Raw genomic sequence first — 60,948 nt, forward strand, 5'->3', positions numbered from 1 at the left:
ACAGCGATATGATACAACAGTCGCAGACACTTGGAAAGTATGGCCTTAAATGTTTGTGTCGGAGGCTGTGCGACAGCGATATGATACAACAGTCGCAGACACGTGGAAAGTATGGCCTTAAATGTTTGTGTCGGAGGTTGTGCGACAGCGATATGATACAACAGTCGCAGACACGTGGAAAGTATGGCCTTAAATGTCTCTGTCGGAGACTGTGCGACAGCGATATGATACAACAGTCGCAGACACGTGGAAAGTATGGCCTTAAATGTTTGTGTCGGAGGTTGTGCGACAGCGATATGATACAACAGTCGCAGACACGTGGAAAGTATGGCCTTAAATGTTTGTGTCGGAGGCTGTGCGACAGCGATATGATACAACAGTCGCAGACATGTGGAAAGTATGGCCTTAAATGTCTCTGTCGGAGGCTGTGCGACAGCGATATGATACAACAGTCGCAGACACGTGGAAAGTATGGCCTTAAATGTTTCTGTCGGAGGCTGTGCGACAGCGATATGATACAACAGTCGCAGACACGTGGAAAGTATGGCCTTAAATGTTTGTGTCGGAGGCTGTGCGACAGCGATATGATACAACAGTCGCAGACACGTGGAAAGTATGGCCTTAAATGTTTGTGTCGGAGGCTGTGCGACAGCGATATGATACAACAGTCGCAGACACGTGGAAAGTATGGCCTTAAATGTTTGTGTCGGAGGCTGTGCGACAGCGATATGATACAACAGTCGCAGACACGTGGAAAGTATGGCCTTAAATGTTTGTGTCGGAGGCTGTGCGACAGCGATATGATACAACAGTCGCAGACACGTGGAAAGTATGGCCTTAAATGTTTGTGTCGGAGGTTGTGCGACAGCGATATGATACAACAGTCGCAGACACGTGGAAAGTATGGCCTTAAATGTTTGTGTCGGAGGCTGTGCGACAGCGATATGATACAACAGTCGCAGACACGTGGAAAGTATGGCCTTAAATGTTTGTGTCGGAGGCTGTGCGACAGCGATATGATACAACAGTCGCAGACACGTGGAAAGTATGGCCTTAAATGTCTCTGTCGGAGGCTGTGCGACAGCGATATGATACAACAGTCGCAGACACGTGGAAAGTATGGCCTTAAATGTTTGTGTCGGAGGCTGTGCGACAGCGATATGATACAACAGTCGCAGACACGTGGAAAGTATGGCCTTAAATGTTTGTGTCGGAGGTTGTGCGACAGCGATATGATACAACAGTCGCAGACACGTGGAAAGTATGGCCTTAAATGTTTGTGTCGGAGGCTGTGCGACAGCGATATGATACAACAGTCGCAGACACGTGGAAAGTATGGCCTTAAATGTTTGTGTCGGAGGCTGTGCGACAGCGATATGATACAACAGTCGCAGACACGTGGAAAGTATGGCCTTAAATGTTTGTGTCGGAGGCTGTGCGACAGCGATATGATACAACAGTCGCAGACACGTGGAAAGTATGGCCTTAAATGTCTCTGTCGGAGGCTGTGCGACAGCGATATGATACAACAGTCGCAGACACGTGGAAAGTATGGCCTTAAATGTTTGTGTCGGAGGCTGCGCGACAGCGATATGATACAACAGTCGCAGACACGTGGAAAGTATGGCCTTAAATGTTTGTGTCGGAGGCTGTGCGACAGCGATATGATACAACAGTCGCAGACACGTGGAAAGTATGGCCTTAAATGTTTGTGTCGGAGGCTGTGCGACAGCGATATGATACAACAGTCGCAGACACGTGGAAAGTATGGCCTTAAATGTTTGTGTCGGAGGCTGTGCGACAGCGATATGATACAACAGTCGCAGACACGTGGAAAGTATGGCTTTAAATGTTTGTGTCGGAGGTTGTGCGACAGCGATATGATACAACAGTCGCAGACACGTGGAAAGTATGGCCTTAAATGTTTGTGTCGGAGGCTGTGCGACAGCGATATGATACAACAGTCGCAGACACGTGGAAAGTATGGCCTTAAATGTTTGTGTCGGAGGTTGTGCGACAGCGATATGATACAACAGTCGCAGACACGTGGAAAGTATGGCTTTAAATGTTTGTGTCGGAGGCTGTGCGACAGCGATATGATACAACAGTCGCAGACACGTGGAAAGTATGGCTTTAAATGTTTGTGTCGGAGGCTGTGCGACAGCGATATGATACAACAGTCGCAGACACGTGGAAAGTATGGCCTTAAATGTTTGTGTCGGAGGCTGTGCGACAGCGATATGATACAACAGTCGCAGACACGTGGAAAGTATGGCCTTAAATGTTTGTGTCGGAGGTTGTGCGACAGCGATATGATACAACAGTCGCAGACACGTGGAAAGTATGGCCTTAAATGTTTGTGTCGGAGGTTGTGCGACAGCGATATGATACAACAGTCGCAGACACGTGGAAAGTATGGCCTTAAATGTTTGTGTCGGAGGTTGTGCGACAGCGATATGATACAACAGTCGCAGACACGTGGAAAGTATGGCCTTAAATGTTTGTGTCGGAGGTTCTGCGACAGCGATATGATACAACAGTCGCAGACACGTGGAAAGTATGGCCTTAAATGTTTGTGTCGGAGGCTGTGCGACAGCGATATGATACAACAGTCGCAGACACGTGGAAAGTATGGCCTTAAATGTTTGTGTCGGAGGCTGTGCGACAGCGATATGATACAACAGTCGCAGACACGTGGAAAGTATGGCCTTAAATGTCTCTGTCGGAGGCTGTGCGACAGCGATATGATACAACAGTCGCAGACACGTGGAAAGTATGGCCTTAAATGTCTCTGTCGGAGGTTGTGCGACAGCGATATGATACAACAGTCGCAGACACGTGGAAAGTATGGCCTTAAATGTTTGTGTCGGAGGCTGTGCGACAGCGATATGATACAACAGTCGCAGACACGTGGAAAGTATGGCCTTAAATGTTTGTGTCGGAGGCTGTGCGACAGCGATATGATACAACAGTCGCAGACACGTGGAAAGTATGGCCTTAAATGTCTCTGTCGGAGGCTGTGCGACAGCGATATGATACAACAGTCGCAGACACGTGGAAAGTATGGCCTTAAATGTTTGTGTCGGAGGCTGTGCGACAGCGATATGATACAACAGTCGCAGACACGTGGAAAGTATGGCCTTAAATGTCTCTGTCGGAGGTTGTGCGACAGCGATATGATACAACAGTCGCAGACACGTGGAAAGTATGGCCTTAAATGTCTCTGTCGGAGGCTGTGCGACAGCGATATGATACAACAGTCGCAGACACGTGGAAAGTATGGCCTTAAATGTTTGTGTCGGAGGCTGTGCGACAGCGATATGATACAACAGTCGCAGACACGTGGAAAGTATGGCCTTAAATGTTTGTGTCGGAGGCTGTGCGACAGCGATATGATACAACAGTCGCAGACACGTGGAAAGTATGGCCTTAAATGTCTCTGTCGGAGGCTGTGCGACAGCGATATGATACAACAGTCGCAGACACGTGGAAAGTATGGCCTTAAATGTTTGTGTCGGAGGCTGTGCGACAGCGATATGATACAACAGTCGCAGACACGTGGAAAGTATGGCCTTAAATGTTTGTGTCGGAGGCTGTGCGACAGTCTACATGCTACAATCACAGGAGCCAAATCTACACAGCTATCTCGTTACCATCTAACCAAACAAATGTATGGCGTGGGAAGACATTGCATTACATTACCATTTCACTTCAAAGGCGGTTGCAGTTCATAGTTGAATAAAACATTTAATAGAAATAGTGAGTATTGTTCAATGTCTATTCTTGTTGCCTTTTACTGAATGTTTTAAAGTGCCCTTTAATTTTATTATTTTTAAATTATGGCTTGATATAATTACACCAATTACTGACGCTGATAACAATTTCATGTCATGAGATTTAAGATTCTTGTGATCAAATGAAAATAATTATCATTTAACTGTCAAAAAGATTCAATATAACACACGAAAAGTTATTTTCGAGGTTATTTTCCAAATAAAATGATCTTAAATCATGAACGCTTACAGACATTAAGGAGACATGAACTTGTGGTTGCTGTAACTTACCACTAAGTGTTCGGCCCTGACCAAGCTGAAAATGACAAAGGCAAACTATTAGAACATGTCATTTAAGAAATCTTCACCATTATTCAACTACAAAAACTAACAAATAATAAATGACAGATAATAAATAATATGGTCCAATGATTTCATAGTGTTCAATTTGCATTACAAATGGCGCCTATTTGTCATGCAGCGATATATTTGCAATATGCTTAAGTAATGTATACAACCTTGGTGTCGTATAAATACATACAATTATCGATGAAACTAGATACTGTTGAACTAGCTATTATCGCAAACAGAAGGCTATTTTGCATGAAATCTAGCCACGTAATTGCAACTTTTTGACAAAATTTGAACTGATGTTAATTAAAAGAATTCTTAAACGTATTAGCCCGACTGACAAGTGAAAAATAGATAAAAAGACAAAGTCACAATTGGGGTTAGAAGTTCACCTTCTTCTTGTCACTCATAGTCAAAGTTCAGTCTTTAATTGTAATAAGATATATGTACATGTTAGTTTTCGAACGTAATTTCAATCACCAGATAGTTCTGTGTAAATGTGATTTAGATATTTATCAAGGTATGATAGCGCCCATTGGTTTCATTACGGCTTGACCACGACGTGTGTCTCATCACTATTTAAGTTTATATATATATTTTTCAAAAGGGACATGGGTACCAATGACTGTAATTCCCAGTCACATTGAGACTACTGAAATTCCGAGTCACATTGAGACAACTGAAATTCCGAGTCACATTGAGACTACTGAAATTCCGAGTCACACTGAGACTACTGCTATCACAATCACATTGAGACTACTGCAATTCCCTGTCACATTGAGATTACTGCTATCTCAGTCACATTGAGACTACTGCTATCACAGTCACATTGAGACTACTGCTATCACAGTCACATTGAGACTACTGCTATCTCAGTCACATTGAGACTACTGCTATCACAGTCACAGTCACATTGAGACTACTGCTATCACAGTCACATTGAGACTACTGCTATCACAGTCACATTGAGACTACTGCTATCACAGTCACATTGAGATTACTGTTATCTCAGTCACATTGAGACTACTGCTATCACAGTCACATTGAGACTACTGCTATCTCAGTCACATTGAGACTACTGCTATCACAGTCACATTGAGACTACTGCTATCACAGTCACATTGAGACTACTGCTATCTCAGTCACATTGAGACTACTGCTATCCCAGTCACATTGAGACTACTGCAATTCCCTGTCACATTGAGATTACTGCTATCTCAGTCACATTGAGACTACTGCTATCACAGTCACATTGAGATTACTGCTATCTCAGTCACATTGAGACTACTGCTATCACAGTCACATTGAGACTACTGCTATCACAATCACATTGAGACTACTGCAATTCCCTGTCACATTGAGACTACTGCTATCACAGTCACATTGAGACTACTGCTATCACAGTCACATTGAGACTACTGCTATCCCAGTCACATTGAGACTACTGCAATTCCCTGTCACTTTGAGACTTCTGCAATTCCTAGTCGCAGTGAGACGGCTGCAATTCCTAGTCACATTGAGACTACTGCAATTTCAAGTCACATGGAGACTTCTTCAATTCCTAGACACTTCTGCAATTCCCAGTCACATTGAGACTACTGAAAATCCTAGTCATATTGACACTACTGCTATTCCTAGGCACATTGAAACTACTGCAATTCCAAGTCACATGGAGACTACCGCAAATCCCAGTCAAATGAAGACTACTGCAATTCATTCCCAGCCGCATTGAGACTTCTGCAATACCAGTCACATGGTGACTACTAAAATCCCAGTCACATTTCGACCACTACAATTCTCAGTCACAATGTGGTCAATGAAATTCCCTTTTACAATGAGGCTACTACAATTCCCAGTGACATTGTGACTACCGCAATTCCAAGTAACATTGAGACTTCTACAATTCTCAGTCACATGGAGACTACTGCATTTCCCAGTCGCATTGAGACTATATTGAGACGCATTGACACCTGTTTTTGTTTTCAATTTGAATGCAGTCACAATTGAGTTATTCAGTTCAAAATGTGTACCTTTCACTAACTCTTTACATGTTCATTTCTAATTTATCATGCACTGACTAAAATAAAACAAAAACTAAAGCTCTTGTGAATGTGTTTTTAACTTTTTTTATTGATATATTCCCTATTGTGTCTGCTACAATAGAGAAATTGTTTATGGTAGGATGAACTGTGATGTTATTGTGTGCAATATATACCCAAGTTATAAGAAATACCAAAACAAGAAAATAATTTACTCATGAAACGTCAACAATCAATAGTTTATAAAAAGCGAACACACTGTCATACACTGACAACCTGGTTAGAAATGCTAAGAATCTTCAAGGCAAAACTATGCTCATAAACGTCCAAGTTGATTGGACGACAAATAAATAGTTGAGAACGTGGGAGTAAAGTGAATTATTGACTTTTTAAACAATGTATGTTTTGTTTATCATGGATCAATTCTCTTAAATATAGTTTGCAAAAAACATAACTATTTGACTCACCACAACGGATGTCAATGACACAGCTAATATTCCCACAGTTAAAATCATGTTCATTGTTAACAAGATAAGTCTTTATAATTCTATGAAAATCACTTTATAACTCGAAACGTTATCTTATTTAAAGCTTCCTCATACAGTTTAAATCTTTTTGAATTAAGATTGATATTGCGTAATTTCCTCTGAGCATGTGGTTTATATAGTCTTCGAATACGCCAGGGTATAGTAGTAGTATAGTAAAGAGGAGGCGCATTTGGAACAAGACATTCGCCAGCCACCTATCAGGAAGCCGAGCGCGGAAATGGGCGGTGACCTAACCATATTTGGTGATTCATACAATAAAGCGTACTGTCAAGTTCTTCATTATTTATCTTCTCTTTTCAAATGACAAACCATTTACGATTCACGATTTTCAAATGACGTATATTAACCAATAATTAGAATGTAGTGTTTAAGTCGGCGGGTTATGTAAACTGCTTAAAGGATTTTTGGCTGTCAGAGCTCCTCTAAATGACTGAATGTGAATCTGTCTGTTGTTTCTATTGGCAGAGGCATGCGCCTGAACAGTTAATAGTTCGCAAATAAAATAATATAAAAAATGAAAAATCCATTCACATTAACAATTAACAAATAACTTCCCCTCCTCTTTCAATCTACTTTTGGCAGATGTACCTAGTACCGAAAACTAAGTTTTTTGTTTTTGTTTTGTTTGTTTGTTTGTTTGTGCGTTTTGCTGCTTGTTTTAATCTATTATATCAAGTATCTTCATGTTATTATTGCTTAAGAGCTTAATATACATCTTCTACTAAAATAGTGTAGGAGAGCATATTTTGTCTTCATTCTTCAACAGCTTTGTTACATTATAAATAAAACGCTTAAAAGGACGCTTAAGTATGTTTATGTAACTTTTCCCTTTCTGAACTACTGAATATAACTGGCGTTGGCAGCGGCGCGATGGAGGTTATTGATTTGCCTTAACGAATTTCTTCAAGAGTTAATTCACAAATTACCAATGAAAATGAAAAAAAACAACAACAAAAAAATCCAACGACATTTGTCTTCAGAAGCTAATTCAGAACAAAATAAAGCTTTTGTCTCTGTTATCATAATATAGTGTTCGTCTACAAGCTCACAAAAACTCTTCTTGGAACATACTCGGTGAACGGAACTGTTTAAACTTCATACAGATCGCGGCACCTTTCTTATTTTATGAATGAAACAGGACTACCGCGTAAACAATTTGTAACTTAACTTTTAACTGATAACGAGCACACAGGTATTTCAGATATGATAATTATGCATGTGATTAGTGGTTTTCTAAAATTAACTATCATAGCAGGAGTTCAAGTAAATAAGTTGAGGTTTATTTCTAGAACGTTTACGCGGATTTTTGGATAATAATAGAGATAAAAAATCAAATTCTTAAGGATGGTAAACAGACAGATTTATCTCAACCGAGTTACAGTTATTAAAGGGATAGTCTCCATACCCCGTATAAATAAACGGTACTATTTGTCCGTGTCTTGTGGTCGTCTATGTGGACTTAATTATACAACGATTTGGGTTGAACGTTTGGTCATGTTGCTAAAGGTTCATTTGATTATGATTAAATTTAATCGTTTTTTTTTCACTTTGCCGTATCTCGAGTGTCTCGAAATGAAAATTATTTGCATAACTTTATAAATCCAGGGTTTTGGACAATATCAATTGAAATTGTTTCACATTTGTTTTTACTGACCATGTCAAAACCCAGCCCATGGCTTAACGCATTGATTGGCTGGTATTGCTGTTGTCATTTACTTATAATATGCCTAAACGGCAATCATGGAATATATTTCAAGGCAAACTCTGGGAGCCCAATAACTAACAAAAGGGCAAATATAAAAAATAAGCTTCAACCAAAATAAAAGCAAATTAAATGGATCTAAAGTCAATATCAAACATAACTACAAGTTTTGTCCCTGGCGTAGGTTGTTGTCATGAATAGTGGGGGCAAGTGTGAAGTTGAGCGCTTGTCAACCTGTTTACATCCCCAGTGAGTAGATACTTAGTGACCGAGTTAATGTGGTCAACCCCAATGAGTTCATACTTAGTGACCGAGCTAATGTAGTCGCCTAAATGAGTTCAGACTTAGTGAAGGCAATGAGTTCATACTTTGTGACCGAGCTAACGTGGTCACCCGAATGAGTTCATACTAAGTGACCGAGCTAGTGGGTCACCCTAGTGAGTTCATACTAAGTAACCGAGCTAAAATGTGGACACCCCCTATGAGTTCATACTAAACAATAGAGCTAAGGTGGTCACCCGAATGAGTTCATACTTAGTTACCGAGCTAAGGGAGCCACCTTAGTGAGTACATTTTTAGTGACCGAGTTTATGTGGCCAACTCCAATGAGTTCACACTTAGTGACCAAGCTAAGGTCGTCACCCCTAATGAGTTCATACTTATTGACCGAGCTAATATGGTCACCCAATGAGTCCATACTTAGTGGCACAGGTCAGTTTGTCACCGTAATGATTTCATCTTATTGACCGAGCTAATATAATCAACCCCAATGAGTTCATACTTAGTGACTGAGGTAAGGTGGTCACCCCAATGAGTTCATCTTTGTGACCGAGCTAATGTGATCACCCCAATGAGTTTATACTTAGTGACTGAGGTAAGGTTGTCAACCCAATGAGTTCATCTTAGTGACCGAGCTAATGTGGTCGCCCAAAAGAGTTTATGCTTAGTGACCGAGGTAAGGTGGTCACCCCAATGAGTTCATACTAAGTGACCGAGCTTATATTGTTACCCCAATGAGTTCATACTTAGTGACAGAGGTAAGCTGGTCACCCAAATGAGTTCATACTAAGTGACCGAGCTTATATTGTTACCCCAATGAGTTCATATTTAATGTTTGAGCTTATGTGGTCAACCAAGTTCATTATTAGTGACCGAGCTAATGTTTTCAACCTAACATTTATCAATCGCGATGTTCGTGTCTCTTGTTTGGATTGCTGGACCTTAATCCCTGCAGTGCCTTTAAATGGAACAATGGTTAAGGCTAAGGGACTGTCCGTGTTATTACCATTGGCAAATTAATTATACATCTAGCTTGTGTCCCAAGTCTTGTCAAACGTCGTCGGATTTTACTACTGTGAAGGTATCATGTAGTTCGACTTGATTTGGAATAAAGTGCTACGAAATAAGCTTACTAAAAACATAAGCACAAAATGCAATAAAGGAATCCCAAATCGTTTGTTTAATATCAATTCAATTTACAATTTGACATTTGGGCAACAACTTAAGCTTTCAGGTAACGTTGTTTGTCGTTAATGAGAAAATCCATGTAAATTGAGATGAGGTTTTGGTACCGACCATATTTATAAATATATTTGGCAAAAGTGCAAATTATTTACAATTAAGAGTACTAAGATAGCAGTACGTCGCCATTATCAAACATAATTGATTGAAATAAATGAAAAACTAATGTTATATCCAAGTAATAAATAACCGCATCATTTTTATGATAGAAGAAGAGACTAAAATGACTTCTATGTTGTGCATATCGTGTTTGATGTTGTAATGATGCATGTCTTTGAGATGTTCATACTAATTCCGAGTCACGATAATGTGTTTCTTATCTCACGGCTGCTTATTCTTCAAGAGTTTATGTAATCGTTTAATGTTTACAATCATTGTGCAACTACCTGTCAGGGAAGGTATCTAATTGGAAACATGTTTTCCTCAAGATAAAAATAGAACATTTTTCAAAAATATTCATTCATGCGGTAGCATTCTGGTCCAACAAACATAATTGTGAGTCTTCGTAAAGGTATTTTTGAAAGATGCGGTCGAAAACTATTTGCAAAAACCACAGTAATTGCCTACTGGCACCGTTGGCATTACGAAGCAAACCTCAAGAAACTCGTAAGGATTGATGCCTGTTGCCAAAATGATAATGACAACAAATTGTTGAGCGTCTCGGCATTTTTATTGCGTGATTTAGAATTTGCAAAGAAATTGCGCAGATATTAAAGTTTCAATCCTGTCTTAAATTGAGGCGTTCCGGTAAATAAGAATTTCAAGAAGTTCTTCAACCTTCAGAAAAGAATAGAGGAAATGAATTTTAGCATTGATGGTGGAATTATTGTTTTGTTTCTGACTTGTCAGGCGCGTAGCTACCTGTACGCAAAACACAGCTGCGTATACATTGTCTTCAGGGGGAATCATTCACATTGTTCAAATCTGTTATAAAAATGTAACTTCAACGCTCTGCCCTATCCCTGGTCCGCCCGGGAATCGAACCCGGGTTGTCCGATTCTCAGTTCAACGCTCTACCGATTGAGCTAACCGAGCGGACAATTCAGGACTATTTAGTTTATTTCAGACTATATACCTCTTAAAGAATCTCGTCTTTCTGTAATTAATGTAACAAATAAGGTTTAACTAAATATAACGATTGATTTCTCGATCCGTACATGCGAACTGCTCGGAACAAGTTTATGACGGCTTCAACTGTGTTTTTTTCGAATGCCTGGTTATGTTCTATTCTAGGAAACACAGCGTAAACTTCGATGTTTTAAGATGTTTCGGTCCTCAAAGTAATGATTCGAAGGAGAAAGATGTCGGGACTTCACCAATCAATGACTGGAGTAACCTGGGATAATAAGTAACAAGGCACGAGCCAACGAAGTCACACCAGAGTTCGCTACATGCAGCAGAAAGCATCTTAAAGATAGAAGATGGTAAAGCGAAATATGTCTTGTGCAAATTGTCTGACGGGTATGGTACTGATGTTACTTATGACAGACATACATTGACAAGTATGATAGATAGAATGATCATTTGCAAAAATCAGGAATAAGCACTTAGGGGTTACATAGACGATGGAAACGTCGTGTCATTACTACAAAACAGAAGTATAGAGAATCCGCTTTTGTGTGGCCACTTTCTTAGAAAATCCACAAACAAATATACGACCCCGGACACAAAATTATTTTAGTCAGGTATGTGGTGAAACGATTGTAAAATACATCATGAACTTGTGCAAAAAAGTCCGTGTTTGGATTCAAGGTGTGAAACGCGATGGCATCTCGTGCTAACGCACTGTTCACCTTCATTTTCTCCTTTACTACTGTGTGTACAGATTATGCAAAAGCAAGATCTTACCTCTCATCCGTATCCAAATTTGAATTCATCATAACTCGGGTAACCACTGAGCATATATTATCTGGTCTGGTGCAGTTATCTGAGCTTTTACAGACGGAGGGATGCAATTTGTTTGTAGCTGTTGTGGAGTCGAAGGTAGTAATAAATATGATTAACGCTGAAAGAAATGATCCAGCAGTGTAGAAAGGCCTCTTTGATAGTGCTCATCGTATAGCAAGACCGATTAACGTGAAACCATTTTTCACCGCCCAAATATTGATGCGAATTACGCGAGTACGTATTGGAAACAAAATATGTACTTCATTGATCATCTGTCGTCTTAATGTGATGAACGTCTTCTAAATGCAGAGCCACGATACCAAGCACAGCTTCTTCTCCCAAAGAGACTACGTGAACTTTCCAAAGAAATGGTCTTTGACACATGCAGCCGAGATCTAGAGGTCACGAAAATAATGTTTTGCAGCAGTTCAGAGATTCAGAGCAAGGTAAGCAAAATAAATATAAATCAACATTGTCGTATCACTGACGCTACACTAATGTTTGTTGAATAATGTGTTCCAATACACTGTGTAGTACTATGTTTCTATCTATAACTATGCATAATTATTTTCAATTTTGTTTATGTCGACAAAACTGCAAAGACCTGTACCAGTCCATTTTCATGGTTGTGCGTGTGCTCGTCAACATGCCTGTATCGACAGTTATTGCTGAGAGATCCTGCAGTGTCACGAGGAGAGTGAAGGCCTCCCTCCAAAACACCATGACGACTGACAGACTGTCGGGACTTGAGCTTCTTAACGTTTATCGGGGAGGGAGTTAGACAGTGAGCGTGTTCTAGACGAGTTCACAATTCGCAAGATTAGAAAAATAGCGCGTGTGATTGATTTTTCAGACTTGCAACTTAATGTTTTTAATCGTCGGCGTTGAGTTTGGACATTTTCAGATCGCTTAATGCACGATTATGCCATATGTTTGTTTCTTGTTGCGGAAAACATGACTTTCAGTGTATTTGGTTGGTTTACATCTAAGTAATGCATTGATGCGCATGTTATCAAAAAGTAAGAAGATTCAATACCTGTGTATTTCGTTTTGCTTAAAAAAATGCAAACACATCATGTACATCTTAGCTACGCCCTTGATGATTGTTCTGTGTATCGCTAAACTGCAAGGGTATAATCTGTAGTACCATGGATAGTTCAACAAAGTACAGGCTATGTGGCCTCCGATATCTCAATATGACACAGGGCTTTCATTTCGACTACACTTGCTGGAAGTCCATGGGACCAAGTGCAATAGGTCAACATTACACAGGGCATGCACTATATAATATTTACACCTCAACTTCCATTCCTTAAATGAACTGCCTTTCGGCAATTGCGTTCATCAATCGATGAACGCAACATCTTCGGATATGTTCGGATCATAATTCATTGCATAACAATATACATGAAAGCTATTGATCTTGTTATTGGCTGTATTGTGTCTGCAGGTACCGTAAAATATAGATCAACATTTTTAAAAGTGTTAGTTTATTATATTTTAAATATATTGGTACCAGAAGTGTTTCAATTTTACGTTTTATAGTGATTTCAAGTGGTTGATCTTTTCCCGCGTTATTGTGACGTCATTTGAAAAAAAAATGTTTCCGGTTATAGTCGGGTCGTTCTATTTACAGAATGGGTAAGAACGGATTACTGAAAGGTTTTCTAAAATGAAATGAAGTATTTTTTAACAATTCTTGAATGAAATAATAAACTATTGGTGTAAATATAAGGAATGAATTGCGGGGTTGATGTCATTATCGGGGATATGAACGCAATTGGGTTGGTCAAAGTACGCTTCGAGTCCTTCGGACTCCACACACATTGACCAACCCAATTGCGTTCATACCCCGATAATGACATCAACCCCGCAATTCATTCCTTATCACACTTGCTGGAAGTCCATGGGACCATGTGCAATAGGTCAACATTACACAGGGCATGCACTATATACACACTTGCTGGAAGTCCATGGGACCATGTGCAATAGGTCAACATTACACAGGGCATGCACTATATACACACTTGGTGGAAGTCCATGGGACCATGTGCAATAGGTCAACATTACACAGGGCATGCACTGTATACACACTTGGTGGAAGTCCATGGGACCATGTGCAATAGGTCAACATTACACAGGGCATGCACTGTATACACACTTGTTGGAAGTCCATGCGACTAAGTGCAATAGGTCAACATTACACAGGGCATGCACTGTATACACACTTGGTGGAAGTCCATGCGACTAAGTGCAATAGGTCAACATTACACCGGGCATGCACTATATACACACTTGGTGGAAGTCCATGCGACTAAGTGCAATAGGTCAACATTACACCGGGCATGCACTATTTACACCCTTGCTGGAGGACCTCACCTCAATCTTTTGCTGACAGAAGTAAGAATCTAAGACATAGGACGTTATCTGAAGTCAGTCTAGAACATGTCATATTATCATAAAAGGGAACACCAGACCAACAACCTGTGGTCAGATTGTTCAATGAATTCATTAACCAGCTTATCCAGCGCAATCGTTGCCCACGCCTACGCTTGCTGATTAAACTGGAGTCGGATTAAGTAAGTACCACGTTTGGCACTCAAGTAGCCTCACGATATTCCTTAACACGAAAGAAAAATCGTGACGAAGCATTTCCTAAAGAATGTAGGCAGATATATCAAATTCCGTTGTTTTGCAAATGTTAAGATAACCTGGTAGTTCGCAAAACACACAGAGGAGAATGAACTGAACGAATTAGCGAGATGAAACCTTCGACATTCTCACGTAAATCGTATTTGATTAATGAGTTATGCGATTGAAATATAATGCAAAGTGAACGCTAAAAAGGCAAAACAAAGAAGTAATTAGTAAGTTGTCAGTATTTTGTTTATCAATTTATAACACCGTGTAAGTAATGCTTAGTCTTTTAATAAGTGCTTCCGAGCCAGTTATCTGCGCACTTGGTCGGTGTTCATAGTCAAAGCAAACGATGCACCATTCGGCTCTATGGGGACCTCATACCAACGCACGTATAGGACGGTAGGTCGAATTAATATATCTTAGTAGTGATACAATCTGCTTCGAAATTAAGACTATATTGGTCAATTAAGGCAAAGTGAATATTCTTTTGCCAGTAAAACTTAGTTTGTAACTCTCACTAAATATGAAACTGAAACCCGTGATCTCGTGATATTTAGTCCTATGATCGCTGATTAGACTCTTAAGACTTCGACCAATGATAAAACACTTTGTATTCAAACACCATTCTGTCAGAAAACTAGTCTTGCGCTTTAAACACTTTTCCTTTTCAAAAGCTTTGGGTTTGAACGATAAATCTAAATTCAGCTAGCGAGACATAACTTCAACGTGATTGTCATTGGCTAGAATGAAAATCATGTTAGCGACGGTCTTGATTCAAACACTTAACTAAACATCCTTATATAGACTTTACCTTTTAGGATGTTTTAGGTTAAATAGATTGAATTGTTGAAATATTTATGTTTGTATTAGCAACAACTATAACAGCCAATAAATCAAATACATCGTCAACACTATGAACAACGCACTCACGAAAACGCAACGAACGATAGCTAATTATCATAAATGTTTGAGCTTAAATGCTCAGGACAAAGTTAACATTTCTCAACGTCAAGCAAATTACAGGCAGATGATTTTACTTATATGTTGTACTATTTAAACAAGCACATTGAAAATAAGAATGAAAATGCTCTGACAAACTGACATTGATTTGTATGCTAGTGAATACAGGGGATCGGTGAAAATGAACTACCGGAAATCTCAAACCACTCTACAACCTTTTGCAACCTGTCTTATCCCTATAGTTTCAATTGATAAGTCTCTTTAAAGAGACTGAATCCTGTATGAGAAATGTCAATATTTTAACCGCATTTTGCAAACATAATTTAATGAATCAACACTTGTGTTCTAAAACCGATGAAATTGTTCATAGTTTTTGTTCTAAATGGGAAATAAGTGTGGTTTTAGCTTTGTGCGAGATGCTACAGGAAATGGGAGTGTTAGCCTTGTATTTTCAAGTACTTCCGCTCAAAAATACCTCAAAATTGAATTGTACCGGGCTAGCGAGACATATCGCTAATTGACTTTACATATTTGAAGATGTGTCGATGCAAAGTTCCCAAACTTATTTTAAACTAAAATATTTTAAATATATTATTTAAACTTTCAGTCACTTTAACAAACACAACATACTGCGTATGTTTTTATAAATTTATATTTTAAATTACAATCTTAAGTTATATGATTGGGTGTGTATACGTTGTGTGGTAAAGTCACTCTTCAATAATTAAATAAAACAACATTTTATATCGATTGGTATTCAAAACATGCTAAGTAGAGGAAATTGAATTCATACTTAACAATAAATCCACAGCGTCCACGAAACGTAGTGTTTCTTAAACGAATTCATTAATGTTTTGTTTGAATTTATTGAAATTAATTAGCATACGAGAATATGGTTGAGCAATTAAAAAACAAAAACAAATAGAAAACCTAATATAAATTTCTCAAATAGAATTTATGTTTATCAATAATCACCACACCTGCTTCTGAAATGGCGAGGGTGGATTCAGGAATTCTGAGAAGCGATGAGTAACCGCACTGATATAATAAAAACTCCGTTATTATAACTGAAGACGCTTGTTAAGAATATACATTAAATATAGCTTAAACTATATATATAATGGACTTCGATCATATAACGGCAAGTTGTTAGCATTCTAAATTTGACTGTTTGGCTAAAAAAACATAACATTTTTGTTCAGCTAATCTGTTAATAATAGCTTAGATTTCAGTTCAGGAACAGGTGAATATCTAGGCAATCTTATCAATTACCACGTTAATGTAACATTATGATGCATAATGAGGCTGAACTTCTACTATCTGCTATTCAACACGTGAGTCAATGCTTAATCACTACACTTACATCTATTTAGAAACGAACATTGGTTATGATTTGATTTATGCGTGTGTTTTTTTTGTTTCGAACATACATTCTATATCACACGTCACTGAAAAAAAAACATCTTCTTTAGAAAAAACTTTGCAAACCATTTAATACTAAACAGGACTTTTCCTTTAATATGTACGTGAAAAACGACTTTAAACATAAACCGCATTTAATGGCACAGGGTAAACGCCAAAGACATAGAAGACAAAACAAACAAGCAAGAAACATGGAACAACAGCACAAAACTCTGCATAACACAGTGCATATATACTACATAAAAAACTAGGTATGTTTATCAAGGATTGTTAGGTACCGCCTTGGAACGGTCAGTAAAATGTAAATTTACTTGGGGTTTACGTTTGTCCGCCTTTTACAAATTACCCATACTAACATAAGAATGCAAAACTTCCAAGATCCTGCAGCTGGCAACATGTTTTATCTGTTGTGTGAAGATTCCAGATACTCTGGCATTGTTTAGAAATGCACGCTTAATTTGCAAATGATTAGTCAAACATACCCTGGGTATTAACCCAATATTTCACGAAATTGCAGTTGTCAGCGTCACTATTTTTAACTCGCCAGAAAATAGTTTACCAGTGAGGTAATCCTAGTGTTTGAAAAAAAAACACACTGATATAAATAAATAAAATAATGTTAAGCATTCTCCGATTCTGACGAAACTGATAAGCTACTTTTCTTGTCATAGTATGCATGAAAAAAAGATGGCCTGCGACATATTTAACGAAGAATATGGAAGTTTCTTATCTCACATTATCACCATTTATGAGCAATTTAATATCTCTTACATTGGCAACAGATTGAACTAGAGGCACAGAAGTCTCGTTTCGAAATGACATATCCAGTTCTGAGAACAAATCCGTTCATGTAGGCGTTTATTGTACTTGCTCACAAAGACTGAACCATGTAAGATTTTTGACCAAGAAAATAGGACTGTGATAACGAACGGTCTCAAAACCAACTCTGGACGGATTTGAGCTCAATGTTTCCAAACGAAAGGTAAGCTTAAATGTATCGTCGGATACACCCAATAAACAACTACGTTATGCTGCTTTATACTCTTCATGTATGAAGTTTACGGAAGAAAGTAAAGTGGTTGACGGCGATGGCTTAAATGGATGATGCCTACACAAAGAAGCCGTCTCCATCTCATGATATTGCATTTGACGACTTTGGACTTTGTTTATGTCTCATGGGTAAACTACGAACTCAAGTGGCAAATCGTCTACTCAATAGATATATTCACTATTGATCGAACAATCACTCTAGATGCATAGTATAGAGAGAATATTGGTGTTAACCACATCGTAGCGGATGAAGTCATTTGAAATCAACGACCGCTTTCCTAGAAGTCTTTTAAGCTAAACAACCATTTTTTGGCCATATACTTGAAACGTTTTTGTTTGCTGCATCTCTATAAACAAATACGTTTTAGTAAAAAATAGAGGAACTATTAGGATTAATTATCAAATATGTTAATGAAGCTCATAACTTTAATTTAAACCCCTAGTTATATGAATTTTATGTAAATCTATACACTTTGCATCATGTTGTTCAACCACAGAATTTAATGTCTGAAGGGAAATTTATTCGCTTTTTTTGGCGATGACACGAACTGTATGACATAACACAAACGTCACTAGGAAACGAAATTTACAAATATTTCGTATTTGTGTTGGACACCATTATTCACAAATTATATTTGTTTTAAAAAATTGTATAAGAAGTGATCACGAATTTCACAAATCGATTGGTGAAAAAAGATTATGGTCAAAAAGGAGAGTCCAATACATTAGCACGTTCTTAGAAAGATATTCAATATGTCAGTCAGACTGTTATATTGTCAGTCGGCTTGTTGCTTGGCCGTATGTCAGATTGCCTGACTTATACACACTGGTAAAACATCTTGAGGTAATTTGCTTGCATTTCTATACAATAAGAGGGTAATTTATTTCTAATGAAAAGATGTTCGCAATTCTAATTTATCTAAAGAACCTGTTAAATGAATGGCCAACAAAGATAAGAGGGACAGTACGTTGTAATTATCATGTAAAAAGCGCGCACATAAAAAACATGACATATTTAATATATATAATGCAAAACGTGCAAATGCCATTAGCATAAGCATGAATTATAAAAGGCATGCGCAATGTATAGCTAGCTGTACTGCATTATTTATCATAAGTCCCAAATCCATAAGTAGGGATAGGTTGAGTACCAGAACTAGTTACAAAGAAGCAGTACGGAGTGAACTATGGTTGATGCTCGGCATAAAACAAGAGGGTAAATTATTTCTGATTAAAAGATGTTTTTTCTATTTCATCTAAAGAACCAGTTTATAACCGAGATTTATGTACAGGTTTACAATAGATTTCATTTTAAATTTAAAAACAAATAGTATATATATGCATATAAAACACTTCATTATTTTTAACTAGCGCCACTCTCCGTGTGTAAGCCTGTTTTCTGTCTCCCCTATTTCTTGTTTGTTATACTTCCGTTTTTCGCCCTGATGTCAATGGTCTACAACATTTTGCGCTCACCATGTTATTTTTCGTGCTGGCTGCACCAACCCTTAAACCCGCTAACGAGGACATGTTTTGTTACGCTAAAGGCGTATGCTTTATATTCTAGGTCTGGTTCTCATTTGCGAGTAAAACTCCTATTTGGCTTGTTATTTTTGATTTCCTTTAATATAAAATTATTATGAATTCCGTGCTGATAGTTGATAGACCGTTTACAGGGTTTTGTGCGGCCAACATTTTCAAATCACAGTGGACCGTGACCTTGGCTTTTGACCCAATATGGCTATCTACTATAGCATCATTACCTGATAGGAATCCCTTACTTTTTGGTTATTTACTTATTGTACAGACAAATTGGCCGACCGTACGTTCGATCGTGACAAAACGGCATGCACTAAAGGATTTCTTATTATTTCCGATAATTAAACGGATTTCAAATGCGAGTTTTAGTATTTGTCAACCGGTTTAAATCCCCAACGAGTTCTTTTTTAGTTTTTACTGACCAAGCGAAGGCGGTTTCCCCAATTTATAAATATCAAGGGTACTTGGCTTGCTTTTGTAGTGTTCATGGTTTTATTATGAGGGGATACTGATTGAATGCAAGTGGTTGTTCGAGTTTCTACGAATGAACGTAAAGCAATTACGAGGCTTAACCACAAGCCAAACCTGACAACCTTTTGGGAGTAAATATATCATTTTCATCAACAGTTGATCTATAACAAATATGTACTGCGATGTTAAACGTCATTGAAAACGTGTCGAAATATATCGTATGTCAGTTGTTTTCCTGGTCAAAAGTTTGGTCAATATATAAAATAACATAAATATTCATCAGTACGATTTCTTTCCAGTTTTCGGGGATGAATACGGGGGAAACGGGGATGAGTTCGTTGACGTTTCCTGTTTACAAAAGGTCTTTGGTCACTGAACAACGGATCTCATTCCTTTAAACTATTACTTGTAAAACTATTATTAAAATTTTCATATCATAAAAGAAGCTTAAATGTATAGTTTTTTTAAGGTAACTTATACAATAAATGATGTTAATTGCATACAAATTATAAAGCTGACGTTCATATAACAGGATATAACAACAACCTATAACAAGCATGAGAATAGTTCTGGCAACTTTAAAGGAAATAGTTCTGTAATAAAACACTTGCGTCATCAAGTCAAAAAGTAACATTTAAGGGCAACTTTGCCATTTACACCGCACATGAAATTGCACACTTATTGTATGTAACATTTTGTCATTTGAATAAATTATGAGTTATGAATATAAAGAAAATCATTCCTTTATTAAAGTTGAAATTTATGACTGTTGCGTAAGATAATTTTTTACGGTGTATTCAGGTGTCCTATTCACTTTTGGATTCGTTATTAGTAATGCTCATAAATACAATCCTGTTCTTCGATTAAAGAGAAGTCGAGGTTTTCTTTATGTCTGATGCATTATATCTGAATATACGTCATACTACTTTCTATTTTTTTCATTACATCAGGGTTTAAGTCTGTGCGGCAGCTATAGACAATCGCCTCTTAAGTGCGGTTTTAATCATTCTTCAAACATAGTACATTGCTTTAAGCGATGCTTTTGGGCGTCGGCAAAAAACTTTACTTATGCAGTTTGTTCTTCAGTTTCGCGAAATGGTTCAGAGCGGATTCCTTCATTGCAAAAGAAAATGCATGTTTCTACAGTCATTATATTGGAGCTTACATGTTTTATACAAAGTTTGAATGTAAATACAGCATGGGTGTTTCAAGTAAAATTCATATTTTATATTCTTGATATTGTTTTATATTGCTTTTTTACTGTCGATCGATGCCGGAAGCTTGTATTATGAAGAATCGATAACAAGAAGACAACATTTCTCAAAGGAATAAGTCATCTAATCATAAGCAATTTCAACAAAAAAAATCAAATGCAGATTTCGTTTCAAATTTTTTCTTATCAGCTATCACAATCGAAAATTTAATTCTTGATAGTCAGATTTTTTTGCGGTTTCGTACAGGATCCATGGTAAGTAGACCATAGCAGAATGAAAACGATAACTGTTCTGTACGAGTTCACTAATGCTGGTGTAATACAAAGTGTCAACAAAACTCGATAACATAGTTTGAGAAAAATGTGTTGCTTACCTCGGCCCTGATCATCGCATACTCCAAACTTGTTTCTTTCTTTAAATCAGACAATGATGCTTCAGTTGCGGGAGTTGTATTATCCCCAGACCAAGATGGAGAGTTTATTACGTACATGGGTAAAACGATGAACCTCCATGAGTGGTCATACTGCATAACAAGATAAAAGCGAATGGCAGTAATTTCTGCTCTAAATCATTTCCACAACTATCTATATGGACAGACAAAGCTTCTTCAGTCCGAAAACTGGGCTGTAATCTGGTTTAAACATTATAGGCACTAACAAATAAAGTCACTTTTTGATGTTTAGAGCTGAACATATATTTCATGTAACCACAGTAGTTCATAGGGCAGGAGAAAGTCACCAAAATGCAGATGTTCCATCTTGAAAATCTTGTCTTTTTGTAAGTGTTACCAGAACATGGAAGAGAAAGATGATAGTCCAAGAAGAGGGCAATATTCTTTCATCGTCACCCAAATATCTATGAATATTTGAACACTATGTTTATTGCCTCATGCGGCCCGTGTCAAATGTAAGGAAATCCAATTTCAATTAATTATTGATTAGTACCAACGGGGTCCTTTTGTTCGTGTAGTAACAGCGGAAGAAGGTAAATGAACCCGTCATGCAAAAAAGAATGATTAAGCATAGATATGACGTAAACACAAAAAATCTTCTTAGATAGGTGTTACACTAAATTGCATACTCGATATGCATAATTTGAATTTTGTCAAGGGTCAAAACACTGCTGGGCACAGATACAAGCAGTCGTTAGGTGCACACTTCAAATGCTGATAACTTTCGCCTTAATTGCTTTATTCTGACTTTGATACTTATACAGACAATAGTCGAATTTCAATGGTCAGAACTCTACGCTTTCTGAAGGCTTACCACAGAATCTGTCACATGCTGCTTAGCAATTTTGTACAGTTTCATGACTTTATCATATTAGTATAGATACGCACAACACAGAACTGCATACTCTACATGCCATTTGTTCACAAATCAAGGGCCATAACTCTGCTTGTAGTTGATGAAGCACATCCCTAGGTACCCAACTCAAAATGCTGTTTAATATTCATTTTAAGTCGCATGAGGCTGACTCTTGCTTATATACTTTCGGAGATCCGTGCGACACAAGAGTCCATATTCTTATAGCTACTTGTAACTACTAAAAGGGCTAAAATAACCACAACCCGAAGTGCAAAATAATATGCTGCTTAATATTTTTGTGCAAATTCTATCACTTTGGCTAATTTAATATTTGTAATAATTAATTGATGAAGGATAAAGCGAGATTACTTTGCATTAATGGTTTCATGATTTATAGTTTGCAGCGCATTTTTGACAATCTACTCTATGTAAAAGTTTCATTCCTTCCAAAAGATTAAGCTTTTGTCATTCGATTAAATAGAATACAAGTATTATGAAATGGAGATTAATTTACAAGAATGTGTTATAATAATTTTAAAGTTCATGGATACATAACTCTGCAACAAAGTGCACAACTTCGCACTGTCATCTATTGCGTGACAAACGTTGCAGTATGGTGCAAACCATAATTATTTAATCATTTAAAATGAAGTTGACTTCAAATGTTATAATAAAACATGTCGACATTCCTTGAATTCATTTGCTTGTTTTCAATTACTGTGCAGAAGCATATTGTAATCAGATCAATTATATTTTTTTTGTTTTTGTTTTGATACTACGTGTTGTAATGTTTTCTAGATAAAGTAGTGGGCGCTGCCATATTGTTTCGCCTTCAATCAATCAAACATAAAACGCCCTCAACAAAAGGAGATAAACCGTACATCATGATACTTATAATACCCATTTAGACATTACACTTCATAAACATTTAATGAAATGTAGATGTCTTTTTACAAGGAATATATTTATGTACTCATAACTCTTTTTAATAAATATACATACTGTGATCCTAGAGCGCCGGCTAAGTGTTATTTTATGTAATGAATATGTTTGACACGGATTATTGTAATATATGATCAATGTTTAAAGTTTTCTGAACTTACTTTAAATTGGTTTCTGAGTTATTGCTTCAGAAAAAATGTGTTTGAAAATAAAAATTCTATGGAGATAACTTTGCAAGAAAGCTACAAAGAGTTAATTTTCCTGTGTTACAGCGCATAGCTTTGCTACATATGAATGTTTAAAATTTAAGACATTTCCCTCTAATGTATTGCACATACCTTTTGTAAACAATTTAAAGAGCAAGGAGGATATCTCATTAATAAGGTGGTGACCATGAGGTACTTGAGCTGTGCAAATCTTCAATTTTTCATCTATACAATTCTTAGCTGTGTGAAGTTAGCTAAACATACGACATTGGACATTGGACATTCAAAATCGAATGTTGTGCTGGCACGACATTGGACATTGGACATTCAAAATCGAATGTTGTGCTGGCACGACATTGGACATTGGACATTCAAAAGTCAGCCAGCACAACATTCGATTTTGAATGTCCAATGTCCAATGTCGTGCCAGCACGACTTTCGATTTTGAATGTCCAATGTCCAATGTCGCGACAGCACATCATTCGATTTTGAATGTCCAATGTCCAATGTCGTACTAGCACGACTTTCACTTTTGAATGTCCAATGTCCAATGTCGTGCCAGCACAACATTCCATTTTGAATGTCCAATGTCCAATGTCGTGCCAGCACGACTTTCACTTTTGAATGTCCAATGTCGTGCCAGCACAACATTCGTTTTTGAATGTCCAATGTCCAATGTCGTGCCAGCACAACATTCGATTTTGAATGTCGACTGTCCAATGTCGTGCCAGCACGACTTTCACGTTTGATTGTCCAATGTCCAATGTCGTGCCAGCACGTGATTCGATTTTGAATGTCCAATGTCCAATGTCGTGCCAGCACGACTTTTACTTTTGAATGTCCAATGTCGTGCCAGCACGACTATCACTTTTGAATGTCCAATGTCCAATGTCGTGCCAGCACAACATTCGATTTTGAATGTCCAATGTCCAATGTCGTGCTGGCACGACATTCGTTTTTGAATGTCCAATGTCCAATGTCGTGCCAGCACAACATTCGATTTTGAATGTCCAATGTCCAATGTCGTGCCAGCACAACATTCGTTTTTTGAATGTCCAATGTCCAATATCGTGCCAGCACAACATTCGATTTTGAATGTCCAATGTCCAATGTCGTATGTTTAGCTAACTTCACACAGCTACAATTCTTTTAAGTTTCAACCAATTCATTTGAATATTATTTGAGTAATGTCCGCGATAAAGTTGCACAGCGGAAGATAAATATAATATATAAGTTTGAACAAAGTCCTCCGGACATGAACATTTGCAACGGACAAAGCGGCTGAACCGTCCACAGTGTCCAATATACCCCGTCAAACACGCAAACAACGTCAACATGATTAAAATTCAAGCTTGAGTGCCGCTTGATGAATGTGTATTTTATGATATTCTTTTTCTTGTCATGTCATGGTTTCTCGTAGAGAGTGCCATGAAACCTCTTCGATATCCGGTTTTACGTGACGAACATTAAACATGGTAAGAGCGTAGAATCGAATGTCTTAATTTCCATTTTGTTTTATATATTCTGTCCTCATTATGGGCTATTGTGTCACTTTGTATCTGTTTTCTGCATCAGTTGGGGTCAATATCTCCTGAAAAACATTCCAGAAAACAGAATAATCAAAAACTGACAGGCAAAGGGAGTTGAACACTTCCCACAGTTGTTCAAATTGTTCCAGCCCATCGCTCATAATGGCCACTAATTTTAACATTCAGGATAGTAAAGCACCAAAGGCTCTTAAATAGTTTATGTACATCGTTGTTAAAATGCGTCTGTTTAATTTTACTAAATTGTCAAATGACCCTAATATTTCGGTTGTGAGCGATACATGACCCTCATACTCACATCATCTACATTATCATTCGCCTATTCCTTTGTATATATATCACTAGACGCTAATATTGTATATTCAGCAAGGGATCATGACATCATTGTCTATTTCAATATTGTTCTCCAATACCATTAAAGGGACTGTACACCAGATTGGCACCAACAAAAGTTTTTTTCTGTAACGAATCTCAGGACAATTATTTCATAAAATGTTTAATTCTTTGATATCATAATCGTAAAAAATACCAAAATGTAAAAAAAAATCGAGTCGGAGACCGGGTTCGAACCGGTGTCGCCAAAAAAGCAGTCCAGTGTTGTATCCACTGTGCTACGAAGGGTTACTCTAAACGCTTGGTATATTTAAGCTATATTCCTAACTTGGTAATATTACGTGATAACATCGACTAGCCAATCACGCATTAGGAATGAATTCTACTAGGTAGACATACCTAGTAATCTTTTTTAATGGAAAAATATGAAAAAACTGCTAAAAATAAATTAATGTTAACTATGTAACTTCAATTAGTAAGTTTCAATGCATTGTACACATCGATACCAAGTTTATGTCAGTTTTCGACAATTTTCTTCTTTTTTTTCGCTATTTCATCATACGGAGTACAGCCCCTTTAAGGCGTTGTCATTTAACCAACGATATAAAATTATGACTTTACATATATCAGCTATTCTGATATACAAACGTGTGTTATCGGTTACATTTCTTTCAGCTTAAATACTTATACTAATTTTAAACCGTAATAAACAATTATAAAAATGTAAATATAAGGTTTGATCGCATTTTTCTTGCATGTATGCTGTATCAACGCAGTAGGGCACGCCAACAAGTTCCAAGAAGCACGCTGGAGCATGAAGCATAAACGCAAAAAAGCGATTAATTATTTTACATGAAACGAATGTAATATATTTTTTATCAAAATGTATCGAACTTGGTCAAAATACTTGGCTGTATGTTGCCTTGAAAATTTATTAAAATGGGTCACATCCGGCCGAAACTAGGCCACGTGGTAAAACACATATCTCAAAGCAAACTTTCAATTAATCTTTCATAAATTCAACCTTTTTTCTTATCTTCATGACTTTGTGTCAGAATACTCTAATGCAAATTTGTTTTAGCTATCCTCCAAACAATGCTACAAATTGTTGTAAAAAACAATTTTAATCACTGCCCACTAACCATACATCCTATTAAAAAACCGTCATTGTTAAAATGAAAAATCCGACTATAATGCGTCGTTTAGTATTGCCCCATGTATTGATCATATGCAGATGAAAAACAGAAAATAAAGCAGAACGCTTCCAAAACCCACACCGTACCGTGACAGAACTGTAAACGAAACGTGTCTTCTTTCAGTTAGATGTACGCATTATTAACAAGTTATATCAAGTTTCCTGTTTGCTTAGGGCAATTCATGTCACACAAAAACATTGAGAAACAACAATGTCAGCGAGTGTATCCTACAGGTGAGTGTCTCATTTCTAAGACCACAAAAAAGAGAGTTCGCGAACAAGGAATGTACATTTTACCTTAAACGTGACTGAATAAGAACGTTCTGCATCAAATACACTGCATGCATGATACTTAAATGGCTATGAACCGTTGATGTAGGTGAACAATTTACATTTATTAAACGAACGCTGCTGCATGAAAATTGATAATAGATAAACACCATTTAATTACCTCTTTTCTATGCAAGACTGAATATTTTCGTGGTATTACAGTAATTGTATTGAAGATTTCTTCTTCTGATAGTTGCGGAACAGTTTCATTTATTATAGCATTCAGAAATTTCTTGAAGTTCTTGTTGGCTACATTTTTTCAAATATCTTACTGATTTTCTGCCATGAACCACTTACTCGTATATTGACTTCGTGGTTTTCTGTTGAAATTTAAAAATCCCATTTAAGAGTTGCCCTTATTCTCCAAGTATGAACGATATAGATTTTAGCATTTTTGTTCGCTTAGAAGTAAACAAGTGCTAGTTAGCAAGTTTACCTGATTTAGATATACTTGCATGTCACATGTAATGAACATCTATACGTCAATGTTTTAGATATAAACAACTTGTTTATACACGCCTCTGTCATTGTCTTTTATAGTTTCCGAAAGCCACTGGCATATGCAGAGAGTATGTTTGACGTTTATTTTGCTTGTCGTCTTTTTTGTTTTCGAAAGAATGCACAAAATGCGATAACTATGTTTCTGTAATATCAAACTACGTCTTAATTACTTGCATAGTTAAGCACGACTTGATTATTGCATTGAATTATTTAGTTCGTGTTTGCAACAGGCCATTAGTAGGTTAATGTAGACTATAATCAAGGAGGAACTAAAGAGTTTTAACATCTGCAATGAATTAGTTTGGATGGAACAGTCAATAATCTACTACATTGTGTTCCATTATCATCTACAAATATATTTTATCTGATATTTAGTTCATAAGTGTAATGCTGCACAGACATTGTTAAGGAATATGAATTTTTACCAATAGATTCCTGTTCATGAAGGTTCTATTATTTGCGTCCCGTCCAATAACCTAAAAATGAATGAAAATCCAAAACTAAACATTTTAGCCGCAGTTTCTCAAACTAAACAGCAGTCTGGAGTTGTGGCGCATGAATTCCCTAAGATACAAAGAGGGGATACAGAAATCTAACATCTCAATCGAAGTCATTGGAGCTGAATAATGGAAGTACAATTAACAACAAGTAACGTTAATTGTCATATTCCTTTCCTTAAACCTTGGTCAAGTTTCCCACTCATCAACCACGCAATCCACTTCCATGATATCTTCGAATTCTTTCGTTTTGATCATCATCTAAATGTCGGTTTGCATAGCCATTTAATCGGACCGTCCTTTAAGGTATGGGAGATTATTTTGTTCTGACTACCTGGCTCAAGACCACAGTTATCTGCCCCCCGTTGATCCGGATGTTAATACAGAAAAAAGAGTGCTTGTGTTCAAGTATCAATATTTTATTAAAATTGAATGAAAAAGAAGCAAAAATGTTCTTTTTGCAGAGAACTTGACTGAATTTGACACTCTTTTGTAGAAATTGATAGTTTTCAGTGTAAATATTGGAAAAATCATAGCTTGTGGAAATCTGAAAATTAGTTGTTTATAGCCGATTGACTCCTTGGCGGAAGGGTTCTGTATTTGAACTCAATTTTGACAGTCGGGTCAATGGTCAACATGGTGTTTTCTTGTGATTATATTTTGTGTCTTGAATTGTTCTAGAGATGCCATGTCCTTATTTTTCAATTTGGATGTGTATAAGGTCAAAAGCCAGGTTAGTGTCTATATGAAACATATAGTAAAAATAACTGTGGTCTCACGCCACCTCAGCATCCATTTAGAGCATCAGAGTCAAAACGGCTTTTAGGTTTTATTTCTAGATATCTGCCTGCCAGGAATTCTCAACATGAAGTAGGTGTTCGACAGTACCATACTAGGCTTAAGTTATTCATCATTTACGACCATCCTCTTCAATTTGAAGTTTATTGGTATTTTGGGTACTTCGTTTTATTTATTATTATTTTTTAAGTACCCGTTTATGACTGTTTTTTTGTTGAAGTTTTGGACAGCTGTCTTCGTTTACTGTACTAGTTTTTTGTCATTATCCTTGGAATTAAAGATCATTGTGAGACACGTGCAAGTGGTTTTTGTTGATATAAATGTTTCAACAATTACACAAATTTAATTTCAGAGTTCTGGTCTGGGAGCCTAAAATCGCTGCAGAATATGCTCATGGAGCAATAGATGTTACATCGATAGAATTATATAACTTATAAATATTAAGCCCACTACAACAATCCAAGTCTTTACATTACCCTTGTTGAAGAAGTACTGGGGTCCACTTACAGTTCTTGAGATAGCTACCGACTTACAGTCCAGTAACCATTTTAATAGAAGGCCATTACTACCATTATGATGTTGTAATAATTGTGAAGTTAGTTTCTATGTGTAATTTAACTTGATTATCCATGTCTTCGATCATACTGAAGTTTTCGGAAGCAAAGATTGTGCTTATGATCGAGTGGGGTTCATCAGGGTACTCTCGCTTCCTCCAAACACAAGACCACACTCACACTTCACATCGTTCCAACGAAAGTAATTGATAAAATGATGTAATAATGTGTTTCACAATCATTCTCAAACAAATAAGTGTAAGCTTAATACAAGAAAATAAACATCATGAAAGTGTTTAGCACTGGGAAGTATGTGCAAAGAAGTTATAACTAGTCATGTAATTCAAATATTTTGTCATGGGTATCTTTCATTTTGAATGGTTAAATTAAAAATTCAAATCAAATGGACAAAAAATTAAGGATGTCTTAACAGTTTCTACACTTTTGCATAGAAATCTTGCGGCAGACGTCAAAATTGACATTTTAGACCTTTTAAATCTGCGGAAATTTGATAGGCAAAATGAAGATGTAAATACATGTATATCCAGTCGTTCTATAGGCAATACATGGGACCTTTGATATTGTCAAGGAATCAGTTTTGGGACAATTCATATATGATGTTTGTGAAACATCTCGTCGACCGCCAGTTGACATGATGCCAAACCACCTTATGATTTCGAACAAACTTCTGCATACCCTTTCGGCACTAACTTAACGTGAATACCTACGTTCAATAGAAGGTTAAACGGCATAAGCGTTTGTAACGTTAAATTAACAATGTTTTAAAACAGGTTCCCTTTACAGTGAAGTGCATTTAGATCAGCCATTGATGCCTACTGTCGGCCTCATTGTGCATTTCTCTAGCTGTGTACAATAACACCTTGCATGAGTTTAACGTTCCAGGGGAAAGAACATCATTGAAACCATATCGATGTCCGAGCAGCGTTATTTCGTCTTTGACAACATACTGTTTCTGTTAAAGCTTTAGCAGTAAAATTTAATTCTGAAAATTTCACACGTTGAATAAGAATTCATTTCGGTACAAAGTATGCATTTATGTTATATGAAATGAAATGAGAAAAAGGCAAATATCACATCATATATTTTCAGAATAACGTATATATATTCATAATACTAAATGCGTTGTTTCTTTCTTCAGCTAGTATTAAGGTTAGTGTCGTATGAATACGTTGTACTTTATCATTTTAATACGAATAAAAGGAAAATAAGTTTAGCTGCTGAATATTAAAAGATCATTATGTACAGCACGGTAATTTAATTGCGGGTCATGTTCGAGTCTAACCCGACCTAACAGGTATGCCTATTTTAATTAAATGTCTGTGGTAAGAGGGTTTTCTTGGTTAGCTAGGAGCGGTCGTAGAGGTATGCATCTGAAGGCAGATATAAGAACAGGCGCAGACAAACGGCAAACATGCCACTATTGAATGTTAATGTTATAACTAAGCGGTTTGTTTGAAGTATGATTAAGAGCGTTGAGAGATGATGCGGCGGGAGGTAATTGTTTTCAATGTGGCTGCTTGAACAACAATCGGAACACCTCGGCACTTATCCAACATAATTGACTTACGGGTCTATAGAAAATTGTCCATCATGGCCGATCAAACAGCAATCGGAACATCTCGGCCCTTTTCCATCGAAAACGAACTCGGATGTATGACGGTACATCAATAGAAGTAGTTCGTATTTTCTTAAATAATAGATTAACTAGTTGTAGTGTTTTATCATGTGTGTTGCATATCTAAGTTTAAACTGTTTGCCAATGATGTGAATAGAGTAGAGTCTTTCAGTTGAACTGATAAATTTAAACTATTACTCGATCTGCTTGCAGCGTAGTTAAAATGTAAAGATTTCTGACTTTGAAAACCGTTCATATACGTCCGAGGTTTTTTCGATGGAAAATGGCCGAGGTGTTCCGATTCCTCCTTGGTGTTCAAAATGACCAAGCAGAGGTTAAAACGACAAAGCGATATGTTTATTTTTTAAAATATAATTCAGTATGGATCTGACTGTACATTGATTGATAATATGTTAACTAGCGGCTTTGGGTGATGGGGGAGTGGAACCCGGCCCCCTCCCCCTCCCCAAAAGCCCCATCAAATCGTCCATGGTTATTGTTTATGTGCTCATCGGATAGAAAAAAAATAATAAAATACGCTCAAAATGTACCATTCGGACTCGAAAGGGTTAACATCGGCCTTGGGGGAGTACCCAACAACCCTCCTGCCTACACTTTAAACTGTTTAAAACTGAGTTCTGATGGAGGGGCTTACTTCGAAATGTTGCGCCCCCAAGTGACGCCCACTTAAACATCAATCTCTGGTACCGCCCCTGATGTTAGAATTTCTTAACTCAGTATATTTATAAATTTCATTATTAGTTTTGATTATAATTTTAAACCACATACATATGGTTTATATGTACGTGCTTAAACATTTCTCTGCTCTAAATTTTATCTTTGACTGTGAGTGATGACTGATATATTTAGTAAAATATATTTATTCATGAATTCATAATTGTGTTATATGTGTGTGTGTATCGGTATCAGCCACGATGTTGGCACAAGGGATGCCGGTAAACAAATATAGCGCTATGTTACTCGTCCGGCGGAATGGTTTCAACACGTTAACAAGCACACATTTTTTTCAAGGTCAAGTTCTATAATATCAACTGGTGGCGGTGCAGAAAAAAATAAAAAAAATAGGACATTTTAGCTGTGCCCATGAATGGCAGACATTTAAATTTTAGAGGGCAGTATAGTACCATAAGGCCCTCTGCTCTGAATTCCGGACTTGTTCTAACGGAAATGGCAGATGGTGTATATGGTTGTGCTATTTTCAAAATTAGGATAAAAAATGCAACAAGTACTGGTTTTAGCCAAAATATAAATAATAATAATACAATTAATCAACAAAGAATGACTGCAATAAAAAAAGTCAATATTGTAGTATGATTTAAACATGATAAAACGTTTATTGTTCATCAAGTTTTCTGTTTGGCTTAGGTTAAGACTTAGTGCCAAGTGGCAAAGAAAACGTCATTCAGAATGTTTTTGCAAAGCATTAAAGCTGCATAACTCATAATAACACAGATGCCAATTGTTTGGATATTTGCCAAAAATTCCATTCTCTTAAAGCTTAAGTATCGCTCTAAGCCATACACTATCAGATTTCGAACTTGAATATGAAAAAAATGCGATCTGATCTTTTGTCAGCAATCTTATATCACTGGTTTCTAGGCAGTTGCACAATAATTGGCTCTGATTTAAGACAAAAAAATAAAGTAGGGTTTCAAAACTGTCATTCTGTGAGTGAGAATACAGCTTTTAAATGGTATGGAATTAGATTTTTGTGAATACTTATCAATGTTATTCAACAGACTTTTGGAATAATTGATGTGGAAATCACATTCCTTTTATTTCTGTTTTATTTTATATTTTCTATTTCAGGCACTGGCATGTACCCATAAATGCCGCTTACCTGACGGCTGACCTGCAATAGATGGAATGCATGTAACACAACTGCAATGCCAACCTGGAAGGAAACATTAGACGCAAGATGGCATTCATAATTGGCGCATCAATGAAGAAAAAATAAAAATAAACAGTATATTTTAAAGCGTACAAAATTGTTTTAAATAGGGCACATCCTTGGTAATGCCATATTGTGAATTTGTCTCTTAGAAATCGAAAAATGGTGACAGTGGTTCAGTGGACAAAGTATCCGTCATAGCAGCCTATACGCGACTACGCGGCTGAATCCACGTGATTCTGACAAAGATGAAAATCGGCCAAAGTTGCAGTATGCGATACTTGACAACATGATCCTAAAACTGTCCATATTCCAGTACTAAATAAAGTACCTCAGGACGGCCAGAATAGACCAGATTGCACCATGGTTGTCAAGATTTCATGAAGACCCCCAGCACAATTATGAATTTACATTAATAGAGGGCTAGCTACGCCCCTGACAAGTACTGTTGGAAGACAAGAAATGTTGTGCAACTTAGCTTACTCGCCTTTTTGGTTTTAAATTTCAAACTCTTTGTATGGTTCTTTACCCATTGAACTAACTGAGTGGCTAGTGTCCCACCACGCACTAACAGTACTGGGTACACCGAAAATGCTCATTGTGCACTCCCACCACAATAATACTTAAACGAAGGCATGCATGGCAATCAACTGATAAAGCTAACTTGGCAGCTAGCTCACGACCAACCCACCACCACAATCCAAAAGGTCCTGCACAATGCAAGCAATGCTTTAAACAGAAAATGTGGTTTTAATGGCAAGGAAATCTGAAAATAATAAGCGAAGTATGACTGAACTTACATTTCGAAGGGTTATCGTATTTGGATTAAAAAAAAATGCTGTCATTTAGTACATACATGCATTTATTTCGATGTATTATTTTATGCATGCCATTGACTATATTCATTTGTATTACTGTCATGTACATTTTCTGTGTGTTCAAGAGCTTTAGGTATAGAAGAACAACTTAATATTTCAATGCGGGAGAAGATACATATTGATAAGTTTATTTAGAAAGCTCATGTAGGGATGTAGCGAGTACTCAGGTACCCGTGAGCTGATTACAAACACGTCATAACACTGGGGGTAAAACAATGCAGTCTGGCCGGTGTTCTCTAGTAAACTGTTAGTGAAAGAACTTGCAAGGCAGAAAATATCATGCATTAAACATCATAGATTTTAGACTTTAATGTCCAAAATCCGACTTATTTGGAGTTCCCAACAGAGTTAAGAGGCTAAAATATTTCATCTCCTGTGAGACGGGCGCACTTCCCGAAATGCACAACGTCAAATGTCAAATCAAAGAACCGTCCTTAACGTCTGTGTTAATACTATAATTTGTGTTTGGGATATTTTGATTATTGAATAGTTGCTACGGTGCTTTTCATCGATAAATTACTGCATTCTTGTTAATCAGCTTCGTAGCACACAGGGCGCATTTACATTATGAGTTTTGTTGACTGGCTCCTGCGCTCATGTCGTTTAAAAAGGGAAACAATCTCCAAAGTGAAAGGTCATTTAAGTTTGTGTGATTGTCGGACGTGTACCCGGGTAAAACAGATAGAAGTGTATTGCACACGCAAAGGAACTGTCCCGCATTTACTCGGCGGTGGAAGTATCTGCCGGTGATCATGAACAATATTTCAAAAGTTACAAAAGGTAGGTTTTCTCTTCCTCTTATTATCAAAATGAGACGTATGATGAATAGTATAATTCATTTCCATCTACATTCCTAGTGCATATTTGTCTGTTCCAATCAATACTTTCAATACCAACAATCTTCATTTTCCAATTAGTTGATGATTTTTATAACATTGCTTAAAGTTAACTTAAACATGAACAAGATTATTATGAACAATGATCGATGGAGTTTATCACACAACATATCATGAACAGTGCTATCTCTTAATATTTTGTACATGTTATATAAATTTAGTGTGAACCTTTTCTATCAGGTTAAAATCACCATAACGCCATATTTCACAGGGATAAAAAGGGTACTGCAAAAAACCAGCATTACTCTTAGAGCGTCTAGAGTCATTTAAGGCAAGAGCTTTTTGTGGCGAGTAGCTCATCGATAACATTTGCCTTGTAGCTAAATAAACGAGAAAGACGATACATCTGTGTTATGACTTACATCTTCTCTCCCATTCCTTGTGGAGGAGTAGAGAACATCGTTCAATTTTGTGCTGCGGTTGATCGCCGACGACCGAAGGAGGCTAGTGTCCTACTATTTGATAAAAATGTTCCAACCGGTTATTTCTCCCGTTTTGGTGAATAAGCCTTGGAAAGTGCTACTAAAGAAGGTCCAGTTCTGATTAGCTCGATCATTCAATTAAATAAGATTTTAACTGATCGTATATATGATATACATGTGTTTCTTTTTCACACATACATGGTGCAACCACAAAACCCTGGCAAACAACTTCATATATTGTTAAGCATTTATGTAAAGTTTAATCAATGACTAATATACTTTTGAAGGTACATATGAAACATTTTTTTGTGATGAACTGAAGGATCGATTGATTGACAGATGTAAATTGGTACATATATGGTGTATGAGGTTTTCCTTCTTTACAAATACCTCATAAGCAAGTAATTGTATGACCTTTTCTTGCCGAAAACCTAACCATAATATCAGTAAAACCCATAATACCTAGATGACGGAGAGGACGGACAGACAATAGCAAATATATATGCCAATTTCCCTTCAAAAAGTAAAGGCCTATATCAGAGCAAAGTCCGCCTGCTGTATAAAGTGTTCCAACAGGGCAAAATACATCAAGTTTTGAGTTTTTGTAGATTCGAGAATGTCACAAGTACACATTTAAGTGAAAATCATTTCGGATGACAGGCTCCCGAAAAAAATATTAACAATTAAGGTATTGCTGTCACAGCGAAATATTGGATCGAAATGTCCGCTTGTTTTAAGGGAGCACGTATCTGCGGAGAGGGCTCCCTTCTCCTGCACCCTTAACCATTTTCCATATATTTACACATTCTGTAATGCAGGTTTACTTTCGCGTCTGTATTTAAAGAACTGTCTCCTCTTGCAAGCATGGGCTGCAAAACGAATCTTGTTTCATCTAATCTGGTCATGTCTGTTTTGCTGTTGTTGCTGTACACAGTCACATTATCTAGATTTCCAGTAACTTCCTTAAATTGATATTGTCCATGAAAATATTGGTAAAACTCAGAGTCACTCGAACAGCAACTAGAATTGTGAGAGTATTGGTCAAAGTTATACAGCCCTTGCGAATCCAGTTTCTGAAACTGATCGTTGAAGGAGCATAATTCAGCAGGCACTGGGTAATTCAGGGCGATGTCGTCGCCATAGAACTCAGTAGAGGTGGGAAGCTCGGTAACGGAATCCTCGTATATCATGCTGCTCAAGTCTTCCACCATCTGAGGAACTTCTTGCTCCTTTGCAATAAGGTACTTTTCGATAGCTTCCAAATCATCCACAGGAAAATGAAATGCAATTTCTTGTCACCTATCTATTTTGTTGAATTGATATATCAACGTGGCTGTAAACATGTGAAAGATTCCAATTTAATACGGGAAGAAAAATAATAATATTGCAATCAGTTTGAAACATCATCCAAAACCCTAGAAGTGTTCAACGAGACAAGAACATCAAGATGCTTTTACTTCATTGAAACATATATAAGTACGATTGCATTTACAAAAGAATCAGAAAAGACGATACATTTCAGATATAGGCGGTTATTGTTATATAGATACAGAAAACACAACTGAAAAAGCTTGTAAGCATGGTTATCCATCATGCCTTCAATGTTCTTTTTGAAAGGCAAGATAAACAATAACTTGCTTTAAGTAATATTCCGATTGTATTAAAAAGACAACTAAACAAGCCAGTGGTAATATTTGCAATGGAAACAATGCAATATTATATTTTATTAATTACTCGGTTCTATTTGCATTTATAGAAAGCCTTGCCTCAATGCAAACTCGCACTGCATACCTAAAATGTTTATTCATATTAACGATGCATTTGTTTACAAGACGCGTTTTCACACAGCTTTTGCATTTTGTCTATATATAGTACTATAGAATCGTTAATTTCGGCTTTGAACTGCAATAAACTAAGCTAAGGGCGTTTTTGTTGATACAAACCAGTTTCAGTTTTGGTTTCAATAGTTTCAGCAGTTTCGAAACCGGTTTTGACAGTTTTTCTTAAACAAACAAATGATTGGTTTGGTGTATAGCTTCAACAACATGGCGGAGCAACTACATGTAGCCATTATTTCTAATTATTAGTTTTCCCTTTTTCCTTTAGCTCATTTGGCCATTTAAATGCATTTTTATCAAAAAGACTTAATTTCAACAAACGTGGTTGACCACTTTTCGCTATGTTGTTTTCAAAGTAAACTAGTTTTTGGATGGAACGAACTATTAAACTAGTTCCGGTGGGGTTTCGATAGTTTCAAAAGCCGGTTTCGGTTTCCGTTAAAATAACATGATAAAACTGGTTTGGGTTTCATTTGAAACTGTAACAACAAACAGTTCGTGAAACCGTTATTAAACCGAAAACAGTTTATTGCCAACAAAAACCCCCTTAGAAGTAAAACATTAGCGTTGACTTTAATACATTTAATTTGCATTTTGAAACTTTGCTTAAGTTAATTTCGGTCATTTTGCTTTAAACTCCTTTCACATTCGTTGTTTGAATTGGGTCAAAGGATTTATGTCTACCAAGTCTTCTGTAGCTATACATTGGGTTGAACTTTTACCATTTAGGTTACATTTTAAATTCTAATATGTCGTGAATAATAGTGTTAGTACTGTGCACAAACAACATTCTTAGCGTTAACGTATGTACCGTTAGTGGAAAATACTGCGCGCTGTTGAGTTTTCTTCGTACATACTTTTAGAGTTTATAGTTAAGAGTTCTAACTTAATGTCTTGTTCTTTCAAGCTCCTTTGAATGTGCAGCTTTAGAGATTAAATTTCATGATGCTAACGTAAAGTATTTTAAACATTATTTCTTTGGTAATATTTCCATATAAATCAATTAAGTAAAAAAAATTCTAACGATGCGAAAAGCTACCAGAGCAAGACATGACGTATATAACAGTTATTTTGAGCTTTTAATCATTCAGATGATACAACTATAATGTTTTTTGTGTAACTTTTGATACAAATACTCTGTTCATATATTTCAGCAGTTACTGCTATACCATTATGCATGCCTTGTCGAGCGGAATGGTGAAAATAAGCACACATAGTTTGTTTTCGATTGTGTCGGGAAAACTTGCATAGGTAATTCAAATTTTTGGATTTGTCATAGCATTTAACGTCATAGTAATGCCACATCAATTCTAAAGTGTAAATGCGAACATGAAGCTCAAAATGGGGAAATTTATTTTCTTATAGTTTGTATCCATTTAACGCGTAGGAGTTAAGTGCAGTTTTAGTCTTATTTAACTGCATAATTTAAGTATACTTTTATAATATTTTAAGAGAAATTTAATACCGATTTTTATCTTTTAATATATGAATAATATTAATATGGAATACAAACACATTAGCAGACAAAAACCCTTTTATCACGGATTCTATTTTCTTAACTACCAGACAAAAACCCTTTTATCACGGATTCTATTTTTTAACTACCATACTCACAAAGAATGTGACTCCTTGTTACAAATATTCGTTTCTATATCTTTTGGTCTTCGTGTCAATGATACCATTATAATAACTAACAACGTAGGTGGTTTTGTGCTTTACATTCGATGATGTATTTGCTTTAATGTCATTAAGCCTCTTTAATTTATCATATTTCAGCCTATGATATTTCTAGTGGTTCAAAAGACAATTTAAGACTTGGTTGCCAGTAAGTAAACGTGACCGGAAACATATAAACTCATCGTATCAATAAATATAGTCGAAGGAGTTTAACGGGTTGTGCAATTAAAAAAAACCTCAATGACGCCGATTCCTTACGGCGATGTTATCCCTTCAGTCACGTCATTGGTGGAAGACCCAAACCTTACGTGCCAATGACCGAAATTCTAGAAGGCTTATTTCGATGAAAGACAACCTTGGCACACATGTAGAAGCGTGCATACTTGTTCACCTCTACCAGAGATCGAAAGTCACTTCTGGTTTAGTGTACATGTAAAGTGTACATGTAATATGCAATACATAGTGTTAGGCTTCTGATTTCTAAAGACTGACTTTTGAATAGCCTTAATTGCGCTCACTTTCAATTTTATCTTGAACTGCCATTTTCAAAACACCTTAATGCAAGCTCTCAATAAAAGCTTCTTTTTCAGTTCTTGCACCAGGGTAACGAGAGTTGATATGCCAAGAAACGCCCCTGTAAAACTTGAATGGATATTGGAAGGGTCAACTACAATTGTTTACCTGCCGTTATTATCAATTTGCAGTTAGTGCCTGCTTCTAGTAGTGGTGTGCATGGTTTAAACTCACAATTGTCGTTACCATTCGTTTTTCTTACGAATGTACTAAAGTGGGATTTATAGAGTGAAAATAAATCCTTAGGCTATGTTTAGGTCCCAAAGTGAGTCGCTTTGGTTTTGTTCCGATCTTCAAGGAAATGTATTGCAATTTTTGTAAAGTACGTTTATTGTGGGTTTTTGCAGTTTCTGTTGATTGTTAAGGCCATTAAATTCTGATTGTTAGAAAATGCTTGACTCAGCTTTAGTTTCTGTTGTATTAAACGAACACGTTTTGTTTTGGATTTGTATATATATGTTTGTGTTGATGTTGAATAAGAATGACATAAATAACAGAAACAGCCGATGTATGACTTTACTCTTTTACATACTGATATCACATAAAACCAGGACGAAGGACTATTATTATTCTAAATACTTAAAGATGCACCATTACTTCCAAATAAGATTAAACACATTTAATACAATTGTTATTGTAATATATATAAAGGATTAACAAATGTCGAAAACAATGGTCCTTATGAAGGATACCGAGTTTAATTTTTTTTTTAAATGTGTAGAAAACACGGTATTGCTACTTTATGAGACTATAGTAGATCGCAGTAAATCTTCAAGCATTCACCAATCATTTAATATTTTTGCATTTTCAGTTATACACGGTTGTAATATTGTTAAATGTAATTACATGTAATATTTACCATTAATCCATTATTTAGATGAGGGTGTATCACTCAAATTTATGTTTGTTTTACATATGTTTGTATTAATTTTGAATAAGAGTGTCACATTAAAAGACTGAATATGCATGCATGGCTTCCTTGCACATATACACGACGGTGCGCTCTCTTGGCTGGTTATATTAACATATACTGTACTTATATCTACCTTTATAGTCAATGAACACTCTAATCCAACCGAGACTCACGTTGTATTACTTTGGGTGTAGTCTGTGTTCCCGAAGGAACTGCCTGCCAACTGAATATACTTGTATACCTACACAAGACATAACATATTATTTCATACAGCAATACAAACATTCGTCCGAAAGCTTTCAGCAATCTGAACCTGCCTTTTAGTTTGTAATCACTCATTTTTCGTATGGGCTATTGGTTATATTAAATTATCCTTTTGATACTAGTCTATACTAGTACTAGAACAAACAACGGGGTGTCATTTATAGCCAACACTCAGCACATAATGTCAGTAGATAAAGGTATATGTACATTATGCGTGAGATAGCAAACCACTGTATTGCCCTTTTATGTTCCAAAAAGGTCATTGGGCTTTTGATCTACTCCATGTATACGTCATAGAGCCGTTGATTTAAATGTCATAGCTACCTTCTGCAAGTAGAAATATGTAAGCCGCTGACCGTATTCAGATTTAAGTCAAGGATCAGTTGATCTACTGCCAGTAGAAGTCATGGAACCGTTGATCTACTGCATGGAAAAGGCATGTAGTTGTTTATCTACTGCAGGTAGAAGTCATGTAATTTTTGATCTACTGCATGTAGAAGTCATGTAGCCATTGATCTACTGCAGGTAGAAGTCATGTAGCCATTGATCTACTGCAAGTAGAAGTTATGTAGTTGTTGATCTACTGCAGGTAGAAGTCATGTAGCCATTGATCTGCTGCAGGTAGAAGTCATGTAGCCATTGATCTACTGCAGGTAGAAGTTATGAAGTTGTTGATCTACTGCCGAATGAAGTCATGTAGCCGTTGACCTACTGCAGGTTGAAGTCACGTAATTGTTGATCTACGGCAGGTAGAAGACATGTAGTTCTAGATCTACTGCAGGTAGAAGTCATGTAGTTGTTGATCTACGGCAGGTAGAAGACATGTAGTTCTAGATCTACTGCAGGTAGAAGTCACGTAATTGTTGATCTACTGCATGTAGAAGACATGTAGTTCTAGATCTACTGCAGGTAGAAGTCACGTAATTGTTGATCTACTGCATGTAGAAGTCATGTAGTTGTTGATCTACGGCAGGTAGAGGTCATGTAGATGTTGATCTAGTGCCGGTAGAGGTCATGTAGTTGTTGATCTACTGCAGGTAGAGGGCAAGTAGTTGTTGATCTATTGCCAGAAGAAATCATTTAGTTGTTGATCTACTGCAGATAAAAGTCATGTACTTTTTGATTTACTGCAGGTAGAAGTCATGTTGTTGTTGATCTACTGCAGGTAGTGGTCATGTAGTTGTTGATCTACTGTAGGTAGAAGTCATGTAGTTGTTGATCTACTGCAGGTAGTGGTCATGTAGTTGTTGATCTACGGCAGGAGGAGGTCATGTAGATGTTGATCTAGTGCCGGTAGAGGTCATGTAGTTGTTGATCTACTGCAGGTAGAGGGCATGTAGTTGTTGATCTATTGCCAGAAAAAATCATGTAGTTGTTGATCTACTGCAGGTAGAAGTCATGTAGTTGTTGATCTACTGCAGGGAGAAGTCATGTTGTTGTTGATCTACTGCAGGTAGAGGTCATGTAGTTGTTGATCTACTGCAGGTAAAGGTCACGGAGATGTTTATCTACTGCCGGTAGAAGTCATGGAGCAATTGATCTATTGCAGGTAGAAGGTATGTAGCCTTTATTATACTGCAGGTAGAGGTCACAGAGCCGTTTATCTATTGCAGGTAGAAGTCATGTAGCAGTTGACCAACTTCAGGTAGAAATCATGTAGTTGTTGATCTACTGCAGGTAGAGGTCATGTAGTTGTAGAAGTCTTGGAGCCATTGACCTACTGCAGGAAGAAGACATGTAGCCGTTGATCAGCTGCATGTAGAAGTCATGGAGCCGTTTATCTACTGCAGGTAGAAGTCATGTAGATATTGATCTACTGCAGGTAGAAGTCATGTAGTTGTTGATCAACTGCAGGTAGAGTCCATGGAGCATTTTATCTACAGCAGGTAGAAGGCATGTAGTTGTTGATCTATTGCAGGTAGAAGTCATGTAGCCATTGATCTACTGCAGGAAGAAGTCATGTAGCTGTTGATCTACTGCAGGTAGAGGTGAGGAAGCCGTTGATCTACTGCAGGTAGAGGTCATGTAGCCATTGATCTACTGCAGGTAGAAGTCATGTAGTTGTTGATCTACTGAAGTCAGAGGTCAGGAAGCCGTTGATCTACTGCAGGTAGAAGTCATGGAACCGTTGATCTACTGCAGGTAGAAGTCATGTAGTTGTTGATCTACTACAGGTATAACTCATGTAGCCGTTAATCTTCTGCAGGTAGAAGTCATGTAGTTGTTGATCTACTGCAGGTAGTGGTCATGTAGTTGTTGTTCTACTGCAGGTAGAAGTCATGTAGTTGTTGATCCACTGCAGGTAGAGGTCACGGAGCTGTTTATCTAATGCCGGTAGAAGTCATGGAGCAATTGATCTGCTGCAGGAAGAAGGTATGTAGCCTTTGTTATACTGCAGGTAGAGGTCACAGAGCCGTTTATTTACTGCAGGTAGAAGTCAAGTAGCAATTGACCAACTTCAGGTAGAAATCATGTAGTTGTTGATCTACTGCAGGTATAGGTCATGTAGTTGTAGAAGTCTTGGAGCCATTGACCTACTGCAGGAAGAAAACATGTAGGCGTTGATCTGCTGCATGTAGAAGTCATGGAGCCGTTTATCTACTGCAGGTAGAAGTCATGTAGATATTGATCTACTGCAGGTAGAAGTCATGTAGTTGTTGATCAACTGCAGGTAGAGTCCATGGAGCATTTTATCTACAGCAGGTAGAAGTCATGTAGCTGTTGATCTATTGCAGGTAGAAGTCATGTAGCCGTTGATCTACTGCAGGAAGAAGTCATGTAGCTGTTGATCTACTGCAGGTAGAGATCAGGGAGCCGTTGATCTACTGCAGGTAGAGGTCAGGAAGCCGTTGATCTACTGCAGGTAGAAGTCATGTAGCCGTTGATCTACTGCAGGTAGAAGTCATGTAGTTGTTGATCTACTGAGGTCAGAGGTCAGGAAGCCGTTGATCTACTGCAGGTAGAAGTCATGGAACCGTTGATCTACTGCAGGTAAAAGTCATGTAGTTGTTGATCTACTCAGGTAGAACTCATGTAGCCGTTAATCTACTGCGGGTAGAAGTCATGTAGTCGTTGATCTACTGCAGGTAGTGGTCATGTAGTTGTTGATCTACTGCAGGTAGAAGTCATGTAGTTGTTGATCTACTGCAGGTAGTGGTCATGTAGTTGTTGATCTACTGTAGGTAGAAGTCATGTAGTTGTTGATCTACTGCAGGTAGTGGTCATGTAGTTGTTGATCTACTGCAGGTAGAAGTCATGTAGTTGTTGATCTACTGCAGGTAGTGGTCATGCAGTTGTTGATCTACTGCAGGTAGAAGTCATGTAGTTGTTGATCTACTGCAGGTAGTGGTCATGTAGTTGTTGATCTACTGCAGGTAAAAGTTATGTAGCCATTGATCTACTGCAGGTAGAGTCATGAAGCCATTGATCTACTGCAGGTAGAAGTTATGTAGGTGTTGATCTACTGCATGTAGAAGTCATGTAGCCATTGATCTCCTGCAGGTAGAAGTCATTTAGCCGTTGATCTATTGCAGGCAGAAGTCATGTAGCCATTGATCTACTGCAGGTAGAAGTCATGTAGTTGTGTATCTACTGCAGGTAGAGGTCATGGAGCCGTTGGTCTAGTGCGGTAAGAAGTCATAGATACGTTGCAGGTTAAAGACACTTTATTTTTGCAATTAAGTTTTATTAAATTTCATTCAAACGTTAAGCAATTTCCTAACCTTTTCTAATTATGTACTAGACATGTTTTACCTTTCGATATGTGATAACATAACTTCCTATCTCTGAATTTTTCACATTCCCTCCTAGCATTGCTAATGCGAAATAATTACGAAAGTGTGCACTTACTCAACTTTGAATACATTAATTTATAGTTTCACAGAAAACACTTATTAACACCTAGTTAACCTTACACATGAAGGGTACTGATGGACTTTTATTAACAAGAGGGAATTATTTAATTGTAAGCTAATGTTATATTTTTTTTATATAGTTAACCAAACTAGACAAAATAATACGTGCATATTTCAAAATTCCCAAGAATCTTATCGCCTTTTTGCATTTAAAGGTACATAAACATGCCAATGTGATAAGCTGTACGTACCAAGAAGTTGGTTGCTTAAAATATTCTAGTTTCATAAACCTTTCACTACATGTGCTGTACCGTCTGCAAATCTATAAGGTTCCGGTTCCATCCCTGCAGCCTTTGCTTAAACACAGGCACCAGATGGAATGATTCAGAGCGACTGTTTTGGGCTGTAGAAATGTATAACGTAATGGGGCGTAATACAACAACTTATCATGATTCCACAATATTTTCACACAATCAAAGGTTAATATCTTCTTTGCCATATTATAACCCTATTGTTGTTGAATCATTATAAGAGGTGGTTCTGAATTTTACATTATGGTGTCTGTGTTATTGCACAGGCGGCAGGGATCGAACTGGGACCTTTTAGATCTGCAGCCCTGTGGCTCTTCACCACAGTGAAGGTTTTAATGAAACACATAATACTAAGCTGTCAATAGAGGAGAACATGTAACATTGAAACGAAATTTGTTTACACTCAACTATTTATGTACAATGTATAAACAATATTATGAGCAACGTTTTCCTATATGTCATCTTGTTTCACTGGTGTTTAATAGAAAGCGTCCGGGCTTAAAATGTTTGCCATGCACAGAGGGACTTGCATAATAAATTGGCCCATGTGTTTGGTACATAAAGACGACTTGCCGAAAACAGGCCACTTTGTTTAGATACCGACCATGAAACGACCCGGCCAAATTTCTGCCTGTTTATGGCCAAATTCCGGGAAATGGCGGGTATATAATATTTAAAGCTGCACTCTCACAGATTGACCATTTTACAACTTTTTTTATTTTTTGTCTTAGAAAGAGCAAATTTTTGCGTTAATATCTGCAAACCAATAATAAAAGATTGCTGACCAAAAATCAGATTGAAGATTATCATATTTCCGTTCGAAAATTAATGTGTTATGGCTTAAACCGTTACTAACGGTTTTAGAAAAAAACATTTATAACATGTTGCCATTCCGTAAGTGTTAATATTGAAGTCCACCGGAAAAGCAAGTTTAATTAAGTTCTACAAGAAAGTAAATATATGAAAACGATAAACTTATATAATACGGAAGCCTGCCAATGATAAAGTTTCGTCGTATATATTTCTAAATGCAACGGTCAGTCAATGACTCAGAACTTTAAAATGCGCACATTATTTGCAAACAGAAGTATGTAATCCAGATCACAATTTGGATAGTTTTGCATTCAGATTTGAGAATAATTTGCAATAATGTCATATCATGTGTGATATCGGATGCGAGCGCATTTGTCTAAAAGCTGCTGATGCAACTTACTTCAATGTTGCGTGTAAATCCAGAATATATTCTTGGCGATTAGTGGTACTAGTTTCGTTGCGTGCCATTATTCGTTGCAGTTTCTTACATTATCCTGGGTTTCTCACAATGTTATTTGGCAAACTTGAGAGTGGCATTCACATTCAAACATTGCTTTCGAAATATATATACATTTGTTCACAACCATTTGTTTATCCATCTTCATCCATATTCATATCATACAAATCGGCCTGAAAAACTCGTTCTAGTAAATAATAATTCAGGTAAAATACAGCCGCTTTATTGGTCGCATGAGACACACTTCATGTGGTACGAAAATGGCCGATAGGTAACGGATGATATCTCGGTTCCGCATAATTCAATGAGATCGCGGATTTCAAATCGTCTTAGGTAGGACATCAACTATTTGTCAAATTAAATGATAGCTCTTCACAAAGGAGATTCTTTCCTTTTTGTTATAGGCTATTTCGTTGGTCTGAAAATGCTTATAAAGTTTTGCTCGCCAATTTGCCCAAGGTATCATATATTTTTCCAGATTTTTGTAAATGTGCTGAATATTAATTCTTTTAGGTGAATGCTGTTCTAGTGTCGTTTGATTTAGGTGGTAGTTTCAAAATATTGTATGTCAACATTAGAGCATAATGAATTGAATCAATGCTATAACTGATGATGATGTAAATGATGGTTTCTTTCTTAAATGTTCATTAAGTGCTCAACTTCCTGCGAATTGACTGCATCGTTCAAATATAAGTTCATCATCATCATCATCATCATCATCGTCGTCGTCATCATCATCATCATCATCATATATTATGTATGTTACTCGCAATCTAACAAAAATGAATAAGAAACAAACAGTTGTTCGAAAAAGCACTTAGAAATGCACTAATCATGTTTTTCTAGTTTACACATTGCTTCGCAAAATCTATCATAAATCCATTCCTGAACTGATAAACAGCAGGTTTTGTAAAATACAACCACACACTAAAACTATATAACAGCACTTTCTTCAAGAAGCCATTAAGATTGTCAATCACTGAAGAAGTGCTCCAGAAAAACCACTGTCGGTTTTAAAGCGAATCTCTATGCATTTGCCAAAGTAACAAATGTATTGTTACTTGAAAAGTTTACAGCTAAACGAAAGCAAACAATATTCCTCGTTTCATTATTATTAAAAACATATATGAATTATTCTTAAGACATCAATTGTTGTGTCATCATCGGCTTTGTTAATTGTGCAGAAATAAGGTGAAGAATATATCCGCTCTATTCACGAATTGTGCGCTAATTTTCGACGAAAATAATAGTTATTAGTAATAAAAAAATTCTTCTAAACACCATGATGTGTGTTCATAAATCCTTACAAATGATATCTTTTCGATGCTGAGATTAGCGTCGTAAAGTCCTGAAAGTGTAGCAAAGTGGCTAAATACATATAAATTGAAGAAGAACAATTCACGAACCAACAGTCATGAAATTATTTTGACTTTCAGGATCTGATGACACAATTTACAGCTACAGAAATATATTGATTTAAAAGTTCTAATATCATGCCCGAACGTGCACAGCATATTTGTTAAGATAGTTTAAAATATCGTTTGAAACAGAAATTTTCTTCTCGAATTTGAACGGACCTACTCCATTATATTCGTGAATGCTACGGCTCGATTCTCCATCGTGAGAAAAGAGTTATTTTAGTTGTTGAAGAGCACACTATCATTTCTAATTACGTTGTGCATATTGGTTATAAGGGCAGTGAGTTGAAATGGTTGAAGTTGTGGGCACAGTGGCCAAACATTGAAATCGTATCAGCTCAAAATGAGAATAAGGCCAAACCAAAATGATATTGGTTCGTCGGATTTACCTCATCATTATTTCAGAAAATGTGAGCAATTTCCTCCTATATTTCACAAATACGTTCGAAAAAATGGTCAAGCTGAATATTTAAAAGCAATTTTACACGACAACGCTTTCCTTTGAAGGTTGTTGGGCTAAACTGGGCAAACAATGTTATTATATTTCTCTGACATTAAAGGGGATGTACTCCGTATAATGAAATAGCGACAAAACAAAGAAGACAATTGTCGAAAACTGACATAAACTTGGTATTGATGTGTACAATGCATTGAAGCTTACTAACTGAAGTACCACATAGTTTACAATTGATTTAATTTTCGCAGGTTTTTCGTATTTTTCAATTAAAAATGATTACTAAGTATGTCTACCTAGTAGAAATCATTCCTTATGCGTGATTGGCTAGTCGATGTTATCACGTGATATTACCAAGTTAGGTTTATAGCTTAAATATTCCAACCATTAAGGGTAATCCTTCGTAGCACGAATATATATATATATATATATATATATATATATATATATATATATATATATATATATATATATATATATATATATATATTTGGGCGTCTGTTTTGCTCGCTCCTTTTTTCAAAGTAAATAATAAAAAGTGTATTTTTATTTCTTCAGCTCGCTGTATTTGTGATCGGCCAAAATATGTTGAACAAAAAATAAAATTGGTGTGGTCTCTTTCTCGTGATAGGGAAGAAGAGGAGTCCTAAATTTATTCCAGTTTATTGTTTTAATGTCTGTATATTCCTATATTATTCAGAACAACAAATGTCTTTCAACACGTACATTGATAGTAGAGGCTAGACACACCATTAGAAGCGACAAAACCTAATGGTTTATAAAACGATTTTTTCATTAGACTTCAATAAGCGTGCAAGAACATTCTATAAAGCAACAGAGTGTTAGATATGAGAAATAAACATGTTGGCTAATGGTTTGTCTGAAGTATATATCTATGGACCGTTTGTTGAGATAAACATAAGCCTTCATGCGTGGTAAACATCTTATCATTTCCGTTTAGATGGGTTTTCATGAGGGACCTTGTGTTAATAACCATGAAAGGAAATTAAAAGCATTTTAAGTGCGATTGGTAAAGTATGGGGAAGCAAACAAAGGTCATTGTATATGCCTTATTGCTTACTATAAGGTTCATATGGACTTACAATCTTGTAATGGCGTGTAATCTTCGACTTTACTGTGTGTTCCCACCGGTACTAATAAAAAAATATTTCGGAGACACCAAATCGTTTTTTAAAATGCCTAAAATGCGAATTTCATGCTGAAAAAAAAACCCTGTCACTACATACAAGTTGTACAGTTATATCACTCAAGAAATTGTTACTAAAATAGTCTAAATAAACGTTCGTAAACGTTGTATATAAAATACCTTCAGTCACGTTTAAAGGAACGTCTACCATTTCAACTCACTGTCCTTAGATTCACGGAATGTGCATGGTATTAAAAAATTTAACTATTATGACTCTCAACGTCATAAGACATTATACTCTCAACGCTATAAAATATAGAGGGTATTTGTTGAATTCAGTGTAAGATCGTATTTTATTTCACGATTGGTCACAGAAAATGTTATTTTTCTGTGACCACGAGTGAAATAAAATACGATCTTACACTGAATTCAACAAATTTTCTTTTTATTTCATGCATATATCGTGTTTTTTCCAAGCTAGAGTAAATTTCTGTGGCCTCTTTCCGAAGGAAGGTAACTGCGGCATAATCGCTATGTCAAAGTTACCTCCTCTTCGCGCAAGCAGTCTTTCCACTAAAAAAAAAGTTCCACACTTTATGAAAATGGTTGTTGGAATTGAATTTATTTTTAGATAAAACCCTAGTTCCATCAACGAAACCTATCATGTTTAACATTTAATGAGACAAAAAACAAGTATTTAAACAAAAAAAGTATTTCGTAAATAAAAAAATGTATCGCGTAGAAATACAATTCAATGAAACTTGAGCATGTGACATTTTTGTACATTCAAAAACAATTTCAACAGATTTAAATTAACAATGATGGACTTATACAAGTGTGTATTCGTAAAAGCAACGGAAGTCTGTGTTTAGTGTTTTTCGTAGTGTATATCTAGTCACTGTCGCTCTCAGACTCTGGATCTTACGGGGTTTTTTCGGGGTGAATTCATGCTCAGTGCAGACGAAGGATGTTTTGTTGTTGAGACAGCGAATTAGTTTCATATCTATTAAAGTTGAATGTCACGTTCCCGTGTGTTTATGAAGACCCCAGAGGAAATGTCGAGGATGTGCCCGATGATGCTTTTGAGACGGATGCAGCGCAAACTTTGAAAGTTTTTTAAAAGAAAAATGTATTGTTGAACTGATGAATGTAAACTGGAACATGTACGCGGTTAGAGTTTGTAGGAAGAAATGGTCTATCAACTCTATTACTAGCACATGTGGCCAAGTAAATATTCAACCGATACCTACCAATTGTAACAGTATTTTCCATGATATAGTTGATACATAAATTGGTAAGCTTGTTCTTATTTAATAGTTATAATCAATCGCAAAAAAATGTTTGTTTTATTAAAATTATTGCATAATTTGATTGTGACAATTCAATACGATTCGGTCAATGTGTATATATTAATGAACTACAGACGACAACAAACATGTACTTGTGACATACATGTATTTTTTTCAAAATCAAGGGAAGCAAATCTTCTAAAAGATGGAAAAAATAGTCCCGAGTTGTCTGTACAGAGTGGAATTGAGCAAGGGTTATCATTTCACTCGAGCCAGAGTGAAATGATCAAGTTATCATTCACTAATATTTTTCACTCTTTCACCGGTATGCATGAAATAAAACAGACTCTCAACGTCATAAGACATAATACTCTCAACGCTATACGATAACAGATTCTCAACGTCAAAAGACATTATACTCTCAACGCTATAAGATAACAGACTCTCAACGTCTCAATAGGACATTATACTCTCAACGCCAAAAGACAGCAGACCCTCAACGTCTTAAGACAACATACACTCAAATCTATAAGACAACAGACTCTCAACGCCATACTAAATAAGACTCTTAACGCCATACTAAATTAGACTCTTAACGCTATAAGAGAACAGACTCTCAACGCCATACTAAATCAGACTCTTAACGCTATACTCAATTACACTCTTATCGCTATAAGACAACATACTCTTAACGCAATACTAAATTACACTCTTAGCGCTATAAGTCAACATACTCTTAACGCCATACTAAAATAGACTATTAACGCTATACTCAATTAGACTCTTGACGCTATAAGACAACAGACACTCAACTCCATACTAAATTAGACTCTCAACGCCATACTTATTTAGACTTTTAACACCATAAGACAACATACTCTCGACGCCATACTTAATTAGACTATCAACGCCATACTAAATTAGACTCTTAACACCATAAGATAACAAACTCTCAACGCCATAATACATTAGACTCTTAACGCCATACTAAATTAGACTCTTAACACCATAACACAACAGACTCTCAACGCCATAATACATTATACTCTTAACGCCATACTAAATTAGTTTCTTAACGCCATAAGATAACAGACTTTCAACGCCATAATACATTAGACTTTTAACGCCATACTAAATTAGACTCTGAACACCATAACACAACAGACTTTCAACGCCATAATACATTATACTCTTAACGCCATACTAAATTAGACTCTTAACGCCATAAGACAACATTCTCTCAACGCCATACTAAACAAGACTAACAACGCCATAAGACAACATACACTCAACGCCATAACAAATTAGACTCTCAATGCCATAATACAACAAACACTCGACACCAAGTGAAGGTGTTGCATAATTGCATAATTTACTAAAATAAGATATTTTATGTATACTGTTTTATGTAATGTTGAACATCTACAGAATTAATTAGCCGAGGTTTGAAATGTTTCTGATGCCGATTACATCACATTTGATGAGATCGTATATTAAACATAAAACCGTTCGCTAAATGCGTTGCTTATGAATATATATGCCGCGTTTGTGATTTAATGCATAAATATATTTGACGTGTACGCGAAATTGAAGCTATGGGCAATACTGGTCTTACTGATAGTAGCTGAATGTGTCAGGGTTTAGCACACTCAATGGCTTCATACATTTTCTGAGCGAAATTACAGTGTGGTATGGAGCCAATGAGAGTTCATATCCAATACATATCCGGCTTTTAACACCGAATACGGAATATTTCTCCCGACCAAAAAGGTAGATCCAAATATTTGGCCATGCTGGAAAGTCTTATCTTACCCGCGGGCAAAGATATAAAAATATCTATTTCTGCTTTTGCTTTCGTTTGTTAAACTAAGGTGGGTGAAAAATCACCCACCATGGCCGCCCGTGTAAGATAGATTCATCCAGACTCGGGAAACCTTGTTTCCGCAAAACATCCTACTCTCAGGTAGGGATGCACCTATCTTACACCTTCGGCCATTGAATATATTTATAATAGCACGACCTCCCTTTTCATTGTCAACACTTGACTTTGCCAAGTTATTAGTAGTAATGTTTAACTGCAGCCTTAAACGTTATTTACAGTTCAATATTTATGAGTTCAATACCGTAAGATTCTTTCGGACGATTTTCCCTTAAGTTTTTCAAGACCTTGATTGCATTGTTTAATATACAAACGTAATATTGTTTGGTTCAAGCAATGTGTAATCGAAATATAATCATTCTTGGATAAATTAAGTATTTTGTTACAAAGCTTCTGACGTTTGATTAATGCATGGAATCTCGGACTTCCGTTTCGAATGTTCGCAACATATCTAATGTGCATGTTGTTTGGTCGCTATGCCACATGTTGATGAGTAAAGCAAACGAATCGGTTTTATTGTAAGAAACCTTTTTACTTGAGGATCTATAATCAGTCGGAATGTGTATTAAAATTAACTCATGGTGTAAGTAGAAACACCTTGATCACGTGACCGCTCTTAAACAATTGGAAAGCGTCATTTATAAAAGAGGTATCCTGGATGTACCAATTACCGGTGTATTAAGCAACTATCCAATGGAATTTTGGCCAGGTTACATGCAAGCTTCTTTAAATTTCACTCATATTGAAGAAAAATCATTTTGCCATCAGTAACAATAAGTTTTGTATACCAGAGAACACAATTATTGATTTCTAGTCGCCTTTTGTTTACCGACCGTGGCCGCCATCTTGGAATTTTTTTTGGAGGAGCATAGACCTCTTTACATTTATTAAATATAGCAATACAGTGCCATTCATGAGAATGTAGATCAGTCAGTTAGATAAATAAGTATGGAAAAAAAAGTTAACAATAAATAAATTATGTTTATATTTTCCCCATTTTTACCAAAACAATGTTATTTTAGCCCTCAAAGGATCCCACCACCATTTCTGGAGTTCAATATTGGCATCTTTATTCAACATTAAAAAGTCAGAAGTTTAGTCAAGAAGCAGTGCTCCCAAAAAGCACATGCTCAGAGATGACGAAATCAACAAGATGGATGCCAACTGTCAAAATTTGTTTGTAAATTATTCAAAATTTATTCATTCATTTTAACAGATATAAAAAGAAAAAGTTTAAAAAAATATGTTTCCAATGAATTTTGATATAATAAATGTGTTTTTCACCCTTAGGAACTAAATATCTATTAAAAGTTTCATATTGAGATATACGAAAAGATACTGTAAACAAAGAATACCGGAAGTGCTCTTCATGACCTAGATATTCGGACTTCTCGGATTACACCAGTAATAGGTAACCGCCGGTATTTTGTACGTTGGTGATAATAGATATTACTCTCGTTAATAACTTTATTTGTTATTTTTTTTTTCCATTTGACAAATTTGGCATATATTCGTGGTACACAGGTAGGCAATACTTCCAAAACTTCATTAATCATCTGCAAAATCTAAACATGACTTTGTAAATGTAAATATCAAACAAAACGAAAAAGAATAATACTGTCAATAAGAAAAAAATAACTATAATGACTTTATGTTTTTAAATTGTATATGTTGTAATATGGGGCGGAGGCCATTTTACAATAAATGACTTACACGACTTTAATTAATGTTTTGTACAGTATGAAGGAATATGTAAATTAAACTCATAATTGTATCGCATAGGTAACCCATATAAGCATGTGTCCAGAGTTTAGAATAAACAATTAAAACCTGCAAAATATGTAATTGCCTTAATGGCTTGCAACTGAAAACAAAGACAAATGCACATTCAAGTAACGTTTCTTAACTTCCTTACTTTGAATTGTCACGGTCACTTTAGAAACATCAATTGGCGTGTTTGAACGTTTTATGTCTGCACACGAGGACTGGGAAATGGGCGTTGTGAAGGCAATAGTGACTGACACTTCCCATGAACGTCCGCCGGACCTCAACCATACCGCGGATTCCAAGAATCAACAGGTAAGAGCCCTTTCCATAGCACACTCTATACTCGTCTCCCCGGGCTTTCCACACTGCTGCTTAACATGACCGTCTAATTGAAAATAGCGAATTACTAGTACTTTGCGTTCCCTGTGCTCAAACCTTAAATACTTTTTCTCATTCAAAGCACAGTATTCAAATATTGAATAAATATATATCATTAAGAAATTACCACAATGCCAAAGTTTCCATAACTGTCTGTGTCTATTTATAGATCAAACCCTAGCAACCACCATACATGTGAATGGAAACTATTTAACGAGGATTAAAAATCTTTACTGTTTAAATTTACAAAATGCAATGTCTAACAAACACTCAAGGAGACACACAACAAGGACATATTACACATGTACTAACATTGTGAATGGGTGAATCATTTTACCACTTGTTTATGAATCATACACACTCTCGATTTGGTCAGTACATTTGTGTATATTCAAGAATCAATCAACAATCTTGGTTAAACGAGGCCTCTTGAACGCTTCTTATTTTGTCTGATAGGGAAAAGTCGATATATTACTTAAATATTTTCACTAAACCTAAGTATATGAATATAACAGAATTCGCTGCAGTGTTCAATCGTGTATAATCATTACTTGCGTTACTTTTGTAACAAAGCATCATTGAGAGATTGGAAGAATGTGTACGTTGGAGTGGATGCGTTTTTGATTGTCAGCGTTTGTGTGTAGGCGTGCTTGTGTGTAGGCCGGGGGATTAGGGCTTATAAATAAATAAAAAAAACATAAAATAGTTATTATGCTATTACTGCCTTAATGTATGTGTATTGTTTTGTACTCTGTGTAAAAATAAATGAGAAAAAAAACCCAAAGCATCCGTAACATATCGATGCCACTCATCATTTAGTAAGATGTTAAGTGAGCATACAATTTGAAGGCAAAATCTTATTGCACATCGTGTGGTATAACTTAGAATAAGTGTGAATATTAAACTTTGTTTTATTGAACAATGTGGTGGAGATGATTAAGTTTGTCGGTAGTATTGAAAAGTAATAAAGCAAAATATACAATGTGAGTAGCACGTGGTTTAATTATATCATACATGATATAATTATTATCGTTAGCCTCATTCTGAATGTTTGAATGTGTTTTAATGTTTCAGTGGCCAACCCATAACATGCCAGACGCTCTATGGAAATTGTTCTCGAAGAAGTTTTTACATGGAATCTGTGAATGAATTTTTACGATATCTGTCAGAAACAACATATGAAAACGTCAGTTTCTCTGGAATTGTTGGATTAACAAGTAGCCTCTTGGAAAGTCAACTTGATGGATTTCTTTCAAAATAATGTGAATGTGTAATTCATTGTGTGTGCTTCTCAAACATATTGTTTACAAAACAATTTAACACTTTAAAAGTATCGTTGTATTTCGCCAGAACCTTTTGCACAATTTTTCGTGTGTTCCAAAGGAAAATTTATTTGCAACAGGGCTGATTTCAGAAATGGAAAGCAAGCGAACGATTGTCATTGCTATTGATGACAGTGAACATTCGGAGTTTGCATTTGACTGTGAGTCTTAACTCTCTTTGTGGTCAGTTTTTGAAATTTCAAATATTTCTTCTCGATTTTTTAATGATTCAATTTCTAATTGAAATGCCAATTTAGTTCAATCGTATTTTATTGTATATAATATACGCATGTCATATAAATCATTTCTACAAATAATATAATTATACAATTGGGTTGGGCCACAAGTTATAACAACGTTAGAAAATGGCCCTCCCCGCAGGGGAAAATGCCAATGTATATAATACATGTATCATTTTCGTTTCCATAACATCTTTAAGAAACAATGTTTTAAAGACGCACACTATATGTTGTTGCAAACAGTTTTTAATAGCAATGCATTATCATGACTATCTCGTTTGACTTTTATGGTCAAAACAAAACGGGAAATGATTTGGGTACTGATCAATAAATATCAGCGATATTTTGGCGGTATTTTGACTGGGGGATTGTGACCGCGTTGCTATCAATTCAATTAACCAATTTTTAACATTTTTTTTTTATCTGTAAACAAATATTTTCATGTTGTTTTGCTCATTAAAGTCATATAAGATTAACATGATAATGCATTAAAACGAAGCAAAAGATGCATCAAACTATAATTGTGCACCTTTAATGCCTCCATTTCAAACACGTGTATTTCTCCTGGTATAGACACTTTAGTGGTTATGGAACATAGAATTATACATGCGAAATATAAGCACGTACCTTTTTACAGTTTACGTGGACAATGTCCATCGCCATGGTGACCACATCGTCCTTGTACATGTTCCTGAATACAGCAACATACTGTCTGCTTGTAAGTACTTCTATATTACGAACATATCATGACCTTTTATTATATAGTGACGCTAGCTTAAATAAATGTCGATTTCCGTCGCTTTTCATATTTTACTACAGAAATGTGCATTTACCATACCTTTAAGTACTATTTTATCTTAGTGTATTTTTTCTTTGATGCATATGGACAGTCGGACCAGGTAAGGAATACACATTTTATCATTTTAAATATTAAACTAATGAGAGTCGATATGAGAACCATATTTGTATTTACACTCAGAAAAAAATGAATGGCCATGCGGATTGCCGAGAAAAAAATCATTGCTTTTTACCACATACTGTTGGTAAACCATCGTCATTTAGATACAGACAGCAAATGGTAGATTCCATTTTAATTAATTATGAGCTATCGACTGAATGAGCTTCACATGTGTTACAGGGGAATAGTTTATAAACATGTCAACCGTAATAAATTCATTTTTGTCGGAACAAGGAACTGGTTTGAAAACGCCTGACGGTCAAACCAGTGGTTGCTTTGACACCACAACCCCAATCCCACTTCTTAACAATTATTCGTGTTCGAATGAGTCATTTAACGACGATCACGTTAAACATGTCATCGTTCAACACCAATGGCGCATGCTAATAACTTGCGATATTTTCGTTTTATGCTAACGGTAGCTCACGTGAGCTAACTGTTTCGGGTTATATACCTATTGCCTCGCAGCGCATTCACTGTCTGTATGCGGGAAACGTTAGGTTCAAACACTAACAATAAGCCTGAACTTTACTCGCAGCAGAGTTAAACTAAAAGAGGGTTACAATGTATCTAGGCAAAAACAGAACAAAGATCATCTGAGTTCTATTTCATACACTGACATAAACCAAACATAACACAGACAAACAACTAGTTACAAAACCGACACCTAACAGTATATATATATACAAAAATAGTTCTTGTTAAGTTATATTAAAGCATCGGAAGTAGAAAACAGAGGTGTTTTGCTCGAAATTAGTTTTTGTACAAATGGCGTTGCAATATATTCGTCGATTTATTTCCTTGGTAGTCGAAGCAATATTGACCATAAGTATCTGGTCGAATCGCTAACTTAAATGTTGCTCAAATTGAAGTCGTTACAATATTGTTCGTCTTATTGTGTACATATTTATACTTTTGATTTATCGTAGCGGACGAACGCTGATAATCGAAATGTGTTGAACGAATTAGAGTTTACGTAAAAGTAACAAAAATTTAAAAACAAAACATTTTTTTAAAGTTTCTTTATCCTGAATGTAAGTGGATGTTTATTTTGTTCTGTACACCGTTTTAAACACGCTTTAGTTAGGTTTGTCGTTTCTTTCGCGGAAAATATGTATTGAGTAGCAAAACATAAGGCGTGACAGGATTTTTCAAAATTAAACATTTATCTGACCATTGTTTAAAAGAACAAATTTTTTAAAATTTCAATGAAAAATAAGAGAGTAGCGTGCGACCCCTTCTTGATAAATAAGATGTTACACAATGATGTTCTTTCTGAGTTAGAATAGAACATGTTTTTTGCAAAAACAATATACTGCCGTCAAGTATGTTAAGTTGTTAAACTGCAAGTGACACTCTTATTCAAAATCCATATATACACATGCATAACAAACATAAATTTTAAGTGATAAACCTTTAAATAATTCCTAAATAATGCATTTATGGAAATATTAATTACTGATAATAAGGTTGTAACCGTTTATTGAATAGCTGAATACGCGAAAATATTAAATGATTGGCGAGTGCTAAAAGATTTACTGCAATCCACTATCATCCCATTTGGTAGAAAACCGTGTTTCATACACCGTTCTGTTAAATTTAACTCGATATCCTTCATAAAAACCATTGATTTCGACATTCTTTCATCCTTTTTGGTACTTTAAAACAAAAGTATTAATTGTGGTAAATCTAATTTGGGAGAAAGAATGCACCTTTAACGATTTAACGAATTGCTTAATTGGAGGTCGGATGGCGATTTAATTGGATGGAAATGTATGTTTAAATCTTAAAACGTTATCATTTATTTGTAAGTCTTAATGGACACCAACATATATATACCAGACTGAGATCTTTGAATATCAAAAAGGATCAGATATTCCGTTGTATGCAAAATGAGTATTAACTTGTCGACATAAATCACAATTATATCGAACTAAGTAGCAAGACGATGCATACTTTCATCCAACATTTCCTTGTATTGACACTTTAAGGACATTAGATCTACGCATAATCGGAAGTTATTATTATTGGTTATCTATTGGGTATAGAGTATGCATCTAACGGGAGCTTTTCATCCTGGAGATGTGTTTGTCCAATGACTTATATACATTGCCTGACAATATTATATATTCAATCCGCGAGAGCCCAGACGGTTTTAGGGTTCCAGACTAAAAAAGACCAAGCCATAACAATAGACAGGCATTCAAACAAATGAATGTTTTAAAAGCTGCCTCTTCTTTCAACCACTTAATTTCTGTTACTTGCATGCTCATCTTTCGCTTTTGACGTGCAATACTAACGTAAATACATTGTCAATGCCTTCGTACCAATAAACTGATTCTTGGTAATATACTTTTATATGTTTCAGCGTCTCTTTTGACTGATCCAAACATCATTGCTGAAATGATTAAAGATACCGAAGAACGGACCAGCGAACTCGTCGACAAATACTCGTTCAAAATGCAACAAAAGCAGGTATTTAAAAAAGGATACTCTAGACCTGTTATAGAAAGTTCGGAAACATACACTAGCCACGAATTTTCTTGAAACATGATATTGTATTTATTTCTATAATATATCTCAATGTAAAACTCGTATAATCTAAATAGTTGAGACACTGTAAGCAATCATTCTTCTTAAAGGTGATAGCGATAAGTATTTGTAATATGCTTTACTTACAGTTACACGGCCACGTGAGACAACAGTGTGGAAAGCCCGGTGAGGCGATTTTAGAGTGTGCCAGGGAAGAGGGCGCTACCATGTTGATACTTGGAACTCGTGGAATGGGATTAATGCGGCGGACCTTCATTGGAAGCGTCAGTGACTATTGCCTCCACCACGCTTCATTTCCCGTCCTTGTCTGCAGACATAAACCGTTTATAAGTGACAAATAATACTCATGATATATGTGCTATCCTACGTTCATATGGATACTCCTATATAGTAAAAGTGCCGCCGTAAACCAGATTTAAAATAAAAACTGCATTTGCTTTTGAACAACATTCAGCTGAACGGGAGAACCAAGCTAAAAATTTGAAGTGAAATCATACATTGCGTAATTGAAGAGAACGTCACAGTATTTGCATGCAACACTGAACTGGCGAAATAATTGTTATATTTCAATCTCTCTAGAATGCGTTGTCTTAAATGTCTTTATAGTAACCCACGTGAAGCATATTTTTAACCGCAATTCGGGTTTTATGAAAACGAAACAACGGCATCCATGATATTAATATACGTAGAACTTGTGAAACATAATATACGTACGGATATATCTTTGAAAGCGGGAATTGCAGATCTCTTGTGTTTCATTTATTTATCAATTACTATATATTAAAGGATGATTCAGAGTATCAAAACGCGTTGTAGTAATATATAAAATGCCAGTCGTCAGTTTTTATTGAACCTTGACATCCAGGAAACTGGGCGATAGGTGTTTAACCCAACATCTGTTGTTAAAAATGATTTAAAATTCGTGTGCTCTTGTTTTTCGGTTTTACCTCGGCTTTGATCTGTGTGTCATAAAAAGAAGATTCTCCATTCATCTATTGGCATGCTGTATCAACTGTATAAACAGCCCACAAGAATACATATTTTTATTGGTGGTACTCGATATTGTACCTATTGTCGTTTTACCACGCATATATGAAGCTCAACAAACTGATGCAATCTAAAACCATTGTTCAATGAGATGGAAGTACTTAAGACCCATTTTCTTTTGTAAATGCATTATTGTATGCTATAATGTTTATTTTAATTAATGCAGAGCTGAATACTGAATGATTATACAGCAGATACCTTTTCGAATGTCATCATTAAAATTGTGTGTGTGTTCGTGAATTGGTATCACTAGAATCAACACCGACTGTGTATCATAAAGAAGTGCAGACAGCAGTTACTTTATTTAAGTTGTGTAACAATAAATACCTGAAATATTATCCAAACATTCATAAAATATGTTCATTGATCCTTGTGTTTTTGAATCCCAACAGAACTGTACCCACTTGTAATATTGAACACACTGTATGTGCTTAAATTATATCCAACAACATTTTAAAAAGAATTCTTACAAAACGTAGAAATGTAATCCTCAAAGATTAATTTAATTAAAACCATGCTTTTACAAATATTATTAGTATAAAGACTTGCCCACCTTTAAAGAAACTTTGTTTTTCCCCAACGACCAGAGAAGTTCGCCTTTGTATACAAAACAAAAATGTTCCAGTATATTCTACAAAATTCCACAAATTCTATACATATATGATTTTAATTCCATAACTTTTAAACATTGTAAAGAAGTCTCGTCAAATATATGTTAAAAATATC

At 36.2% G+C, this 60,948-nt stretch overlaps 2 protein-coding genes across 5 annotated transcripts in view; one reads left to right on the forward strand and one right to left on the reverse strand.

The window, feature by feature from the left end:
* The window catches only part of LOC128231712 (cartilage matrix protein-like), a 23,264-nt gene extending 16,448 nt beyond the window's left edge, over window positions 1-6,816 (reverse strand). The window contains exons 1-2 of the mRNA XM_052944819.1: window positions 6,631-6,816; window positions 4,065-4,089 (exon numbers count right to left, since the gene is read on the reverse strand). Coding sequence (XP_052800779.1) covers window positions 4,065-4,089; window positions 6,631-6,684 — 79 coding nt within the window. The 5' untranslated portion in view covers window positions 6,685-6,816. The remainder of the gene's footprint in view (window positions 1-4,064; window positions 4,090-6,630) is intronic.
* A 47,097-nt stretch (window positions 6,817-53,913) lies between these two features.
* LOC128232730 (universal stress protein in QAH/OAS sulfhydrylase 3'region-like) lies at window positions 53,914-60,383 on the forward strand. Of its 4 annotated transcripts, none has more exons than XM_052946446.1 (5): window positions 53,914-54,037; window positions 55,178-55,586; window positions 56,302-56,382; window positions 58,991-59,097; window positions 59,304-60,383. In XM_052946446.1, the coding sequence occupies exons 2-5, from the start codon at window positions 55,520-55,522 to the stop codon at window positions 59,514-59,516; spliced, it is 468 nt and encodes a 155-aa protein (XP_052802406.1). In that variant the 5' UTR covers window positions 53,914-54,037; window positions 55,178-55,519; the 3' UTR covers window positions 59,517-60,383. The 4 variants fall into 4 exon arrangements, with proteins under 4 accessions (XP_052802406.1, XP_052802405.1, XP_052802407.1 ...); XM_052946445.1 differs by lacking the exon at window positions 53,914-54,037 and adding an exon at window positions 54,744-55,086; XM_052946447.1 differs by lacking the exon at window positions 53,914-54,037 and having other exon boundaries at window positions 54,744-55,608.
* The last annotated feature ends 565 nt before the right edge of the window (window positions 60,384-60,948 follow it).

This window comes from Mya arenaria, chromosome 4, assembly GCF_026914265.1.
Source record: "Mya arenaria isolate MELC-2E11 chromosome 4, ASM2691426v1".
In the NCBI taxonomy this organism is placed as follows: Eukaryota; Metazoa; Mollusca; class Bivalvia; order Myida; family Myidae; genus Mya; species Mya arenaria.

What these genes read in the sequence shown, in the direction of transcription:
- LOC128232730 (XM_052946446.1), top strand. Translation starts at nt 55,520, where the DNA reads ATGGAAAGCAAGCGAACGATTGTCATTGCTATTGATGACAGTGAACAT. An exon ending in CAGCAACATACTGTCTGCTT is followed by an intron (nt 56,383 to 58,990) that starts GTAAGTACTTCT and finishes TATATGTTTCAG; the next exon opens with CGTCTCTTTTGACTGATCCA. An exon ending in TCAAAATGCAACAAAAGCAG is followed by an intron (nt 59,098 to 59,303) that starts GTATTTAAAAAA and finishes CTTTACTTACAG; the next exon opens with TTACACGGCCACGTGAGACA.